The 72089-nt window shown below is 40.2% G+C and overlaps 2 protein-coding genes across 2 annotated transcripts; one reads left to right on the top strand and one right to left on the bottom strand.

Annotated features, from left to right (window-relative positions):
- Positions 1-24733: 24733 nt before the first annotated feature.
- Positions 24734-25888, bottom strand: LOC107784286 (uncharacterized). Its single transcript, XM_016605394.2, has 4 exons — positions 25718-25888; positions 25239-25589; positions 25133-25166; positions 24734-25029 (listed from the first exon to the last, which is right to left on the bottom strand). Exons 1-4 carry the CDS (start codon positions 25886-25888, stop codon positions 24734-24736), a joined length of 852 nt encoding a protein of 283 aa, XP_016460880.2.
- Positions 25889-29819: 3931 nt separating this feature from the next.
- LOC107813088 (RNA pseudouridine synthase 6, chloroplastic) lies at positions 29820-35313 on the top strand. Its single transcript, XM_075250359.1, has 10 exons — positions 29820-30139; positions 30849-30977; positions 31143-31397; positions 31478-31559; positions 31799-31914; positions 32046-32100; positions 32226-32337; positions 33069-33238; positions 33731-34080; positions 34802-35313. The coding sequence occupies exons 1-9, from the start codon at positions 29880-29882 to the stop codon at positions 34001-34003; spliced, it is 1452 nt and encodes a 483-aa protein (XP_075106460.1). The 5' UTR covers positions 29820-29879; the 3' UTR covers positions 34004-34080; positions 34802-35313.
- Positions 35314-72089: the final 36776 nt, after the last annotated feature.

Genomic DNA, 72089 nt, shown 5'->3' with positions numbered 1-72089 from the left:
GTCTTTACCCATTCTAAAAGATACTCTCTCTTAGCACCCGATCTTTCCTTAGCACATGGAAAAAGTATAAGTTTGGCGGAGAGACGAGGATTGCAACAAAGTGGTAAAAAGGCACAAAATGAAGAAAAGGAAAGGCAATGAAAAAGAAAGAAAAGCAAAAAGACAAAAAGAATGTTCAATATAGAAATAAATAAAGGGATTCAAGAAAAGCAAAAAATAAAAGGTGTGGAAAGTTGAGAAAGGAGAAAAGATTTGAAATGAACAAGAAAGAGTGACAGTGTATCTCTCTAACCCCTTAGAAAGAAGTGAAATGACTCAAAAAGTCAAGTAAATGCGTGCCAAAATGAAGCAAAAGAAGTGCTTAAGTAAGTTGGAACCTACTTAGACCAAACATTTCCTACACTAAACCAAAAGCCTTCAGTATGTCTCCACAAAAGCCTTATATGATCTCTAGTTGAATGAATCTTACATTAGTGGTGACTCACATAAGGGGCAAGCATATGGTACTTAGAGCCGGACTTGTGACATTTCCTTGAGAGAGATGAGTGTATTTCCATTAACCTCGTTCTGAGTGCTACTATCTTAAAGGTGAGGTTTGCTTAGGGAGAGTTGAGGATGTGTGAGTTTTGGTTCCACAATGACCAAAGTAATAGAAAGAGTTTTATTGATGTGTTGAGTCAACCCTTGATGCTCTTGTGTCACACTAACTCCATAGTGTTTAAAAGAGTGAATTTTGTTAATGATTCATTTGTATTGAGGGCAATTGTTAGTCCCAATTGATGCTAGATGAGGTCACTTTAAGACAACTAAATTTTCTTGGATTTTTCTCTGTAGGGGTGGGTCTTATTTTATTTGCTTGAGGACAAGTAAAAGCTTAAGTTTGGGGGAGTTAATAACTATTATGTTGCATTTTATACTCCTTCTTGCTAAAGTTTTGATTGGAAATGTATACAAAATAGTCTCAATAGCTCACAAGTTATGCTTGATTGCAGGTTTGATCAACAAGGTGACAAGGTGTCAAAAACCAGCTCAAAAAAGGAGTGAAACTTGCTGAAGTACCAAGACAAGTTCAAGCTCAGTCAAACAGGGTCAGTGCGGCCGCACACCATTCTGTGCGGTTCGTAAAGATGAAGTTTAGAGACTATGCTTCTCAGTCAGCCAAGCAATGCGGCCGCAAAGGACTTTGTGTGGTCCGCATTAATTCCACTACGGCCACACTCGATTTTGTACGGTCCGCAGAGCCAAGGTTCAGAAAGATGACATTTTGGAGGATGAAGCCCAATGCGGTCCGCGGTCCATTTTATGCGGACCGCTATAGAAGCCACCGCTGCCGCACTCGATTTCGTGCGATCCGCAAAGCCCAACTTCAGAGAGTAGAAAAGTCAAGCCAAGAGCCTTAGTGCAGCCGCAATGCATTTTGTGCAGTCCGCACTAGCCCCGCGGTGGTATTTTTGTCCACAATTTTCAGCCTAGTATAAATAGATTTTTTTCCCATTTTTAGGTTATTAGATAATTTTGTACGTAAAGCTGCGCTCGTGACTGCTTCTCTTTTACCATTTTGAGTAATTTTAGCTTAATTTCAACATTGAATCTTCAAGTTTTAATTAGTAATTAATTATTATGAGTTTTTCTTCATCTATTGCTTTGTTTTCTTCTCTAATTATGAGTAGCTAAACCCATTAGCTAGGGTTGTGGCTTAACCCTAGTGTGGGTAATTGATGGGTCTTGTGTTTTGATGCTTGATTGTCTGTGGGTGTTTGATATTTGGGCTAATTTAGGGTTTTAATATTGAATTACTGGTTGCAAACACTAGTTTATGCCTAGTAGACTTTGGCTCTTCTTAAGAAAGATAGCCTAAGTCCATGAAATTAGTCCAACAAGGAATTAGGGCATATTCAAGAGATTGATAGCCTCAATTAAAGGGTTAAACGTAGAGATAGTAATACCCAACTTGAACCTTGATTGCTTGCATAAATTTGCATATCCAATTGGTCTTGAGAAAATCAATTCGGGCAAAATCACTCAAACTACCGAGAGGTATAGAGTGAGTAGAATCGTGCAATAGTTATATCATATTCCCCAAATGTGACAATCTATCTTTAGACTCAAGAATCCGTCAATTGACCACCTAGGAGAAAGTTACTACCCTAGTGCCTTTTATCTATTTGAACCACTTGCAATAGTTTAATCTTAGCTTTACTTGGTCAAATTTAGCATTGTAGTATTATAAATTAGAATTAAATTCAAAACCAAAAATGTTTAGAAATGCAATTAGGAATAAATACACAACTTCATTTTACATAGAAATTTAACTACAATATCTAGCTCCATGTGGAAATCGATCCCGGTCTTAATCAGGTAAAAGCTGCTTTGACCTCTCTTGATACTCTATAGTAGTGCAGGGTTGGCCTCGATCATGCATCTGTGTTATTTGATCCTGGTCCCACTTTTTCATATGGGTCGTCATATTTTACTCATTATTTGGATACGCGCCATGAGTCTCTTGTTTTATCTATTCGTGTATCTACTCCGGTGGGCGATACTGTTGTTGTGGACTACGTATATCGGTCGTGTGTAGTGATTATTGGGGATTTGGAGACCCGAGTGGACCTTTTGTTGCTTTGTATGGTGGAATTTGATGTAACATTGGGCATGAATTGGTTATCTCCGTGTCATGCTATTTTGGACTGTCATGCTAAGACAGTGACGTTGGCTATGCCAGGTGTGCAATGGATTGAGTGGCGAGGTTCGATAAATTTTTTTCCCAGTAGGGTGATTTCATTTTTGAAAGCCTAGCGGATAGTTGGGAAGGGTTGTCTTTCTTACTTAGATTTTGTGAGGGACGTCAGTGCAGAGACTCCTAGTATCGATTTTGTTCCAATAGTGAGGGATTTTTCCGATGTGTTTCCTGCAGACCTACCGAGCATGCCACCGGACAGGGATATTGACTTTGGTATTGATTTGGTGCGGGGCACTCAGCCCATTTCTATTCCACCATATCGGATGGCACCAGCAGAGTTGAAGGAGCAGTTTTAGAAACTCCTTGATAAGGGATTTATTCGGCCTAGTGTGTCATCGTGGGGTGCGCCTATTCTATTCATGAAGAAGAAGGATGTCACTATGAGGATGTGCATTGATTACAGGCAGTTGAACAAGGTCACAACCAAGAACAAATATCTTTTGCCTCATGTTGATGATTATTTGGCCAGCTTCAGGGAGCGAGAGTGTTCTCCAAGATTGATCTCCGATCAGGGTATCACCAGTTAAATATCAGGGACTCAGATATTCTTAAGGCGGCTTTCAGGACCCGATATGGTCATTATGAGAGTTATGCAAAGTTCTCCAAGAGTGAGTTTTGGATCAGTTCAGTGGCTTTCTTAGGGCACATGGTGTCCAGTAAGGGTATTCAAGTCGATCCGTAGAAGATAGAGGCAGTTCAGAGTTGGCCCAGACCATCCTCAGCCATAGAGATTCACAGATTTCTTGGTTTGGCGGGTTATTACCGTCGATTCATTCAGGGATTTTCATCTATTGCATCACCCTTAACCAAATTGACTCAAACGGGTGCTCCATTCAGGTGGTCGGATGAGTGTGAGGAGAGCTTTCAGAAGCTCAACACTGCCTTGACCACAACTCTAGTGTTAGTTTTGCCATCAGCTTCAGGTTTATATACAGTGTATTGTGACACTTCGAGAGTTGGTATTGGGTGTGTATTGATGTAGGAGGATAGAGTGATTTCTTATGCTTCTCGTCAGTTGAAGCCCCATGAGAAGAACTACCCTATTCACAATTTGGAGTTGGCTGCCATTGTTCACGCGTTGAAGATTTGGAGGCATTATCTCTATGGTGTGTCTTGTAAGGCATTTACTGATCATCGTAGCCTCCAGCACTTGTTCAAGCAGAAGGATCTCAACTTGAGTCATCGGAGATGGTTAGAGCTGCTAAAGGACTATGATATCACTATCTTTTACCATCCGGGAAAGGCCAATGTAGTGGTCGATGCCTTGAGTAGGAATGCGGTGAGTATGGGAAGTTTGGCATATATTCCTGTTAGGGAGAGACCTCTTGCAGTTGATGTTTAGGCCTTGGCCAATCAGTTTGTGAGGTTGGATATTTTGGAGCCCAGTCGGGTTTTAGCTTGTGTAGTTTCTCAGTCTTCCTTGTTTGATCGCATCAGAGAGCGCCAGTATGATGATCCTTATTTGCTTGTCCTTAAGGACAGAGTTCAGTACGATGATGCCAGAGATGTGACTATTGGTGATGATGGAGTATTGAGGATGCAGGGCCGGATATGTGTGCCTAATATAGATGGGCTTCGGGAGTTAATTCTAAAGGAGGCTCATAGCTCGCGGTATTCCATCCATCCGGGTGCCGCGAAGATGTATTAGGATTTGAGACAGCACTATGGTGGAGGAGAATGAAGAAGGATATTATGGGATTTGTAGCTCGGTGTCTCAATTGTCAGCAGGTGAAATATGAGCATCAGAGACCGGGTGACTTGCTTCAGCAGTTAGATATTCCAGAGTGGAAGTGGGAACGGATCACCATGGATATTGTAGCTGGACTCCCACGGACTTTGAGGAAGTTCGATGCTATTTGGGTGATTGTGGATCGGTTGACCAAGTCCGCGCACTTCATTCCTGTGTGTACTACCTATTCTTCATAGCGGTTAGCAGAGATTTATATCTGGGAGATTGTTCGCTTACATGGTGTCCTAGTTTCTATCATTTCAGATAGAGGTACTCAGTTTACTCTATAGTTTTGGAGAGCCGTACATCAGGAGTTGGGTACTCAACTTGAGTTGAGCATGGCTTTTCACCCTCAGATGGACGGGCAGTCTGAGCGCACTATTCAGATATTGGAGGACATGTTGCGTGCTTGTGTCATTGATTTTGGGGGTTTATGGGATCAGTTTCTATCGCTCACGGAGTTTGCATAAAACAACAGTTATTAGTTGAGTATTCAGATGGCTCCATATAAGGCTTTGTATGGGAGATGGTGTAGATCTCCAATCGGTTGGTTTGAGCCAGGTGAGGCTAGGCTTTTGGGGAAGACCTAGTACAGGATGCTTTGGACAAGGTGAGAGTGATTTAGGAGCGGCTTCGTACAGCTCAATCGAGACAGAAGAGTTATGCTGACAGGAAGGTTCATGATGTGTCTTACATGGTTAGGGAGAAGGTTCTACTGAAGGTTTCACCCATGAAGGGTGTTATGAGATTTGGGAAGAAGGGTAAATTGAGTCCTCGGTTCATTAGGCCTTTTGAGGTGCTTCGAAGGATTTGGCAGGTGGCTTATGAGCTGGTCTTACCACCTACCCTATCGAGTGTGCATCCGGTAGTTTATGTTTCTATGCTCCGGAAGTATATTGGCAATCCATCCCATGTTTTGGATTTCAGCACGGTTCAATTAGACAGTGATTGGACTTATGATGTGGAGACAGTGGCTATTTTGGAGCGTCAAATTTGAAAGTTGAGATCAAAGGATATAGCTTTAGTAAAAGTACAGCGGAGAGGTCGGCCCGTGGAGGAGGCTACCTGGGAGACCGAGAGGAGATGCGGAGCAGATATCCACACATGTTTGAGGCTTCAGGTATGTTTGTTGACTCGTTCGAGGACGAACATTTGTTTAAGATGGGGAGGATGTAACGACCCAGCTGGTCATTTCATAAGTTACCACTCCGTTTCCCCCATTTCTGCTTCCTTATATGTTCCTCAGCTGAATTTCATCATATCGTATTGGTTCTTCTGTGTTCGTAGTGGTCATAGAGTGAAATGAGACACTTAGTCTCTTATTTGGAAGTTTAAGTTGGAAAAGTCAACCGGATATTGACTTATGTGTAGAAATTCTCGAACGTAAATTCTGGTGATTCGGATAGCTTTTTTAGATGATTTTACACTTAGGAGCATGTTCAGAATGTAATTTGGAGGTCCGTGGTAGATTTAGGCTTGAATTGGCGAAATTGAAAATTTGGCATTTTGCAGGCGGTAGTGGAAATCTTGATATCGGGGTCGGAAAGGAATTCCGGAAATTGGAGTAGGTCCGTTGTGTCATTTGTGACGTGTTTGCAAAATTTCAGGGTATTCGGATAAGGTTTGATAGGTTTTTGGATCGGTTGCGGAATTCAGAAGTTTTAAAATCCTTAGGCTTGAATCCGAGGGTGATTTGGTGTTTCGATGTTGTTTTGAGTGTTCCGAGGGTTGGTATGAGTTTGAATGATGATATGTGACTTGTTCGTATTTTTGGTTGAGGTCCCAAGGGCCTCAGGTTGATTTTGGGAGGTTGGTGGATCAAGGAATTGATTTGAGGAAGTGCTGAAGAACTCCTTTAGCTGTCATAACTGCACCTGCGGAGTGGGAACCGCAGATGCGACGTCCGCAAGAGCGAGGAAGAAGCCGCAAATGCAGCCATAAGTGAGAAGGCTAGGAGCTGCAGGTGCGGAAGAGGGAACGCACCTGCGTGACCGCAGATGCGGGTAGGGAGTCGCAAATGCGGTTAAGGGAAAATAAGTGAAAACCGCAGAAGTCGTCCCGCATGTGCGGGAAAGGGACCGCAGGTGTAAAAATCATTGGGCAGAAACTATATAAAACTCACTTCGCGAATTTCAGTCTTTTATTCACCATTTTTGGCCGAGTTGGAGCTTGGGGATTTCAATTTCAAGGAGGAATTGAAGTGTTTTCAGTGAGGTAATCTACTTCGACCTTGTATCTTATGTTTGTGGCAATTATTCTATGGTATAATCATGAAATTAATGGAAAAATTAGAGAGAAATTGGGAGATTGGGGCTTGAAATTGGAGAGTTTTCATTTGAGATTAGATGGACTATTTGAGGTCCGATTTTGATGTTCTTGGTATGTATAGACTCGTGGGAGGATAAGGATTCTAGTGATGTGATTTTTATAGAATTTCGATACGTGGGCCCGGGGTCGGGTTTGACCAATTTCGAGATTTTTGTGTTAATTTGATAATTTTCGTATGGGTTGCATTCCTTTAGCGTATATTAATGATAGTATACTGATTTTGGTAAGATTCGGGGCATTTGGAGGCCGAATTGAGAGGTAAGGGCATCGCGGGCTAGAGTTTTGGCTTGGCTTGGGGTAAGTAACTCTTCCAAACTTGGTTCTGAGGGTTCGAAACCCCGAACTATGTGTTCTATGATTACTATTGAGGTGATGCAAAATGCCAAGCGACGGACGTGTGGGCATGCGCCATGAGAATTGCAGCCTGAGTAATTCCATGGCACCGCTTAGTGACTCTTTCTTGTTGATATCTTTGTTGTCATGATGTGATTAAATTAATGAGTTGTAAATCATGTTAATTATTATGTTAAGGCTTCATGCTGATACTGTTGAGACCCGAGAGGTCGTTTCTTGCTGTTATATCATTAGCTTCATTGATATTCTGTACTTAGTCTTGTTCATGCGTATTATATCATGCCTCAGTCTCGATTATTGTTATTTGGCACATCATATCATTGTTCGGGCTAGTATCATGACATTTTGAGCTCGTGTGTGTGAGACTGGAGAGTGATGACTAAATGAGGCTGAGAGCTTGATATTGAATGATAGTATGGGATCGGGTTGCACGCCGCAGCGGGATATTGATTATGCCTTCATTGGCTTGTATAGCGCTTGGGCTGAAATGAGCCCCTCCGGAGTCTTTACACCCTCAGTGAGCGCAGTTGATAATATTAAGGGATGGATCTTCCCTGGACATGGATCTTGTTTGCAGTATTTATACCCAGAGATGGATCTTCTCCGTAGGGCTGGAATGCCCTTCCTTGGTACTGGATGACTGCGGTCAGTGATATGTATATATTTCGGGATGGATCTTCCCTGGGCCGGATTGCCATATACAGTACCGAGTGGTTGAGCACCTGTGAGTGGAGGTACCCAGAACATTGTTCATGCTATCTATGCATTGGTACATAGAAATTCCTGAGCTTTATACTCCGTACTTTTCAGAATGTATTTATTTACTGCTGAGTTTTTGCTTGAACTGCAAACATGTCTACTTTTCTGTGCAGCTTAATTGTATTACCTGTTGAAGTTTGGTTCGTCACTACCTGTCAGTCCATAGTTTGGACTTGTTACTGACTGAGTTGGTGTACTCACGTTACCCCCTGCACCTTGTGTGCAGATCCAGGTATTTCAGGGCAGGTAGCGGGTGTTGACTATTCCGGTCGCGGACTTCACAGAGAATGCGAGGTAGCTACCTCGCGATTTGTAGTTCTGCTTTTCTCCTTCTCTATCTTCCTATTAGTACTTTGTTGCTATTCTCGAACTATTTGGTCCTGTCTTGTTTCAAAACTATTGTAGCATGGCTCATGAATTAGTGACACCCGAGGCCGGGCTTGTATTTTCCGCTTTGTTAAATATTGATTTTATATCTTTATCGGATTTCGGTTAAAAAAAAGGTTTTACTTAAGTTTTAAATGAAATGTGGATTATTTTGGAAATGAGTTGGCTGGTCTAGTTTTACGATAAGCGTCATCACGACCGGATCGGTTTTGGGATAGTAATAGAAATTTTGTTGACCGAGGAGAAGGTTTAAGACATTCTCCGAGTCTCGTGGTTCTAGCACGGTCGTTTTATTAACTACATTTGGCTTATATTATTTTTGAATAAACTATATTTTATTGGTTCTCATGTTTTACCTATGTCCGCTTTTATTGCTTGATTAGATTTATGAAAATTATCTTGAAATAAGTCACGCGTACGCATTTTATTTTGCGAGTCAAGAATCATGCCACGCATACGTGTATTGTCCCGACCCAAAATTCACTAAGGGTCGTGATGGCGCGGAACACCGCGGTCAGTCAAGCCAACCATAAATACCTAATTAAATTCTCGTTTAAATAATTGTGAAAACTATGATTTTCCTTCAATTTGGCTAGTAAAAAATAATCTTTACAAAATAAATAAAAGAATGTCTAGAAGTTAATACAGAATACCCCATAATCATCCTAGAACCCGGTGTCATAGTGCATGAGCAGTTTCTAGGAAATAATGCAATACAACAACTGTCCGGAATACAAATTGGACAGAAAAGAAAATACAGTACAATACTCTGAAGGAGACTCTGCTGGCTGCGGGTCGTCTCGAGAGGTGCAGCTTATCTAAGTCTCTGTATCAACTATGCCGCTGCACCCAACTAGGCCACTAGACATACATGTGCATGTGCAACAAAAATACATAGCAAGTGTAGTATGAGTACAAAAATAACGTGTACCTAGTAAGTATCCCGTCTAACCTCGAAGAAGTAGAGACGAGAGGTCGACTTCGATATTTACTAGTGGTCCAATAATAATATATTAATAATGTGAATAATTATGGATTTATTAAAAATGGCAGTAAACTCAAGTAAGTCAAGAAACAAGTAAACATTCCTTTTTATATTTAGAAGTCTCCAAATTCATAATCCATTATTTATGAATTTATCTCAGACCAGGGAGGCAATATCAATTTGTAAATCTCAAGCAAGCATTACAAGCATGCGCAACTCATGTCGAGGTCGTACAACCCGATCCAAAAAATATTTAAACTGTGCACTGCCAGAGGGTCGAATGGCGCGAACCATAGATGCATCTATTACCCCGCTCGCAAATCATACGTGTGACACGGTCAAATATAAATAATAGAGTTACCCCACTCGCGAATCATACGTGCGACGCATGTACTCATAGATACACACATTCAAACAGTCAATTAAGAATTCATCAAGAAACATTTATCCAAGTAAAAGTCAATTCTCTTTTAACGATTTAAGAAAATGAGGTTTAACCCTTTTTAGAAATTCTTTTACTAATTCGATAAGATTTAGGCAATTTCAGTTGCCAATAAGATTACAAATATTTTAGGTATAGCATGCTTTTGGGTCCTAGACTATCCGGACTTAAAGTAGCTTCCAAGCCCCTTCCGACAACTCAAACCGATGACCCAACGCTCTAAAACTAGCCAAATAACGGGCAAATCAATGAAAGTACACCCTAATATTCATAACAATTCAATTTATATAAAATTCCAACGCCGCTCGAAAAGTTGACAAAATCGCCCTTGGACCCATGTACCCGAATTTCGAAATTTTTCGAAGATAAAGTTTACCCACAACCTCACGAACTCAAATATATAATTGTCTCTCAATTTCATGTCCAAAATCGTGGTCAAAATCCAAGAATACAAATTTCCTAGGTTTTCTTCAAAATCCCAAAATTTTTACTAATTTACATGATTTTCCATGTTAAGATCTAGATATAATCCAAGTAATTAACTTGCAATAGGTGGGAATCACTTACCTTGACATGGATGATGAAAATGGAGCTCCAAAATCGCTCCTAAGTCGGCTCTCATGGAGGAAATGAGATGAAATGAGCCAAACCCATTTCTTTACACTTATACACTGCCCAGACGACTCTTCTTCGCATTCGCGAGACCTCCCATCACGTTCGCGAAGAAGAAAAATTCCCAAAAACCATTTTCCAAACTCTTCTCAGACAACCTCTAGTATAATAACCATAGCTTTTTGTACAAAACTCCAAATAATAAATGGTTTAATGTTTAAAAAATTAGACATCAATAGCTACAACTTTCATATTTTGTTCATTTCCCAATTCTTTATAGATTTTGAGATATAAGCTGCCGAAGTCAGCCCTGTGCAACACAAATTTCTTCTTCATCTTCCCGGACAGCCTGTAGTATACCAACCATAACTTATGGTACACAAATTCAAATGCTAAATGGTTTACTTTTCTGCAAACTAGACACAAAAGGCTACAACTTTCAATTTTGGATCATCTCCAAATTCCTTATAGATTGCGAGATATGAGCCTTTGAAGTCAGACTTGTGCAATAGAGATTTCCTTCTTCGTGAACGTGAGGATCTCTTCGCGAACGCGGAGAACAGAGTCCCTGAAGCCAAATCCTTCTTCGCGAACGCGAGAGGATCCTAGCGAATGCGAGAGGATCCTCGCGAACGCGAAGAACAACACCAGACATCAGCAACAACTATTGAAAAATAGCCCGAAATGATCCGAAACCACCCCGAAACACACCCGAGACCCCTGAGGCCATGTCCAATCACACAAACCAGTCCCATAACATAACATGGACATGCTTGAGGCCTCAAATCACATCAAACAACATCGAAATCATGAATCACATCCCAATTCAAGTTTAATTAACTTTAGAACTTCAAAATTCAACATTCGATGTCGAAACCTATCAAATCACATCTCATTGATCTTAAATTTTGCACACAAGTCACATTCGACATTACGGACCTACTCCAACTTCTGAAATTGGATTCCGACCCCGATATCAAAAAGTCCACTTCCGGTCAAAATCCTCAAAAACTTTCAAATTCTATCTTTAGCCAAATGACTCCAAAATGACCCACGGACCTCCGAATTCACTTCCAATTGCGCTCCCAACACCAAAAACACAATACGGAGCTATTCTCATACTCGGAATCCCAAACAGACATTGATAACACTGAAATGCACTTCAACCCAAACTTATGAAATTCTTCCAAAAATGCTAACTTCCACAATAGGTATCGAAACATTCCCGAGTCTTTCAAAATCCGATCCGGACATACGCCCAAGTCAGAAATCATCATACGAACCTGCTGGAACCTTTGAATCCCGATTCCGAGGTCGTTTACTCAAAAATCCAAGCTTAGTCAATTCTTTCAACTTAAAGCTTCCGAAATGAGAATTCTATTTCCAAATCAACTCCGAACTTCCTGAAATTCAATTCTGGCCATGCGTACAAGTCATAATACCTGAAGTGAAGCTGCTCATGGCCTCAAACTGCTGAACGACGTGCTAGAGCTCAAAACGGTCGGTCGGGTCGTTACATTCTCTCCCACTTAAACATACGTTCGTCCTCGAACGTGCTGAGAACTGCGCTGGAGTTGTTCGAAATCACTGTTTAACACCTCGAGCACCTACCCGTGCTACCACAACTCAGCTGAACATATCAGCCCGAGCAAATCTGAAGATATTCTCTTCCATTCAAGCAAATAAGCTTAGAACCCAATTCCAACACCCAGAATTATCTACCAGGCCTGTTTCAAACATACGAACACCGTATTGATCACTACATGATGCACCGAGACATGACTGCACACCTCTTCTGAATTCACACTATGCACTGCATAACTCATATGACCATAATAACATCCTCTGATAACAATAGCCAAAATTTTCATGACTCTGATGCTCCCATTGCACCTCATAACATACATAGGTCTTGCTCTAACTCTTACAATACCACTATGACGGAAAATGTGTATAGAAATTCATAACCAACTGTCGAGTCAACAAATCATTGAGTCTACACTTCTGACAAGAACCATTACCTCATTCTGAACCAAATAATGATTTTGCTCTTTAATATACTTCATATAATCCGACTGTACTGATCTTAGATCCAATAATCTCGTCTCACCCGTTACGAACTGCTTAGGCAATAAGCCACCCCGGTCATGATCAAAAGTCCCATATGATGTCGTAACGTGCCAGTAGGCTGCAAGCTCGAATGTGATACATAAGGAAAATGAACTCAGGAAGGGACTACTCAACTCACACGACTAATATGAACTTTCCTCGGAAAATGGAAAACAAAACACATAAGAACATGTATAGGGAACTGTACTCAACATCACACTATTGCGGCGTGCAACCCGATCCAAATAACATACCCATGGAGGCGTGCCACCTGATCCACACATAAAATTTATATAAGGAGATACACACCGAGCTAAATTGTTCATTACAACAAAATACCGAATATCAGTAACAAGCACGCTAAGTGCATAATACCATCCCTGGGGAGACATATAGCGCCATAAGCTAACAAACTCAAGTACAACTGAGGTGCGATATATGTTCTAAAACTAAAGAGCCATCCTGCTCACATAACACCATCGCTACGCGGAACCTCAACACATAAGAAAATTATCGAGCCGTTCACAACTCACACAGCACAATATAGTATTACATGAAATAGCCGACGACGAAATAACAGTCCACGTCTAAATACTCCTCCATAAAAAGCGCTATGCTGGAATGAACACCTCCGGCCTGATATAGAGCCCATATTCATACTTAAATCCATTCACAGACCTCAAGCCGATTCTGATCGTACTGCACTAGGTCCATAATCTTTCCTGGGTCCATAATAACTCCCTTTTTCCCATAACACACAAGAACAACCATCATAACCGGAGTAATCCTCCATAGTCCACAACCCAATAAATCGAGTGCCCTCCAGGCATCAATTCTCAAATTAACGATATCACCACAATTTTCATACTTGGTTTAATTCTTCAATCAATCAAGTGACTACATGCCACACTTATACAACCTTCCCGTGGGGCAGGCTCCCACGACCTTTCGTAATAGATAATAGGTCTATACGTCCATACCACCGACCGCACTAACGTTGAAAAACAATTAAGAATTCTTAACCAGGATGCAAAGCCTTTTTCACAAAACACTGATCTTAGGTGATGTTGAAGACAATGCCAGCTTACTCTAAACATTCAAATCCCTTTCCTGCTCATCCGAGCTCGTGACATCCTTGTCAATACCGAACCGCAACTTTGATCCTCACTTTCAAATTTCATACCACTCACTGCACCCAACATGCTAATATGCGATAGCATAAGAATTTTCATCCCGACTCCTGAACCACTAATAGGGTGAACACTTTGTCACATAGGAACTTTTTACTTAACTCATTCCAATAGAACCATAGCATCACGCAAGTGAATTCTCATAACCTTAGAACATTCAAATCCTCAAGCAATGGTCTAAACCACCATAATCCTCTTGTGATCCGCCTACACATCACGGGCCATAATACTTGAATATTTCCAAATGGAATCAATTACGGCGGTTGTCAAGCCTTCCATGTACCGCCACAAATCACATGCATAACTTAATCACGCTAAAGGAACTGATCACCGCCACCATTATGCCAATTCAACCATGGCCAACCAATCCAACTTCTTCTAATTCATCCTTAACTTGCCTTAGAGATAATAATAGCTTCATTCCTTACATCACCAACCTAAATCTGCACTTATCTTGAGCGACTCCATTCTACGAGACCATATTGTCTCCAAACCCATGAGCCATTTCACACCCTCCTTGCACGCACATTCGTATCTTTAACTAATACACCCATTTTTATCATTCTTCTACGAATCCGAAGTCTTTTTCTCATTCTTTTCCTCCCAATGCTACACCGCAAGTCGAAAATATCATAGAACATTCCGAGCCTCTTATCATAATCTCCTACAAAAGCTAGATTCTTAACCATACTTATAGGCTCGAAACCATTAGGCACCACACTTTAACTTTTGAATCCATTAGGACCGTTGTTGAGAGCCACCCACTCTGACTTGCTCCCGAATATAATCAACTCCATAAATCTTCTAGCACGTGAATACCCTTTCGATGAAGCACCTGGCCGAATCACTTCCTTTAAAACCCGCATCTATACAAGGCATAAATCCTGAGTCCTTCCCCAAGTCTGAATGCGAGACAACAAGGCCAACCATAGCGCACCTTTAACAATTCCTTCGCTCAAATTACCTCATATATTCTTTTCCCTAAGCTGAAATAACTTACCAATATGCCGATAACCCGAAACTTCACGAGTAGATAACCATACGACTCAATCGTAGATGGTGAGACTCTCCCACTTAGCTTAGAACCACTTATTACATAACTCTGGAACCCACCAAGATTCTTTCTCCATCGTCGACATGATCTTGCACAACCAACCCGCCAAATTCCTCGAAATCTTTCTGTAAAACCCTTTATGAATACTCTGAATTATTAATCACATTCACATGTCCAACCTCTTTACCGGTAGCCAGTAGGATTCTTCGCAGAAGCTTCGCCAACCACGCGACCATTGATCTTCTCACAGGAGATAACCCACATGTGAAGATTACACGACAACATCTTTCAATGCCACTACATGAGGTACAATCACTACGTCATCCATAGCCCATCATTAGACCATGCTCCTCCACCAATTGTACTAATCCATTCACGTCTTAGGGACATCAACTAAATGTGTGACAATATCTTCCAATTTAAACTTATGTTGTATCCTTCTTCATATCAAGCAGCTTCTTTCCGTCATATCAAACCTTCCGCTGTTATGCTAGCCAATATTTCAAATTGAGCTCGTAGACCCAATCACTGTCCACCATGAATCCTAAATCACTCTAAACTTTTCTCAATGAGTGTAGTCATCCTACCACAGAACCCATATGCTACTCTGCCCCAAAGTTGAATTAAAGAAAACCATAACACCAGCGAACTTAACATATTCAACAAGGACAATGACACCACATCACAGATGAAAATTCCACCACGCTCGAAAATACCAAGTTTTTTAACTCCATCAAACCAAACTTGAACATTCATAGCCCAATTGCTTCTCCTTCACCGGAAATAAAATTCTGAATCTCTGAATCTTGCATTAAGTAAACATCCTTCCAAGCCATTCACTACTTCAACGCATAGACAAGCATCCTACCATTACACCAATACTGTGCGATAACAACGCACGAATTGTCATAACAATTAATGCCAAATCTCAAAACCTTAGGTAATACTGATACTGAGCAGAAACGACAAAACGGCCTTCCGTAACGATAATAGCCTAATCAAATACGCAGGGAGGAACATCCCGCACCATATCTGTAGTACCATTACAATTTCTCAATTCTCGATCGATATAGCAAGCGTTTTATGTCGCATAAGATTGAGTAGGAAATAAACAAAGGCATAAGCCTCAAAGTAATCAAACCGCACGATGAGGAATCAAGAAGGGAAGTGCTCCTAACAGCCTTGTAACCTCTCGAAGATAAGTACAGACGTCTTTGTACCGATCCGCATGACTCTACTAGACTTGCTCATGATTCGTGAGATCTAAGTGAACCTAGTGCTCTGATACCAAATATAACGACCCGAGACCACACGAGGACGTTGTGTTCTCTGTTGGTGGGGTGAGTGCAGTGGGACCGTAGCTCATAGGAATCCCACATTGGAAAATAGAGGGGGAGTCCTGGGCTATATTAGTAAGACTTGGACTTACATGTGCATAGGCCTTTTCCCCAGTGGGACTGGGGGAGAACAAAATCGTGCGGGTGGGACCCAAAGCGAACAATATATGCACAGTGTGGGCTCGGTTCATTATATCTCCTTATGTAGTTTATAAAAAAAAAGCAAAGGGGCAAGATTGGAAAGTAGGTCAAGTCGCGTGAGCGCGTACTTGTATTTAAGGTTGCGTATCACAACTATGTCATGGGAACCGTACCCATAGCCATGATATTTAATTATTTAAAGTGTGATTGTTTACGAAAATGTGATTGTTTGCGGAAGAAGTGCGACTTAACTTTTATTGGCAAGTCACAAATTACAAAATTAGCTATTTCATCAATTTTAATGCCCCCAAGGAAAGCAGCTTAATTCCAAACAGAAACTACATAAATAAAAGAATCTTCACGATCTATCATGAAATGAACCCCCAAAAAGACAACTGTTGAATTCCACTTTTAGAGCAATTAACTCATTTTTCATGAATATTACTTTAACACTAAAGCAAATGACTAAGAATTAATCAAATCAAACTTCACTGATGAATTCATATATGCTTCCAAAGATTATTATTTAAATGGCAGATCCCAACAATCATTTTTGGATCAAAACTGTAGTATATCATCTAACCAAACAAATACGTAAGAATAACATAACAAAAAGATAATATCACTCTTAAAATCATAACTAATTACATAAAACTAATAGAAAAAATGAGTGAGAAAATGGACCTTTTATATTGACAAATTTTACTTTGGATACTACATCTGCACTTCCAAGTCGAACAAACATAGGAACTTGACCGCTGAATGGAGCTCGAAACTTCGCCGTGAAGCTCAAACGGACCCCTCAAACTTTGAAGTTCAAATTGGGTTTGACAGATATAGAAGCCATCTATTTTGGAGTTGAAATGAAGCTCTGTTTTTGGCTCCATTTTGCTGTATTTTCTGGGCTGATTTTAGAGCCTTTCAAGTGTATTTTGGAGGTATTTCAGCTGCCTTTCAAGGATGATTTTTGCTAGAGTTTTTTAGGTAAATCATGGCTTGAGATGGATGTTTAAAGGGCTGATTTTAAGGTGGAAGGTGATAGATGAGTTGACGCGGAAGAAGAGAGCGGTGCAGCTATTTTAGCTCTTAGACTGATGGAGTTTTTTCTATCCCCCTTAATTGGGTGATGAGTGTGTAGATAAATGGCTGAGTGAGGGTGCTTAAACGTGCGAGTTGAAGAATATTAAATATAAAGAGAGTGAGAAAAAATTGGAAAAGAGAAAAATGGGAGGAATCTTCGGTGCCAGGTGCTAAAGGGATAAAACATGAGTGTGTGTGATTGTTAAAATTTGTGAGGAAAAGGACAAAAAGAAAAGGAATTGAATTGTTGGTGCTATTGTGATAATGACATGCGGGAAGAGTGTATTGGTGAGGAATTTTCATGAAATTGAAATTTATTTGTTTTTAAGATAAAGAGGAATCTTTTGCTAGTAGCACTTTTCTATTCGCTCTTTTTTTGTCTTTCTCTTTAAAGGTAATCTAAAATTAAAAATATCACACTAATATTTTAAGTTAAAATAGCACGGTTTAGCCAATTTTCGAATTGGTCATTCAAAAATAGTCAGCGTTTACCAAGTCAATGAAAAATAGCCACTATTTTGTTGCAATAGAGACCGATCCAGCATAATATAATGGAGTTCGATGTACCTGTGTATGAACTTCGAGCATATTATGATGGACCGGTATACTTTGCTGGCTCCAGTATAATATACTGGAGACTGGAGCACTGGTGCTCCAAACTCCAGTATATTATGTTGGACCGGTATATTATACTGGAACTCCAGTATATTATGCTGGAGTATTTTTCCGGATTTTGAACAGTGTTTTCGTTCAGATTTATCTTTACATGAAAAATGGCTAAATTTCGATTACGTTTGAAATTGTGGCTATTTTTGAATGACCACTTGTAAATCTGGCTATTTTTGAATTTCTCCCATTCTTCTGCGCTTAACTGACATAACAATAATTTAAATATGTAAAACACCCTTTTAAACCGCGTATTATACAAACTCCAGTATATTATACTAGATCGGTACATTATACTGGAACTCCAGTATATTATGCTGGAGTACTTTTGTGTGCTTTTTAGTTTTCTCAAATAAAAACTATAAAAAGGTGAAACAAAAAGCTGAAATATAAAAATAAAACTTATAACTATTTTTTTTTTGGTAATTAGACAATCTTTATTACCAAGTAAATATGTACAAGTATAACAGTATAACTAAGTTTGGACATGCAGCCCCAAACTCAGTATAATCCTTCTTCTCTAACAACTTATAAGGATAGAAATTTAACTTTTGAAGTTCTTTCCTTAAGCTAATCTATCCATGTCCTATAGAATGTATCTCCTGTATTATCTGTCTTGTAATAGCTTCGCTGCTTCTCTTTTCCTGCTGAAAAATTCTTCTATTTCTTTCCATCCATATCTGTAAACAACATTTGTAATACACATCCTGTAAAGTATAGTTTTTGACCCTTTGCCTTTCATATGTTCGGTTGTCCATTTGAGCTCCTCATTCCATCCAGTTACCCTTCGTACCAGTCCTATCCATGCTAACAGCTTTCCCCCATACTTCTATTGAGAATATACACATAAAGAACAGGTGCTGATGACTCTCCAGCTCTTGATCACATAGTGGACAATTTGAATTAACTTGTTGTCCCTAGCTACTCAATCTGTCTTTGGTATATAGCTTCCCCTCCATAGCAAGGTATAGTATGAACTTCCACCTTGGACAACCTTTGTTATTGCATAATAGTCTGCTCCAATTTTCACTTGGGAAATCTCCTCTCAATTGATTGTACATTCTTCTGATAGAGAATGTTTTTGTCCCTAACACCTTCCCAATATCCAACCTTGCTTCATTTATATAATTTCCAGCATGTAGTATCTTCCTGATTACCCATGAAGCTTGCTTCACATCTACATGCCATAGAATCTTTCCTTTTATATAGTGAACATGCACCCACCTTATCCACAGTTTGTCCTTCTTCATACAAATATTACATAAGTACTTTAATAGTGCTACTCTATTCCATGTACTGAGATCAGTGATATTTAGTCCTCCTTTGGATTTAGGCCTGCACATCTTCTCCCAAGCCACCAAAGCTTCTTTACTTGAATTGGTGTCACCAGTCCAGAGAAATCTCTTGCAAATGCCTTCAACCATCTGTATAATTTTCTTTGGTAGTGGAAAGACCTGTGACCAGAAAGCTTGAATGGCAATTAACACACTCTTTATCAATTGTAGTCTTCTCGCATAGCTTAAGAACTTTACTTTTCATTATTTGACTTTCCCCAGCATTTTGTCCAGTAGAGGTTGGAACTGGTTCACTGACGGTCTTTTTGAGCTCAAAGGAACTCCTAAGTATCTAAAAGGAAGTTCACTGATGGTAAAACCAGTAGCTTGAATAATTTCCTGGTCCACTGTTGTTGAAACTCTACCAAAATACATGCAGCTTTTATTTTGGTTTGCAACAAGTCCAAAAGCTTTTGAAAAACTGTTAAAACATTCACATAATAGCTGTATAGACATCACATCACCTCTACAGAATAACAACAAATCATCAGCAAAAATGAGCCGGACAATGCTCAGTTTCTCACACCTTAGATGATAATTGAAATTAGGTTCCTCCTTCAATTGTTTCAGGATTCTAGTCAGGTACTCCATTGCTAACACAAACAATAATGGTGACATTGGATCACCCTGCCTCACCCCCCTTTTTGCTTCAAATGGCATAGTAGGGCTACCATTAATAGATATGGAGTAAGATACAGTTCTAAGACACTCCATAATCCATCCTATGAATACTTTGGGAAAACACAATTCAGTTAATACCTACTCCAAAAACACCCATTCAAGTGAGGCATATGCCTTTTGCATGTCAATCTTAATCATGTATCTATGCGAGACCCCTTTCCTACCATAACCTTTTATTAATTCATGACTGAGCAGTACATTATCTATTAAGCCTCTTCCTGGAACAAAGGTCGCTTGACTCTCATCTACCAGTGTATTCATCACTTGCCTCAACCTACTTGTCAACATTTTGGATATGATCTTATATAGTATAGTGCAATATGAGATAGGTCTATACTCTTTGATTGAACTTGGGTTTTTTTACTTTAGGGATAAGAGTGACTACTGTGTTATTGATTGGCTTGAACATTCTCCTAGTAGTAAAAAACTCCAGTACTGCAGCAACAATATCATCTTCAGTAATATGCCATGCTTTCTTAAAGAAACATGCATTAAACCCATCACCCCCTGGTGCTTTTATGTCATCTATACCTTTTAGTGTATCTGTCACACCTCCTTTTCCCGCCCCCGCGAGGGGCGTAGGGAGTTTTTTCCAATTAAAGGACAATCGAAACGGGATTTATTTATTTATTTCAGAGTCGCCACTTGGGAGATTTAGGGTGTCCCAAGTCACCAATTTTAATCCCGAATCGAGGAAAAGAATGACTCCATATTACAGTCTGCGTACCAGAAATCTGGATAAAGAATTCTGTTAACCCGGGAGAAGGTGTTAGGCATTCCCGAGTTTCGTGGTTCTAGCACGGTCGCTCAAACTGTCATATTCGGCTTGATTATCTGATTTAATACATGTTGAACCTATGTGCAAAATTTAACTTTTAACCGCTTTTATCATTTTATTTTTATCAAGAATTGCAACATCGTGGAAACACATCTCGAACCACGTCACATCAATGCACCCGTGGTTGTTGGCATATTTCAACTCTGTTGAGATTTGGATTTGGGTCACATAAATGTGCACCCGAGTTTTTAGAAAATTAAATTATTAAAGGCGCGCCTAAAGTGACTAGCGTATCATTTACTTTGGGTAGGGCCGTGGAATTTTGCTAAACGATCCATCCCGAAGTCTAAACAATTTTAAAATAAATATTTACTGAGGGCCCCGCAATTTTGTATTTTTATTCGACGAGGCTCATCTCATTCTTATTTTTAAAAGGAATTTGCAACGTCATGGCCACGCATCTCGAACCACATCACAATCAATGTACCCGTGATTAGAAACACATTTCGACTCCGTTGAGATTTGGATTTGGGTCACATAAATGTGCACCCTAGTTTAAGAATGTAAGATTTATTAAGGCGCGTCCTAAAGAAACTAACGTATTGTTATTTTAGGAAGAGGCCGTGAATGTTGATTAAACGGCCAAATCCAAAGTCTAGTCAATGGTTATGTATTTAGTGAGGGCCCCAGCGATGTGTGATTTATTTGGCGAGGCTCGTCTCATTTTTATTTTTAAGGATAAACCTACAGTGACTACATTTCTTCTATTAAGTTTGTCTCTAAAAATAAAAAAAAATTCTCAATTAATTACATGCTGAAAAAACATAACTTATTAGTTATTAGTTTACGGCTAAGGTGAATGGAAAATTGCGATCGAGTTTGTACAAAGAAAAACTGCTTTCATTCTATATTCTATTATTCGATAATACTAGAACATGAGATTGACACACCATAATATCAGCACAAATTAACTAGTATTTGATTAATTTAAACTAACATTGTTAGATGAAGAAGTTATACATATGCAACCCCATTACTCATTAATAAATCGACTACATTTTTATACCAAGAAAGGAAAATTATATTCAAACACAAATCTAAACAGGAGGGATTCAACAGGAACGAAGCCTGATTAATATTTCATTTCGCTTCAAGCCGAGAGTGTACAAATGTGTACCTGGAAATGGCAGTACAAGAACAAAAAGAAGGAGAGTTAGCAGCAATAATACTACAGCAACAGCAGATTCAGCAACACCGCAAACCAGTAACAACCAGTAGAATAACCCAGTAACGGATTGAAAAATCAGCAATACCAAAGTGCAATCGCAGTCAAAGCAGAAGAGAGACAGCTACAAGATGCAGTAGTTTACTGATTTTCAATAACACTCGAGAAAAGACAAACGGAATTTATTCAGGTAGAAGTTCAAGTTGTCTTTCTCTTTTTTAGTCTAAAAGCTCTCTCAAGTGTAAAAGTCTGTCAGCTCTCAAGTGTAAGAAGTCTGTCTTTTTATGTTCCAGTCCTAAAACTCTCTCTCAAATCTTTTTCTAATTCCAGTCTAAATTCCCCCTTTATGTGTCAAATGACCCTATATATATATATATATATATATATATAGCAAGACAAGTCTTGAATCCCCAACCCGAAATTATTCCCCAAGGCATGCTTTGTACCCACTACTTAATGTTTTCTTTATTTTAAACCTTGTCCCACATGCCTACATTAAATAAATACATCAACCCCAACCCATTACAATTTGTCCCCCATGCCTAACATAAACAAATACAATATTCCCCCACTACATTATGTCTTGTCCCCCATTATGTTAAACAATTATATCAAAATCCCACCCCATTATATTTTGTCCCCCATGCCTATATAAACAATTATAATAATGTTCAATTACCAAACTACCCCTCCGACCTTATTGCAATTACCATTCTACCCCTGAATGTAATGCAATTTACCAAACTACCCCCATCAGTTCTAAACAATCAATTAATCATAACTTAACCAAAATATAGCCAAGATGACCAATTTCTCAACAATCTTCAACAACAAATCATATGAACACGATGAACAACACAACTCAAAATTAATGGAAGTAAATTAACCATATCGGGAACCAATCCTGGTTAACTTAGACCAAAAATGGACGAGCAAAGAGACAACAATCCAAACAACAAAATGCAGATTCAAATTAAATCAACAAATCAAAAACCAAAACAAACTCAAATTAAATTACTGGACGAACTTCAAACAATGAATAAACATGCATTAAAATCCATTTTAAACAACAAACATGACGGATTAAATGATTCAAACAACATTAATAATTTCTGGAAAAATACATAACACATGAAACAAATCGAAGAAATAATTAATTAAATTTCAATTTGAATCTGATAAACATTAAACTAACAAATTTTTTACCTAAACAACAAAACAAACATGAAATAAACATGAAAAACAACTAATTAAATTTCCATTTGAAATTTGAAAATTAATTCAATAAAACATATGAACAAACTAAAAAATTAATTCAAACGATAGTCATGAACAACACAAACATTTGCCGATTTTAGATTCGAGAATATCAAAACAAAATACAAACAAAAATAAAATTCAAAAACTACTAACCGGATCTACACGACATATGTACGGACTGTTTTGACAACCAAAGCTTCGAACAAATGACGATGAACTTGGATGAAAACAATCTGTCCGGAAACGAGTATCGCACCAAGATAACTTGACGCCGAAGACGACCACGAACGGACGACCAAAGAAGATGGTCGTTTGGCATCGTTTAAAAACGAAACAGTGGCAGCCCGTCACAAGCAGGAGGCAGTAGCAGGCAACGAAGTTTGGTTTAGTACGTGAAGAAGATGAAGGTGAGGCAGCAGCGCGACAACAGCAGCTCGGAGGAAGGAGGAGAAGCAGCGGCGATGACGTACTGGGAACGGGCTGGACGACGAGCCTCGATGAAGGCAGAAACGAACAGCAGTTGTCCATGGCTGGATGTAGCAAAGAAGAAACAGTAGCAGTTGGCCGTTTGGACGTGAGGTTGAGGGCAGCCATGGACGTCGAGCTCAAACTCGAGCTTGACGTTGAACGACGAAGACGAAGTCGCGATGGTGGTCGCTTGGTCGGAGACGGAGGCAGCGGGTAGCCCATGGCTGTGTGATGAAGAGGAGGGTAGCCATTGATGGGGAGGTTGGTGTTTTGGATAAGAAGAAGAAAAATGAGAGGGGAGGGGGGCGGATGAGTTAGTGTTTTAGGGTTTTCTTTTTGTTTCTTTTTTTGTTTGTGTTTTGTGTTTTGAAAAATGAAGAAGGGTGTTGGGTATTTGGGTTAATGGGGAGGACCGGGTCGACCCGGTTTGAAGTGGACCGGGTCATGGGGAAGGTTGGGCAATTATTTGGGCTTGTGGTTTGAAATTGAAGAAGTGGCCCAATCCGATTTTTCTTTGTATTTTTGTTCTCTTTTCTTCTTTTATTTTTCTAAAACTAAATTCTAAAAATACTTAAATTATTATTAAGAACTAAATTAAGTTATAGAAATGCAAATTAACTCCCAATAACAATTAACGCACAATTAAGTAATAATTAGGCAAAAATTGTTCATTTGGACATTAAATGCTAAAAATGCAAAAGATGCCTATTTTTGTAATTTTTATTTTTTGTAAAACAATTTTAATTACTAACAATTGTAGAATTAAATCCTACATGCAAAATGCGGCATATTTTTGTATTTTTTATTAATTTAACAAATAAACATGCACAGACAAATACAAAAAATTATCCAAAAATATCACAAAATCTCACAAAATTGCACATCACGGAAAATCATTTTATTTTGAATTTTTGGGAGTAATTCTCATATAGGGCAAAAATCACGTGCTTACAGTATCCATTACTTCTTCCTTTGTGAAAAGAGTTATGAGCTGCAACTGATGTCTTCTAGTTAGCACTGGTCCATTCCTTATCCAGCCAGGATGAATAGCTAGTATGCTGCCACTTGTAGTTCCTAACAAACTCTTTCCACTTCAGCTTCAATACTCTTTCCATCTGTCAACACATCCCCATTACTATTAGTAAGCTTTGTAATTTGATTTTGTGTTCTCCTTCCTTTCATGCTAGCAAAGAAGTAGGCACTGTTAGTATCTCCCAGCTTCAACCATTTCACTCTTGATTTTTGCTTGTAGATGGACTCCTCAATTTTATCCCACTTTTCTAGCTGTAGTAGTAGTTTCTTCTCCTCTTCAAACAGATCAGTTGTTGGATTAGCAATTTCATTCTTCCTTGTAGACATCCAGTTCCTTTCTGATGGTAGTTAACTTCATTTTGACATTCTTAAACTCCATATTGTTTAATTGTTTCAAAGCAGCTCTTATAGGTTTCAGGTTCTTCCATACAACTTCCATACCCCCATTCTTCATTGTCCAGTTGCTTTCCACAATCTACCCAAAGTCAGGGTGATCAGCCATACAATTATAGAATTTAAAGGGCCTTTTATTGTTATCACATCTTACCTCTACCTCAATCCCCAGTGGAGAATGATCTGAGAAAAGAGGATTCAATATTTGAACTTGTCTAGGAGGCATATTAATCATCCAGATGTCATTAACTATTGCTCTATCAATTCTGCTATAAACATGACCATTTGTCCATGTATATGTCTTGCCCACTGTAGGTAATTCTGCCAAACTACAATCTTCTATAACTTCTTTAAAATCTTTTGTTTCATTATCCTGAACTTCACTTCCATGCATTCTATCATCAACCCCTAATATAGAGTTAAAATCTCCCATCAGCAACCAAGGTCCCATGCATTGCCTTGTTAAGTTCCTAATTACCACCCATAATGATTTCTGTCTTGCACACTATGTAATCCATAGATTGCTGAAAAATAGAAATCCTTATTAGTCTTTAGAATCTTCAAATTGCCATGTATAACATGGGAATATCTCTCTAACACTGTATACTACAACACATTTGGATTCCATATTACCCAGATTCTGCCTTTACATGTATTTGACACATTATGACTCCATTCCCATCCTGGTAGTACTTTCCCAATAATTTTATCTGCTTCTGTATCTTTTACTCTATGCTCACATATTGCTATCATATCTACTTTATTATCTCTCATAAACACCTTTAACTCCTTGTGTTTAAACATTTTATTGAACCCCCTTACATTCCATGTGACTATCATGCTGATGCTGCTAAAGTGTTTTGTTTCAACCTCTCCCCCTCCACCCCTTTACTTGTACTACATTCAGATATTCCTCTTGTTATTTGTTCTTGTCCTGTCTCTACTAGGTTGTTGAAACCATTCAGAACTTGAATGCATTGCCTAGCTTCTTGTGTTCTTTGCCCTTTTGCTGCAGATTTACTTTTAACTTGTTGCCATACATCTCCACTTCCTTCTCTTTTATCATTATTCACTTGTTTCTTATTAGTTTTCCTTTGTACCTCCTGCTGATGCTGGCTTTGTAATCCAGCTTCATTATTAATAGGCTTCCATTCTGTTCTCTGGTTTGCCAATATCTTTTATTGTTACTGTCATGTTTTCTTCTCACCCCCTCCTGTGTTGATCTGCTTTTGTTGACAGTTGTGGCCTATTTGCATACATTTTGAACAATATGTAGGTTTCTAATCATACCATATCTCTTGTGACATGATTCTACCCTTTGGATATTTTATTTTAATAACATTTGGTAACTCCTTAGTAACATCAACTTCTATCAATATCCTTACATATGAGATTCTCTCAGTATTCGAAGTACAAGCATCTGCATATATTGGCTGGGCTAAACCACTACCTATTTTGCTCAATGCACTTGCACTCCAACAATATAGATGTAAGTTAGGCAGTTTGATCCAAATGGGAATGGTCTTCAAATCCTCAGCATCAAAGTCAAATTCAGCAGTCCATGCCTTCATAATAACTGGTCTATTGTTAAGCATATGTGGCCCTGAATACATCACCATATCTCTCTCCTCCAAACATGAAAAATTAATCATAAAATAACCAGCATTATGATAATATACTTTTGGTTTCATTGACAAATCCCCTTATCCTGCTACAAATCTCTCCATAGCCTCAATAGAAGGTGATCCACCTATGACATATACTATTGCCGCATATTTCCTCTTGTGTACTTCACTATCAATATCCTTTTGTACCAGTTCTACAATCGCCTTATCCTCAATAATAGTAGGCGGTATAAACTTCAGATCCATACCTCTTTTTGCCAATTTATTCTCCTCAAGCAGCATCGACCATGTCTTAGCTGGCTTTGGTTCAGATTCCAACTGTAATTTCCTCTATGTACCTCCAGTTTGAGCTACTGTTCCATTGGTGTTTTCACTTGGAACAGACTTCAATTTCAGATCTACAGCTTGCATCTGTTGTTGTGCTAGTCCTTCCGAGCTTAATACCTTATGTATGTTAGTCGGTGTTGTCCATGTACCTGCTAATACTTTACTTTCTCCACTTCGAGCTGGTAGGGTTGTCCATATCTCCAAATTCAGTGTTGCATGCTCCTTTCCTTTGTGTATTGACGTTTCCTCACTTAATTTCCTTTCAATTGTTATGTTCACCTCTTTGACCCCTGCTTTGTTCAATGTAACAGTACCATCACCTCCAATTGCTAGAGGTTTTGGTGTAACCAATCTCACCGTTTCTAGAGTCCTTCCTTCTTTTGAGATGTTGTCTTCTTCAATCAGTAGTTTAGTAGCCTTCGATGGCCGTCGTTGTGCTCTCCCCATTCCGATGAGCGTAGGTTAGCAATTCACACTTGACTTGATGGGGGAAAAGGGAGAAATTCGCCGGCCGGTGATCGGAGAATAGGTGGCGAAGTGGCTTAACTTATAACTATTTTAATACTAAAAGGTGGTAAAAATAATTAGGTGTTCACACAACCAAGTAGCTAGTTTATTATAGACACATTGTCTTTACGCAACCAAGTAGCTACCTGTTGTAATATAATAAGGAAGTGCTAAGGAAGCAAAAAGTACAGCATCGACAGTTAATAAGAAGCAAGGTAGTTTCATTACATATAGGTAGAAAGGCAAAAATAGTTCACCCTCTCGACTGTCTCAAAACTCTTGGACTTCAACTGTTTCAAAAGCAGCTCTGCATCTACTCCCTTCCTGCTAGACTGACAAACTTTATCGTAGAATGTTTCGCCATCATCCATCACTTTTTTCATAGTTTCTTCATTGGCTTTGGCACCACCGTTCAATCTAGTCATCAAAGCAAACTCCTTCAATCCAAAGTGAACATGCTTGTCTCCAACTAAAAACCACAACTCACGCTTCTTCTCGCAATAAATTTAGTGAATCAGTATGGAATGGACAAGTTGTCCATTGAACTATGTCTAGTGCTCTAAAAGTTTCCCACACAGTCCAAAATAACTACTATAAATCTTTTCCATCAATTTGACTATTCTAAGTTTTTCCTTGAACTCATGGAATAAATTGATCCTAGACCTCACACTAATATTGGCTAGGAAACGTCTATACTTTTCTTAGAAAAGTCCTGAATTTGTATTTGGATGCGTCGATCACCCTTACAAACACAAAAATTGACAGAGCATCCTGGTCACCTTCAACTGCTGCGTGTGTTTCACTTTCTAGTCCATCTTCACCATCTTCAAGTTGTTCATCATCATCTTCATCATCATCATCATCATCATCATCATTATCATCATCATCATCATCTTCATCATCTTCTTCTTCTGCTACATCTTCTTTTTTCTTCTTCTTCAGCATCTTTATCAACCTTCTGAGCGGAATCATCACCATTTTCATCAACCTCCCCACTTAAAGCTTCATCATCACTATCCTTTTCTTCTTCGACAATTATTTTTTTAGAAACATGTTCTTCCATTTGAGATATTGCTGCATTTATGTCCAAGTATTCTTCCTCGTCCTCATCAACACCCTCTAATGCTAACCTCCTTAAAATAATTTTTTTTGCTAACAGGTATGTCCTCGCCAACTAATCTAGACCTTGATCTTGTTCTTTTTTACCGATAGAATTTAATGGCTCTTTTGTTCTTTTTTTTCCTATCATGCTTAGAAATCTCAACATTTCCTTCACTAGGAGAAGCTTTAGAAGTATTTACATTTTGTTTTCTAGTAGCTATTTTTGAAGGCTCAACAATTGCTTACTTGGCGATGATTTTTTTCTACATTTCCTTTGTTGTTTGAAGGCTTTGAAGGCTGTGCAATTGCTTTCTTTGTCAAAGGAATATGCTTCTTAGCAACCGGTTCCTCTTCATATTACCTTCGTGCAAATATGCAATGTCCCATTTAATAATTTTAAACTTATGATCAGAATAAGAAAAATAAGCCCAAATTACAGCAAACATCTATGATCAGAAAAGAATCGATTACAAGTTTATCAATAAACATTAGGTCGTCAGTTACGATGAAATTCTAAAATACAGAGCACAAAGGTAGTCCAAGAAGCAAATATAACTACCCACGCCATATAAGATATGATTATACACAACTCAATCGGTCTTGAACATGCACATGAACGAATCACACTACAAAACCTGAAATCAAATGTGTAAGAAACGAAAAAAGAAGAAATTAAAAGTTACCAAAATTAATGCGTTCTGAGCTTTAATACAATGCTTGTTTAGTCTATAGCGATAATTTCACCCAAAATCAAAACTTGATTCTTGTCTTTTCCTGCCGGAAACTGGGGTTGAGTGACAGAGAGAAGAGAGAGCAGAGAGATGAGAGAGAAATTGGGAGGAAAATGGAGAGAGAGGTAATGTTTTTCAAAACTTATAGGTGACTTACAATTTTTTTAAATATTAAAAAGGCCTCATCCACCCGAACTTATTCATTTAACCATTTTCTAATCCAAAAGAAATTAAAAAAGAAAATGGGAGGTCACTTGACCAATTCAAGTGTTAAGAGTTCTTCTTGCTAAATGTTCTCATCTTAGCTTGTACTCCTAGTATTTGTACTTCCTTGTGCATCACGAAAAGTTAAGGGACTTGAATATAATTTCCCAAAAATACAAAGATCAAATGGCAATTTCCAAATCTATTTGTCTCAAAATCTTGTACTTCAGTTAAAAACTTAAAACTCTCGCTCGCTCTCTCTCACCTATCAACCTTAAACCTCCAAGAACCACAAAGACCATGACATTTGCCACTGCCAGTTTAACTCCAATATTCACCAACTGTTTGATTGCTTCTCGAATATGGACACCCAATTGGCGAAATGGGTTTGTTTCCCCTGTTACTCTGTTGCATACATTAGCCTCAAGTCGTAGCCGCCTCCTCAAGAACAAGAATCAATACCAAGACTTGGTCTTTTCTTCTTGCAGCAGAGGCTTCAGCTGTCAGTCCACTGCTTTGTCTGATGTCAATTCACCTTCTCACACTGTTTCCTCAAATGGGTAATTCGTGTTTTTTCATTCTTGTATTTGTTAAACTACTGGACAAGTTCGAATGTCCTGCTCTGTATTTAATTTATCATAGTTAGACTATTTTGTTCACTGTATTTAATTGCATAAAAGATGTTCTTGATTAGATTAGTCTCACATCCTCTCTAATAGCTTAAGCTTCTGGATGTAGTGGAGTAATTTTAAAACAGTTCAAAACTTTTTTTCTTCAAATCATTGTGTAACCAGCTAACTAGGTATATAAAGTTAAAGAAAAAAGGTCTAATTGTACTATATGCACAAAACATATTCTTATCCGGATTTATTTGTAGAACTTGAACAAGAAACGCATTTGTATGTGGAAACTTTTGCATCCCCTTTTCATATGTGTTGGTTTCCCTTGATAGGGGCAGTGGAGTGGACAGCAATAGTGCTGCTCATGTATGTGTGCCCCGAATTTGTCATATCTGGTCATTAGGTGCAAAATGGTTTCTTCAATTGTTGGCTACATAGATTAAAAAGGTTAAACAAGAGCAGGAAGCTTCAATTGTTGGTGTATTGCAACTGTAATTTTAAGTTTGTAAATGCGACTAACAATTTTGTTTGATGGGGCAGAGATATGTGTCTGATTTCATCAACTCTCGCAAGGCTAGTGTCCATTTTGATTCCTATGATTTGTTTCACTGATCTTTTTGAACTATTTGTTCTGATTTCACCTTTTCAGCCATCTTATGTATGGACGCTTGCTGCCATGCCCCTTGCAGAATAGCCCACCAAGAGTCGAGCATCTTGTCGTCACAAAAGAAGGGCCTGTTCTAGACTATATTAGTAAAGCTTTGGATCTTCCTCCATTGTAAATTTCTATCTTTTCTTTAGTGTCCTGTTCTTCTTTAACTTGTTATGTTCCTACATATTCTAATATCTAATATACACCCCGAGGAGTGATCACTGATGTGTTGAGTGATAGTTATCTTGGATCAGTTAAGTGATATCTTGTCCAATGTTTTTTATCATTAAGATATGTGGAAGATCTTATACAGTTTGGGGCTGTGTATTATGCGCTTGTATGTCCTAAGCCACCTCCGACTGCCACTGCTGAGCAAATTAAAGTGTATGAAGAAGTTACAGATCCATCAGTTCTGAGAAAGCGAACTTCAATCAAAGGAAAAACTGTACGTGAAGCTCAGAAGACTTTCCGTATAACTCGTGCTGATGAGATTGTTGAAACTGGAACTTATTTGCGGGTGCATGTACACCCTAAACGCTTTCCAAGGTAACTACTGAACTGTCTTCTTACTTTAGCTCATGACTTTTTGTTAGCGAGAGGGTAATGTTGTAATTTGATATGATTAGGTGCTATGAAATTGACTGGAAATCTCGTATTATTGCTGTAACCGACGACTATGTTATTCTGGACAAACCTGCTGGTACATCTGTGAGTAAAAATGCTTAATTAAATATATTCTTCTCCGTTGATCAAAATTCTTATATACCTGATATTTTCTAATGGACATTTCTGTCAAGAAAATTATTTCTAACTTACATTGGTCTGCGTCTCATTATATCTTCAGCTTTTAGTTTTTACTACTAATTTTGTGTTGTACTAGGTTATTATTTTTCTTTTTCCTTTACCAATAAGCTAACTCTTTTGGATACTGACTACTTAAAACTCAGGTAGGAGGAACTACAGATAACATTGAAGAAAGTTGTGCTACATTTGCTACTAGAGCATTAGGATTTTCAGCTCCACTGCAGACTACCCATCAGATTGACAATTGCACTGAAGGATGGTATCATTTTGGCTGTATTTATCATACATAAATTTCTTTTTCAAAGTTCAAACATAGAGGTGAAATAGCATGTCATGATTTCTTACTTATTGAAAAAAAAGGGATTCTGTCATGATTTCTAATTTGTGCAGCGTTGTGCTAGCTCGAAGCAAGGAGTACTGTTCCGTATTTCATGGAAAAATCAGGGTGAGACTCGCCTGTACAAAAGATTTGATATTTAGGGAATAACAACCTCCAGTGTCCTTCCCATGGAGGTCCTTTGTGGAGTTTACCATTAGGCATTTTCAATAACTTCATCTATTATCTGGCAGGAGAAGAAGGTCAAAAAGCTTTATCTTGCGCTGGCTGCTGCTCCTGTGCCGTTCGGAATACTTACACACTACATGCGTCCTATTAATATGGCCCCAAGACTTGTTTCTGAAGGTAAGCAAGTAAGCTACTAAAGATTGAAAGTGCCATGAGTGTTATCAAAGGAGAAAAGCGCAAAAAGCTCTAAGGTCCGTAGGGGCTTTAAGCGCAAAATAAAGCGTGGGTTTTAATGAAGAAAGGCGCAAAGGAGAAAACATACAAATATGTATGTGTAGTCCAAGACTAATAATGATAAAGCATGAATAACAAATATGGACAAAAAAATTGAAGAAAAATAATGATAAAGTGAAATATCAATTGTTTAGTATCGCCTCTTCAGTATTACGCTCATTGGAAAGGAGAATTATGCCTTAGAGCCTTGATGATAATACTGAAGCGCCCGCTAAGCGACGCGAAGCGGTCAACACGTTTTGAGCCTCGCGTCGGGGCTTAAGCACGCCTTTGATAACACTGCTGGAGAAAGCGTATGACAAGGTCCCTAGAGAATCACAATTAGATAAAACTTGATAATACTAATACTTGAGATTTCTAAGGTGGATGAAAGGTGAGGAAAAATAAGTATCAAATCCAAATAACTAATCAGATGTTGCTATGCTAGTGGCTATCCACAATCTTCTCTTTTCTATAGCCCAAAACAGCTGCCATCGAAAGGATCATATGTTATATGTACATCTCCATGTCACACCATCTAGGAACAACCCATGATACTAATGTTTGCCATAAGGAGTTGGGTGTTCTTTCCAAAATAGTGCTCATGTTTTTCCCCTGGCATCTATGCTTTGCAGATTTTGTGAAAGGATGGTATTTGTGCCAACTTGAGGTTTTAGAATGCAAGAAGGTAGCCTGGCCTAGGAGTGAAATTGAGAGCACATACAACATTGAGGACTGTGGATGGCCTTTGAAAGACTTTGCATATGAGTGCCAAATCAACCTTCTAACTGGTCGGACGCATCAGGTATTTAAATTCCATTTTCCTGCTCCCCTCATGTATTAGTTCCTTCTGTTCAAAGGATTTTTCAAGTTTGATGTTTCAAAGTTGAGTGATTGCAAGTGCAAGTTTTTTCACCTGCTTATGATCAGGTTTTATTCCTGCAAGTATTAGACAGTGAAAAGGCCTAATATCTCAAATCAGGTTACCTGGTAAGAAAAGTATATTATACTCGTTGTTTTACAGGTCTAAAGAGGAGTCTGCATTAATTTTTTTTTTTGAGTGTGTGTGTGTGTGTGAGAGAGAGAGAGAGAGAGAACATGGTTAAACTATTTAATCATGCATAAACTGGTTTATGAATGATAGTTATTGTTAAAAGTTCATCTCTGGTTTTTGTGATCTCGAAACAATGAAGATTTGAAAGGGAACCAAAGCAGTGATTTTCTCAAAATGGTGTTTCTTTGATAATCTATGCCTTGGGAATCACTGATTCTGATGATATATGGTCATAATTTGCAGATTCGAGCACAGTTAGCTGCCTGTAGTGCACCAGTGGTGGGTGACGCGATGTATATGCCAGCTGCAATTGCTGAAATGGTCAGTCCTGGGAGTAACCCACTTGGGAAGAACAAAAAAAAATATACAAACGAAAATGATAAATCACTTGCAATAGATGAGTGGATCGCACAACATGGTAAAGAACCTAGTGTTGCTATAGGTCTTCAGGCATGCCAGATTTCATGGGACGACGGCGAGCACTGTTATGAGGCCAGATCACCCTGGTGGAGGTAGATAAAAGCTTGTGCTAATGTTTAATCCTTGCTTCATCAGAATAACGTGGCAGGATGGACAAACTTCTTCCGCATAAGGTAAGAGCTTCTTTATTTATCAATCACTATAAAGCATAAGTTTCATTTGAGAACCATGGTAAACTAGAGAGTAGCTTCTACGCTTAAGGGGTTTTGGGAACTTTTCCGGTCCATGAATTTGCTTTAGATTTTGGTAAGATTCAACCTCTGCCATCTAACCTGTTGAAATTCCCCTTCCTCTCAACAACAAACCTAGTGTAATCCCACAAGTGGGGTCTAGGGAGGGTAGTGTGTACACATACCTTACCCCTACCTTGTGCAGGTAGACAAGTTGTTTTCGATGGACCCTCAGCTCAGGCGAAGTTCCCCTTCCTCTCTGATGGTTAAATCTCTTGTGCTTCACTCTCTCTTGTGAGAAAGCTAGAAGAGAAGGAAGAGGGGTGTTTGAGGGGAGAGGCAAGATCTTAGATTATAGACTCATGCAATAGGAACATATTAGTAGGATTTTCCTCTTTAGCTTGCTGACTTCTCAGGTGTGAAAATTCAATGCATTTGCATGACACATGCATGGCTAGGCTGTAATCTTGCGATGTTAAAGTTATTGGATTTGTTTTCATATGTAAATAAAAGAATTGAGTTACCACTTTTCTGTAGAAGTATTGTTCATCTTTCATTTGGTGTTTTTCCTTAAATGACTACAGTGTGCTATCTTAATTCTTAACATCCACACAGACTTTCTGTTTGTGTTTATAGCTGATATTCACTTCTTTATATATCACAGCAATTGCCAGTGCTAGGATCATACTATGAGCTGCAAGGAAAAGGCTCACTTACTGAATTACAGTGTGTAGTTGTGCAATAGTCTTGAGCTATGATTTGGTGGGTGAAATATCAGGACGTTGAAGAGGAATTCACCAGCATATATTTGGGTCATTAATTGAAGGTGTGTTGCATGTTGCCCTACTCTCAGAGTTTCTGAAGCAATGATTTGCACATATGCTAGTCTTCCCTTGACAAATCCCTCAGTGCAACGGCGAATCTTACTATAGTAGTAAAGCATGTCATAAATATAGCAGGCCCATACCCTTTTTATCCTTCACTGGTAATACTACTCACTGAATCTTGGGGCTTAGCCAGTTTTTATTTTGAGGAATGCAAATACGATCTGCTGTCATGCTTGATCCAATCAATGTTCAGACTTCAGTACGAAGTAGTAATTGAAGTTTATGAAACAGTGTCAGTGAGTTTGTTATAACAGGATATGCTTGTTGAATATATAACTTTAACATCCTATCTGCTGAAGTTTTTAATCATGAGCTCATTTATAAGAGTTTTAACTTTGAAAACAAGTAGGAGTTTACACCCATTTGGTAGAATATTGGAACATTAAGTTGAATCCTAACAGAAGAAAGGGAAAAAAATGGAGAGAACTCAGCTTTCAACAGAATATTTCTGCAAAATCAATAAATCTCCTTTACGTGATTACAGTTCCATTAGAGTGAATACAAGGGTTAAGCTTGAGCTTGACTTTTGCAATATGAAGGCAGGGATCAGGCTGAACAGTTATAGTTTGATTTCCAGCTGCCCTCCAACGACAGAGACCTAAAATGAAAATCTTCTTTACAAGCCTCCATATGTGCATTGTCTTCTTCCGCTATTTCTGGGCAGTATGTGTTTCAAGCTGTGTGTGAAAGTTATACATGAGCTCTTTATACCTGGTGGCTGATAATTTTGGAGTTCTCTCGAGATTTGTAAAGTTGACATAGTGAAGTCCAAATCTTACGCTATATCCTTCTAGCCACTCAAAGTTGTCGAGAAGGGACCAAACAAAGTACCCCCTTACGTCTGCACCTTCCCTGATTGCATTTGCCAATGAATTTAAGTAGCTATTTATGTAGTTCACTCTATGAACATCGTTCAAGGTATCCGTTATTGAAGGATTCCGAATTTCGTTCTCAATAAATCTGCAACATTGCCAATTATGTCATTAGTTGCATCTCAACAGATCAAATTGCATCTCCTTCAAGTTATTGGTTGATAAACTGCATCTCGCTTCTAAGTGACAAGAATGTGAGTTTTTTTTTAATTTTTTATCTTACCATTTTCGGTGATAACCGTTGGAGTATTATTGAATCTGTCCTTCATGTACATCACAATCTTTTTCATCCCCTGTGGGTACAGAAAGAGCCAGTCGACTTCAGTCTCATTCATTTAAAAGTTTGGAAAAAAAGAAAGAATTTTAGCAATGTTGTAACACCCCAAACTTTAGACAATCCCACATCAGCAAAACACAAGAGGATGCTGGGTATATAAGTTAACAAGCCTTAGATCCTAGTGACGCATTTTAAAGCCGTGCGGACCTAGGCCCAAACGGACAATATCACTAGCGGGCTGGGCTGTTACAGATGGTATCATAGCCACTCTTGTGTCAGCCATACCGATGGTGGGTCAGAGTTCAACTGAATTTAGGCAAATCCTGGTTAGGCGGGGCAAACCTCAGTGTTGAGTCTAGGCGAATCCCATGCGGTGAAGCAAACCTCAGCGAGTATGCTGAGTCCATAAGAGGGGGTGTATGTAACACTCCAGACTTTAGACAGAGTCCCACATCGGCAAAACACAAGAGGATGTTGGGTATATAAGTTAACAAGTCTTAGACCTTAGTGACGCGTTTTAAAGCCGTGCGGGCCTAGGCCCAAAGCGGACACGGGCTGGGCTATCACAAATGTACAAAGTGTTAGTAATAGTATGCAGAGTGAATTAAAAGATGAGGAATACTAAAGTATTAAAGACGAAAACATACAGGTTACCCAATGTAGACACCGTTTTTTTCTGTAGGAACAAAATAGGAACCCTCTGACCAAGTTTTTCCATGTTCACAAGCAGAATATAAGCAATCTTTGATATATCTAGCCATATAATAATTGATGCCAATGAAATCTAGACCGTAACTCAACTTGCTCAAATCATTCGCTGAAAAGTCTGGCAGATTAGATCCCAGAATTTCTACCATTTCTTTAGGATATCTTCCTAAAATAATAGGGTCTAAAAACTTGCAAAGGGGTATTCAGTCAAAGAGCATTATTTTCTGCTCTGATGCCCACGAAACCAGACTGTAGAACTGTCCTACTGATAAAGAAGGCTTACCAATTGACGTAGAATGATCGAGCTCTCTGAGTTGCGGCTATATCTTCTGAGGAATTGCTGTAAGGTTCATACCATTGGATATCCAAAGAAATTCCAATCATGCCGCCTTGTCTTTCTGAAAACCAGCATAAACCAGATTATGCTACTGGTATTTCTTTTGTCTTCTAATAAACTTACATTTTCAGGGTCTTAGAAGTAAGAGATCTACACGGGTCTTAAGACCCCCAATAATAACCACATACGAGCGATAGACTCGATCTACAATAATAGAATCACCCACCCGTATAGACACATATATAGGAGTACTCAAAGAATCATGAGGCACAACCAGATAAGGGGCAAAATAAGATGACACATAGGAATATGTAGACCCCGGATCAAATAGAACTGAAGCATCCATGCTGCAAACTGAAACCGTACATGTGATAACTACATCGGAGGCCTCAGCCTCAGGTCTAGCTGGAAAGCATAACATCGGGGCTGGGCCCCACCACTCTGATCAAATAGAACTGAAGCATCCCTGCTGCAAACTGAAACCGTACATGTGATAACTACATCGGAGGCCTCAGCCTCAGGTCTAGCTGAAAAGCATAACATCGGGGCTGGGCCCCACCACTCTGAACTACATCCCGAGGACGACCTCTACCTTTAGCTTCCTGACCTCCACCTCTAACGCCCTGACCTCAACCTCTAACGGTCTGACCTCACTAACACCTCACCCCTACCTCTAGCTGGCTGAGCGGGCGGTGGAACACCCAGTGCTGGAACCATAGTACGAGAACCCTGGTGCTGAGAACTACTCGAAGCTCGAGGGTAAAATCTAGCAATATGCCTCGTATCGCCACAAGTATAACAAGACATCGGCTGCTGGGACTGCTGACCCTGAAACTGACCTTGATGGCCTGAGTAACCACCCTGAAAACTCTGGAGCGGCGGTGCACTGATAGGAGTTGGTGGTGCACTGTAGGGCAACTGATCAGAATACTGCATATGAGAACCACGACCACCTGGAGCACCGTGAGAAGCCTGAAGTGCTGAATGAAATGGCCTGGGAGGATGGCCCCTACCAAAAAAATACCTGCCTCCAGATGAGGCACCACTAAACCTGCCAGAATGACGGGGCCTCTTGTTAGACCCCTGACCACTCCCCTGCAATAGAACCATCTCAACTCGTCTGGCCACATTGGCTGCATCCTGGAAAAAAATCTCACTCCCTGTCTCCTTAGCCATATGCAATCGAATCGGCTGAGTGAGTCCCTCAATGAACCTCCTCACCCTCTCTCTCTCTCTCTCTCTCTCTCTCTCTCTCTCTCTCTCTCTCTCGATGAGAAGTATGATAAGAGAATGACGGGCCAAGGCAATGAATCTGGTCTCGTAGTGAGTGATGGTCATAGAACCCTGCTGGAGGCACTCAAAATACCTCCGATAGTCCTCCCTCTGAGTGATAGGAAGAAACTTCTCCAGAAATAGCTGAGAAAACTAGTCCCAAGTCAAAGCAGGCGACCCAACTAGTTTAGCCAAACAATAATCCCTCCACCAAGTCTTGGCGGAACCTGACAGACGAAACGCAGCAAAGTCGGCCCCATTGGTCTCCACTATACCCATGTTCCGTAGAACCTCATGACAACTGTCCAAATAGTCCTGGGGATCCTCTGAAGATGTACCGCTATAGGTAATAGTGAAGAGCTTAGTGAACCTGTCCAACCTCCACAAAGCATCAGCAGACATAACTGCTCCATCAGCGGTCTGAGCCACAACACCCGGCTAAACTACCCCAACTGGCTGAGCTGCTGGAGTCTGAAACTGAGGAGCCATCTGCTCCGGAGTGCGAGTAGCGCGGGTCTGTGCTCCTCCCCCATCCTAAGAGACGGCTGGTGCTACAGGAAGTAAGCATGCCTGGTCGATACTCTACATAACACCCACTAGATGGACCAGAGCATCCTGGAGTACCAGAGTAGCGATGAACCCCTCTGGGACCTGAGCTGGCCCTACTGGAACGGTCTGGCCTGGAGCCTCCTTCTCAAACTCTACCTGAGGCTCCGCCACTGGTGCTTCTGCTCTAGGTTGAGCCCTGCCTCGGCCTCTACCCTTTGTAGGAGCTACCATTGAGGGCTTGGGCTGTTGATCAGCGGATGAAGAGGCAGGTGTTCTATCCATCTGCGAAAGAACATAGTAGAAGTTCAATTAGCATTGAGAAATCAAATCGCACGGCAGAGAAGAATAGATGTGAAGCCACACCTAAACTCTGTAGCCTCTGTGGGATAAGCACAAACGTCTCTATACCGACCCCTCAGACTCTACTAAGCTTGTCCATGAATTATGAGACCTAAGCAACCTAGAGCTCTGATACCAACTTGTCACGACCCGGATTTCCCACCGACGGGATCATGATGGCGCCTAACATTAAACCCGCTAGGCAAGCCAACGTTACTGATTATTTTACCTTTTTACTTTATCTTTTTACAATTTACAAATTAACATAACATAAACAGCGGAATAAAGTGCGGAGGAAAAAAATCTAATAATTTAACTTAATATAAATATGAATCCATAGTGAAACTCTACCCAAAACTGGTGTCACAATATCACGGATTGTCTACAAATACTACAAACAGTGGTCTGAACAAGGAAAATGTACATCTGTCTCTGAAATAAGTAAAAACATAATGGAAATATGATAGAAGGGGACGCCAAGGCCTGCAGATGCCTGCAGGACTACCTCGAGTCTCCACTGGACTGAAGGCAACAACCTCGAACTCCGGTTCGTAGGGTCCAATACCGGGATTTGCACAAAAGAGTGCAGAGTATAGTATCAGTACAACCGACCTCATGTACTGAGTAAGTGTTGAGTCTAACCTCGGCGAAGTAGTGATGAGGCTAGGATGCGACAACCACATAAACCTGTGCAATTAAATCATATACGAGAAGCAATAATAACAAGAAGGAAAGATAATAAGACGGGAAAAGGGGGAGCATGCTGAGGGTGATATCAGGTTATGACAATGATAGAGTAAATCGACAAATTAAATATCAAACTTGAAGCAATGGAAATAATAAAACAGAAACAAGTGCACGACATCACCCTTCGTACTTTTACTCTCGTCCTCACCATAGAAATCAACAGAAACGACACGGCATCACCCTTCGTGCTTTTACTCTCTGATAATCATGGCACGACATCACCCTTCATGCTTTTAATTTCATTTATATGACATGGCATCACCCTCCATGCATTAACACTCACAATATCGGCACGACATCATATTTCGTGCATTAACACTCACTCACAATCTCATGGACGGCATCACCCTTCGTGCTTTACACTCTTCCTCACCCAAACAAATATAATGATATCATCCCAGCAAGGGAATCAACAATAGAAACAATACCGTCCCGGCAAGGGAGTCAACAATAGAAAACAATATCATCCCGGCAAGGGAATCAGCTATAACCAACCTAGTTCAGCAGTTACTTCACAAAATAATCCCCAACTTGAACCAATGCTCGACAATGGTCGATTACCAAGAATTTATCACAAGTTTTGTTCCATAGTACTAATCATCAATCTAAGCATGATCAAGACATAATAAAATTACAACAATCTTAATATAAGACTCACGGGCATGCTTGATACCAACGTATAGATACTCGTCACTTCACCTATACATCATACTCGACACTAACACATAGCAATTAAAACACAACACCTATTCCCTCAAGCTAAATTTAGACCAAACACTTACCTCGGATTCCACGGCCAAACTCAAGCATCAAATACCGCTTTTCCTTTTGATTCCACTTCCAGTCCAATTAATCTAGCCAAAACGCCAAAGAAACCAACTCAAATGAAAAATTATAGATTTCCCAACATTCTTCCAAAAAAGTCAAAACCCGACCCCAGGCCCGCTTGGTCAAAACTCGAGGTGCAAACCAAAACCTGTTCACACATTTACCCATGATCTCAAATATGCAATTAGTTTTGGAATCCGACACCAAATCGAGGTCTAAATCCCCAAATTTGTAAAATCCTCAATTCTTTTAAAATCCCTAATTTCTACCCTTAAAGAACAAGATTTAGGCCTAGAAATCTAATGGGTGTTGATGGAAAATGAAAGAAATGGGTTTAAGAACACATACCTATGATTTGGTGTTGAAACTTCTCTTCAAAAATCGCCTAAGGTCTGATTTTAGGGAAGGGGATATGAAATTTTGGTAAATATCCCGTTCTGCCTCTGTTTTTAATTCGCTAGACAGACCTTCTTCGCGTTCGCGAAGTATTGGCTAGAAGAGTCTTCGCATGCGCGAGGTACTGTATGCGTTCGTGAAGGTTCACCCCCTGACCTTCGCGTTCTTGAGCCAATCGCCGCGTTCGTGTAGAGTATTTTCCCCCTCCCTCAGGTCCCTACCATAATGGCCTTCGCGTTCGCGATAACCAGGTCGCGTTCGCGAAGGGTAACGCCCCTAGCGCTTCGCGTTCACTGATTGAGTCCAACCCTACACTACTACAAAGTAGCGAGAGTGGTCGAAACAGCTTTTACCCGAGAAGGTCGGGATCGATTTTCACATGGAGCTAGAAATGGGAATTGAGTTTCTATCTAAATTGGAGATGCGTAATTGCTCTTAATTGCACTTCTAATCATAGTTGGTTTTGATATTACTTCTAAATGTATACTAATAAGATGCTAAATTAAGCTAAGTTAAGCTAAGAGTAAGATACTTGAAAGGCTATCTAAATAGTTAAAAGGCACTAGGGAAGTGACTTTCTCCTAGGTGAACACTTGACGGGTTCTCGAGTCCAAGGCTAGGTTGTTATGTTGGGAATTACGATATAACTATTGCACGATACTACTCACTCTATACCTCTCGTTAGTTTGAGTGATTTTTCCCTAATTGACTTCCCCAAGACCAATTGGGTATGATAATTTGTGCAAGCAATTGAGGTTCAAGTCAGGTATTACTATCTCTAAGTTTAACCCGTTAATTGGGGTTATCAATCTCTTGAATACGCCCCAATTCCTTGTTGGACTAATTTTTCTAGACTTAGGCTCTCTTTCTCAAGAAGGGCCCAAGTCAACATTCAAGCTTAAAACACAAGCTTTAAAACCATAAATTAGTCCAAATATCAAACACCCATGGACATTCAAGCTTTAAAACACAAGACCTATCAAATACCCACACTAGAGTTGTGCCACAACCCTAGCTCATGGGTCTAGCTACTCATGATAATGGGAGAAAATAAAGAAATAGATGTAGAAAAATCCATAATATTTAATTACAAGCTAAAACTATTGTAAAATTACTCAAAATGGTAAAGGAACATTGTTCATGAGCGCAACAGCTAAGTAAAATACAACTGATGACCTAAAAATGGGAAAATAAATTATTTATACTAGTGTAGACGCGTGATTTTTGACCATCCCCGAGAATTTCCACTTTTTAGCGTAAATATGTAATTTAGGTCTAATATAGCTATTTTGACTATTTTACTTTATTTCGACGCTAAAGAAAAAATTACAAAAAATATATATATAAATTTTAGTTTATGTATTTCTCATAAACTCGAAAAATACAAAAAAAATTGTGCCTTACTTTTGTACTTTATATAATTTCAAAAATTACCAAAAACAATTAGTTCTATTAATGATTTGCAGTCACTTTAATTTTGAAAAAATAAAAAAATATTACTTTATATTTTATCTTTATATAAAAACGAAAATTACAAAAAATAGTTTTATTTAATATTTTGTAGCTATTTTAATCTTGAAAAAATATCAAAAAAAAAAGATATAGTTTTATTTCAAATATTAGTCTTATTTTGGTAGTTATTTTGCTTACATAGGATTAGTTGAGCAACGTCGTGTTCTTATTCTCGGGTCCGGGCAAAAGAATAATATTCGGGTTCAAACTACCCGTTTTTAGGCCTAATTTTCGGACCTAGCCCATAATAATCCGAGTCCACCACACATAGAGGACACGCGTGGGGAACACAGACGGAACACCGTACACGGGGAACCCCACCGCGCATGGGGGACACAAATCTTGGACCCCTACACACGTGGGGTCCATTTTTCTTGGCAAGAGCTACAAATGCACGGGGAAAACACAGGAGGAGGGGGATTTGGATTTTGGAAATTAGAGGCTAGCACTGTTCATTCATCTTCTTCCTCCTTTTGAAAAACAAAGAGAAAACCCTAGCAAAACCCTCACCCAAACCAGTCCCCCCCCCCGACGCCGGAACCACCACCAAACGACCCTTCCACCTCCGTCAACCAACCGCAACCCTACTGTCAAAACCCTCCATAGCTGCTCCTTCCTCACCAGCTGAACCAGCGAGACTCCCACTCCCTCACGTCGAAAACACCACCACCGAACAGGCTCGCTACCAGTTCCCTCCATCGATCACTGCCCTCGACTCTACTGTCCCTTACCAGCGAGCAGCGCTACTGCTGCTGCTGCATTGCGTCGTCCAGCCTCAATCCAAACAGCTGCTCCTTCCTGCATTGCGCTACTGCTGCTGCTGCGAGCATCCTCAATCGACCACTGCCCAAACGACCCTCCATAGTTGCTCCTTCCTCAATCCAAACAGTCCCTGCGACCACCATCATTTCCGTCCGGTTCGTCGTCAAAACCAACAGTTGATGAGTCATGAAAGCCATCCAAAATCAGTTGCGTTCCACCATTAACACCAAGAAGCAAACTCATTTTTTACTACCCTTATAGGTTAAGAATTCAGAGAGCTCAAAGTTCCAGCTCTTCAAAACAGTTTTCGAATTCAATTTCTGGCCAGGGAGAGGTCCGTTTGAGATCGTCGCTGTTTGTTTCCGATTTGAGATCTGTCTGGCATCTTTGGTTCAAGCGTCAGTTGTTTTGAGTCTTGGGTTGTAGTGTTTGCTCGATTTCTGTCCATGTACTATTGCTTTAACACATTAACAGGTACCGTTCTTTCCTTCTTCTTTTTTCATGCTGTTAATTTTGAAGCTCCATTTCGTCACGAATCGGGTATCTATTGTTCTCTTTTGGCAGAGTAATGCATGTGCTTAAAATTGTGTAATAGTAGATGTTCTTCAAGTTCTGCAGTAATGTTAGTGCATGAAATTTGTGTTAATTCTCAGCCTTGGTTGTTTCATTTAATTGGATTGATGAGGGCGTCATTTATCTTTTGAATAGGAGTTAATTGAAATCGTGGTTTGGGTCAAGTTTATGTATTGAATAAAGAATTTATTAAGCTTACTCATGTTTAATTTTCGGATATTGTAAAATTTATTGTCTTTATCAATGTAATTTAATCAAGTCGGTTAGTTCACATCGCTGGCATGCTCTTAGGTGCATTTTCAATCTATTATTGTAATTGTGTACACGATCGCATGATACGAGACGGTTTAAAATGAATATCCGTAATTCACTTAGTTGAATGCCTTTCCTTTAATAAAATTGAGGTGTGTCGTGCCAAATAAAATCTCAAAATGCATGGCCCTCACTTAATTAGTATTTTAATCCTTAGAATTCGAGGCGTGTCATTTAGCAAATTCTATGGCCCTCGCAAAGTTGTAAACGCGCAATTGCTCTAGGCGCGTTAGTTGAATAATTTACTTTCCTTAATTCGGGTGCACATTTATGTGACTTAAATCCAAATCTCAACGGAATCGAGATGCGTTTCTAATCACGGGTACATTGATTGTGACGTGGTTCGAGATGCGTGTCCATGACGTTGCAAATTCCTTTTAAAAAATAAGAATGAGATGAGCCTCGCCAAATAAAAATACAAATTTGCGGGGCCCTCAGTAAATATTTACTTTAAAATTTCTTAGACTTCGGGATGGACCGTTTAGCAAAATTCCACGGTCCTATCCAAAGTAGATGATACGCTAGTTGCTTTAGGCGCGTATTTAATAATGTTATCTTCCTAAACTCGGGTGCACATTTATGTGACCCAAATCCCAATCTTAACAGAGTTGAAACGTAGCTCTAACCACGGGTACATTGATTGTAACATGGTTCGAGGTGTGTTTTCCACGATGTTGCAATTCTTGATAAAAATAACAGTAAATGATAAAAGCGGTCAAAAGATAAAATTTGCACATAAGTTCATATTTGTATAAAATCAGATAATCAAGCCGAATATAACAGTTGAGCGACCATGCTAGAACCACGGAACTCGGGAATGCCTAACACCTTCTTCCGGGTTAACAGAATTCCTTATCCGGATTTCTGGTACGCAGACTTTAATATAGAGTCATTCTTTTCCTCGATTCGGGATTAAAATTGGTGACTTGGGACACCCTAAAACCTCCCAAGTGGTGACTCTGAAACAAACAAATAAATCTCGTTTCGATTGTCCTTTAATTGGAAAAATTCCTTGTACCCTCGCGGGTACGGAAAAAAGAGGTGTGACAGCTCTGGCGACTCCGCTGGGGAATATACCCAGAACTACTGATTCAGGGTTAGAAATTCGAGCTTAGATAAATTATTATATTTGGCTTTATTTGATTTTTACATATTTTGAGCCTAATGTGCTAAATGCTGCTTTTACCGCTTTGATATTATCTGAACTGTATATAAATTGTGCCGAAACCTTTCTCTTCTTACCTCCGGGGATGTGCTTACTGGTTGAGACTCCCTATTCTGTTAGTGTCATACCCTAAATAAAATAGGCTCGGAAAGTTTCCAAGCTGACTGGCCTTTTGGTTCCCGGAAAGGAGCTCCTTCCTCAACTCGAGTTGTCCGCTCGGGTACACTGTCTAGATCACCGACCCAGGTTTTTGAACATAGAATAACATGACTTCATGCCGGATCCCTAGTAGGAACGCTTATTTGCATCACATTGCATTTGACTTAGGGGACTCAACACAGGGGTTGGGTCCGTCTAGGACAAGCAACCTGAAAATAATAGACCATTTTTTGGCATCCTATGTGCTACCTGTTGTATTTATTCAAAGGTGAATGGGTCATTTGGCGGACCAATAATAGTTGAGGACAAAGGGCACTCCTTATCATGCTGATCACGTTAAATAAGAAAGTTGCACGATTTTTTAGACAAGCATGCTATTATGTTAATTAAGCACATGGGGAACATTGTGGGATTCAAGAAGCCTTGGTATTCCACATGTCCCCCACGCTTCATTTTTGGGAAAAGCACATGGGGAACATTGGTGGAATCCAAGAAGTCTTGGAATCCCCTATGTCCCCCATGCTTCATTTTTGGGAAAAGCACATGGGGACCATTTGTGGAATACAAGAAGTCTTGGAATTCCCCATGTCCCCCACGCTTCATTTTTGGGAAAAAGCACATGGGGAACATTTGTGGAATCCAAGAAGTCTTGGAATTCTCTATGTCCCCCATGCCACATTTTTGAAAATAATAACAAAATAATAATAAATAAAAAAGAGCATTGAAAAATTCAAAAAGATTTTGTATGTTGTCATCATTTTCCACAAATTAGAAAATCGTGAAAAAGAGGAGAAAATAACAGTGTAGAGATATAACTACTTATTTTTAGAAAAAAAAAACCAATGTCCAAGTAGTGTCGAAACTCTACCGAAATTTTGAAAAAAGAAAAAAGAAGGAATGTTTTATGTTTTTTATTAGTTTGTTTGTTTGTTATGAATGGAAAATAATAGTTTGTTTGATTGTTGTGAAAAAATAGAAAAAGGAAAAAGGTCTTCTCAAAAATAGTTTATTTGCCCGAACTACGCGGGTTTGATTCTTACCGGATGTGAGATACGTAGGCAACCCTCATCGGGTCCAACCCCACCTTTTGCTAAAAAGCCAGAAAACAAATAAATAATAATAATAAACAAAAAAATATGTCAAATTTTAATTTTGTCATAAAGAAGTCGGGTGACGCTGTTTTATCAAGACATAGTCGAATGTTCCCGAAAGGGACGTCGGAAGGCTGACTTTGTATAAACAGCCACCTTGGGTCATTTTTTTAGGATTTTGGTCCAGTTGACCCACTCAGCCTTAAAAATCTTCGTCCCCGAGGCGCTGAAGGGCCGTGTTTGCAACACCAGGTTTTTTTTAATTTTGAAAAACAAAAAAAACAAAGAGTCAGCGGTTAGGTGAATACCGTTTGAATTTTTAGTCAAAAATAAGTAGAGTCAGCTTCGACCGCGTCTTAAACTGTTCTTGCCGAAATAGCCTTAGAGTATCTTTCAGTTGCCGAAAGACTATTTTCGTAAAAGAACGGACAAGTTGGTAAAGTGTCATAAAATAATCCTCCCCGGCCTCAAAATTCATGTGAAAGTTGGAAGGGGCCACGTTTGCAAAAACAACCATTTGGTTAAAATTAGCAAACGGAGGAAGGAGGCTGGCCTTTTTGTTTTGAGGTTATAAATCTTTTGATTAGAATATGTGGGTTGTTTGATTTTCGAGTTGTAGGTCATTTTCAAACCTTTGAAACCCAGTTTATTTTAATATGAAAATTGAAAAACAAATGTTTAGTATTGTTTATCTTTATTGGTCCGAAATACGCAAGGTCTGAATCATGCGGGGTCACGATACGTAGGCAATCTCCATAAGATTCGACTATGACAAAAGAAAAAAAAATGGAAAAAGAAAAGAAAAATGGAAAAAAAGAGAGAAGAAAATGAAAAAAAAGTCGAAAAAAAATGATGGAAAAAAATATATTGATAATAATAAGGACCGACTGAGTCCATTCTAACATGTTCTGTTTTGAATTGTGAAGAAAGTAGAGGGGGTCGGTTTGTGGTGAGCGGCCAACACAAGATCCAAGGAAAAATGATAACTGACGTCGAAGCTGTTACAAGTGCTCCAGAGACTCAGGGTCGGAGGGTTCAACAAAAGTCTACTATGGTTGAGGAAAATAGAATATTGAAACAGCAAATGACCGAAATGTGTCAAGCATGGGCCAGTGGTCAAGGACAGCCTCATCATGAGTCACAATTCGCGACACAACAAGAGCAGTACCACTCTCCCGAGTACCACTCGTACTCGTTTGATCTTCCTGCAAAGATTGAGAAGCCTGCCCGAAAGATGGTACAGGAAGAAATGACCCAAAGAGTGAAAAGCTTAGAACAATGGTTGAAAAACATGCAAGGGTTGGCAAGTCAAAAGAGTGTTGCCTTCAAAGATCTATGTATGTTCCCCAATGTCCACTTGCCGCCTGGTTTCAAGACTCCCAAATTTGAAAAGTACGATGGACATGGAGATCCCATAGCCCACCTGAAAAGGTATTGCAATCAATTGAGAGGTGCGGGAAGAAATGAAGAATTGTTGATGGCTTATTTTGTGGAAAGCCTTACGGGAGTAGCCTCCGAATGGTTTATGGATCAAGACATGTCTCGCTAGTATGTCTGGGATGACATGGCACAGGCCTTTGTCAGACAGTTCCAATACAGCATCGACATTGCCCCAGACCGCATTTCCCTTTCAAACCTGAAGAAGAAACCAAGTGAAAGTTTTAGGGAATATGCCATCAAATGGAGAGAGCAAGCAGCTCGAGTTAAGCCACCCATGGATGACCACGAGCTAATTACTGTCTTCCTTCAAGCGCAAGAGCCAGATTACTTTCAAAACATGGTGTCCGCAGTTGGCAAAACCTTCTCGGAAGCAATCAAAATTGGAGAAATGGTAGAGGATGGTCTTAGGACAGGCAAAATTATAAGTCAAGCAGTTTTTAAAGCCGCAACTCAGGCTGTCCGGGCTGAGTCTGATAATTTTAGCGACACAAATGAGAAAATTGAAGAAATCATGATGACATCAGGGTCGAGAAGAGGTCCCAGGAGAACACCTCGAAGGTATGAGCAGCCTCCTCAGGTTTTCTATGGCTCCCCTGAGCAGTATTATCCACCTCAGAACCCTCAATACTCTGTCGCTCCACCTCAGTATGTTGCCCGGCCACCAAAACACCCCAGGAGGCGAGCACGAGCATCACAAAATCTCCAAAAGTCTCCACAAAATTTTCAGGTGCCCTATAACCCACATCCAAGCCAGAGGTATAAAGGGGAACAAAGGTTGAAAGATAATTTTACACCAATAGGAGAGTCCTATGAAAGCTTATTTGAGAAGTTAAAGAATCATGACATGATTGCACCTATTCCTCCAAATCGTGTGGACCCACGTGCAAGAAGCTTTGACCCTTCTAAAAGGTGTGAATACCATTCCAATGCCCATGGGCACAATGTTGAAAGTTGTCGGGATTTGAAAAGGGAAGTAGAGAAAATGATCCAAGAAGGGCGGATTGTGATCAATAACAGTGACATGGAGCACTCGAACCCTATCGAGAACTTGTTGACAGAGGTTGATGATGTTGAAGCTGGTAATGGTCTTGGCAGTATTGATGCAAAGCTCAGTGGCTAAGATGCCAGTTTTTGATAAAGTGGGAGGCCGCTCCATTCCTTGGTTAGCAAGAGAGAAGCTGTTGGTGGCTTATTTTGTTGTCATTTCTGTTGTCCGGATTATTCTTAGGGTTGTAATCCGAATACTGTCTTGTGTCAAACCTTCTTATCTTTCCATCTTGTCATAGCAGTTTGTTTAAATTTTGTCCAGTTTGTTTTAGGATTTTATTCTGGTTTGTTTTGTTTGTTTTGTTATTCAAACCATTTCACCGGCAGTCTAAAGCAAATCCGGTCCTTTATTATTTCCAGCCATCTTTATCCTTTTATCATTTTTTGTTCAGCGTCGATTCCAGTGACATGACATGCGCACATAGTTTGGGCCTAGTCTTTAAATATAATCATAGAACCCTGGAGAGGTGATCAGAACATTTAAAGAAAATAAGGACGGTTTGAGATTATTCAGAGCTCGAGTGATGTGGAACTGGGGCAAGTAAAATATAAAGAAAACTGTTAAAGCCAGATTCACCTTTCATGATAATAAGAGTGAGAGTGTCGCCCAACGGTGCTTTAGAAGTGACAAATGAACAAGCAGATATTGAATATAATTGTCAAGTCCAGCACCCTCAGAAAAGGCTACAAATCTTTGTTGTGTTGTTTGCATTTGGCAAGTTTTGAAGACTGGAATGACGAAGGCATTTTGTTCTGCTACCTAAACACTTTATCCTTCGTTAACCCCTTTTGAGCCTTATTTATTTTTCTTTCATACCCCTCATTCGGAATCGGTAACAACAGATTAGAAACACAAAATATGGAAGATAAAAAGAAAAAAAAAGAAGAAAAAAAAGAAAACAACAAAACGCAAAAAAGAAAAGAAGAATAAAAGAAAAAAAAAGAGAAAGAAAAGAAAAAAAAACGACGAAAAGAAAGGAGAGATGAAAAAAAATGATAACGAAAACAAAAGAAAGTCAAATGAAACAGAGGAATTGGGAACTACGTTTGACCTGATTCCTCAAAGAGGATACGTAGGCGCTTCACGGCTCGGTCATAGTTTTGAAAAATTAAAAAAAATCAATCAATTAAAATATCCCCAAACAAGAAACTGGAGCAAATGTTGCGTTTGTTGTAAATAAATCTAGTTCCGAAGGTTGTAATTAATAACCCAAAATTGATGCATTTTTTAGCCTTTAATACCCTTCTTTCTAGCCCTATCCAAAACCCACATTACGGTCCAAAGAAAGACCTTCTGATCAGTCTTCAAAAGATGTCAAGTCAGACAAATGGAGAGTCTTACCGATGAACATAACATTCTGTTCCACAGCAGAAAGCACTCTACTCCCCAGCAGAAAGAGTCGCGACACTCCAAATCCCCAGCTGGAAAGTGATACAAATGAGAGAGTCTTATCGGTGAAAACCTTCACAGGCACCATAAGGCGATGAAAGCTGAGAGAAAAACCAAAAATGAGAGAGACTTGATAGTGAAAACCCTTCGGGCACTACAAGTCGAATAGGACTGAGAATCAGATGGGGAATTGCCAATTGAAGATCTTGAAAGATGATTGGCGGTAGAGGATAGGCCACGTGTGCATATCATGACCATTAGAGTCGGTATCTGCGTTTGATAGGTTTTTGTTTATAGTTTCTTTTGTTAAAGAGTCATCTTTTTCCTTTGTCTTTTTATTCCGTTCCCTTTTATCTTTTTCCTTTCATAGAAAAATTTCCCAATAGAGTCTGTTTGGTCAGAACAAGTGAGAATTGACTTCAAAATATGCCATCAGATTTCCAATTATACAAAATGAGATCTGACTAGTACATCCAAATGGTATAGTCAGCAAGGAACAAGCGCGAGGCCAGTGTCAAGAAAAATATCCCCAGCAAAAGGGAATTGACAAAAGGAGCGACGAGTGTCAAGAGGGATATCCTTGCCAAAACCAAGGTTATAAAACTCAAGGCCAAGGCCCGTGAACAAAGCAAGGAAAGCAGTGAGCATGATTTGTGGGAAATTCATACAAGACTAAAAGTCGGGAAAATGCCAGTTTCCGAGCTATGCCACAAAAGAAGAGGGATATCCCCAGCAGAAAGGGATTATCCCCAGCAAATAATATCATCCCCAACAAGTTGTTGAATGCAGAGCAAGGAAGGAAAAAGGGTAAAGCCATCCCAGTAGGAGTATCACAACCAACCACCGCGTTTTAAACTAACAAATTTTGTTTGATTTGAAACAGGTAAAGGAAATGGAATTGATGCCAGAAATGCATGCACAAGGGATATTATCAAACTGGGGCAGAAAATTTTCCTTCCATTTAGAAAAATTTTCTGGAAGTCAGGTACCCATTCGGGGAAGAATAAAGATAACGCCAGTCTCAAGGGAAGTGGTCTTAGAACCAGCGTTGCCCCCAACATAATAAGTTTCAATGTAGGAAGTTGTTCCCCAGCAAAGGGATGAAACTTGAGCTCAGAAAAAGCAAGAGGCCAGCATCATTCCCAACAACCTTCCGAAGAGTGAAGTACTAGTTCTGAAGGAATCAGAATCCTCCATCAGTGTTATCCTCGACAGCGTTATCCCCAGCTGATAACATTTTATCCCCCAACAGGTAAGTAAATAATTCCCTAACAGTGTTATCCCTAGCAGTTTCGAGGAGTCCAACACAAGTTTGGTGAAAATTGGTATCCTCAGCGGTTCCTTCGGGGAAAGGCAAAACGAGTCTCAAGGGAGGTAGTCTTCGAAGGAAGAAGCTATGCAAAAAAAAAAAAGAATAAAAAAAAAGGGAAGCAGTTTGCAGAGGAATGAAACATCCTACTTAAAAGGTAGTAATTTTGGAAGGAGTAAGATAACATATTTACTCAGCAGAGTTATCCTCAGCAGTGTTATCCCCAGCGGATCATCGAGATGTAGAAGCATCCTCGACAGAGTTTCGGGCAACCCAGAGTGGGTAAGGGAAAAAAAAGGAAAAATCGTCCCCATCAAAATAATCCCCAACAGTTTCGAGGAAAGACAACACAGGTAAGTAAATAATTGAGGAAGAAGGAAATGGTTCACACATAGGAGACGCACTTCCTAAGTGAATATTTCATTAATAGGAGACGCACTTCCTAGTTTGAAATCATTAAAGTTTCACCCATAGGAGATGCATTTCCTCCTAAGTTTGTTTAGTTTCACCCATAGGAGAGGCATTTCCTCCTAAGTTTGTTTTAGTTTCACCCATAGGAGAGGCATTTTCTCCTAAGTTTAGTTTCACCCATAGGAGATACATTTCCTCCTAAGTTTGTTTCACCCATAGGTGATGCATTTCCTCCTAAGTTTGTTTTTACCAAGAGGAGAGGCATTTCCTCCTAAGTTTAGTTTCACCCATAGGAGATGCATTTCCTCCTAAGTTTGTTTTTCCCATAGGAGAGACATTTCCTCCTAAGTTGTTGTTGAAATCTTAGTCTGACGAATTTTTCTCTTAAGATAGAGACCTAGTCTGATGAACCTTCTCCTAGGATCAAAATCTTAGTCTGGTGAATTTTTCTCCTAAGATACCAAAAAAAAGAGACCTAGTCTGATGAACCTTCTCCTAGGATCAAAATCTTAGTCTGATGAATTTTTCTCCTAAGATAGAGACCTAGTCTGATGAACCTTCTCCTAGGATCAAAATCTTAGTCTGATGAATCTTTCTCCTAAGATACCAAAAAAAAAGACCTAGTCTGATGAACCTTCTCCTAGGATCAAAATCTTAGTCTGACGAATTTTTCTCCTAAGATAGAGACCTAGTCTGATGAACCTTCTCCTAGGATCAAAATCTTAGTCTTATGAATTTTTCTCCTAAGATAGAGACCTAGTCTGATGAACCTTCTCCTAGGATCAAAATCTTAGTCTGATGAATTTTTCTCCTAAGATAGAGACCTAGTCTGATGAACCTTCTCCTAGGATCAAAATTTTAGTCTGATGAATCTTTCTCCTAAGATACCAAAAAAAGAGACCTAGTCTGATGAACCTTCTCCTAGGATCAAAATATTAGTCTGATAAATTTTTTCTCCTAAGATCAAAACCTAGTCTGATGAATCTTCTCCTAGGATCAAAATCTTAGTCTGATGAATCTTTCTCCTAAGATACCAAAAAAAAAATAGTCTGACGAATTTTCTCCTAGGATAATTTGGAAAACAAATGTTTGAATTTGAAAAAAAAAAGAGTCATTTTTAGTTTTCTTAAGATTATCAATGTTTAGTTTTCCTAAAGCCAGGCGCCAACCTGTATAACGAGAGGCATACATTTCAGTCTTTTCATTACAAGTGTTGAAGTTGGGAGCCCGCCCATAGAACAGAGGCATACATTTCAGTCTTTTCATTACAAGTGTTGAAGCCAGGCGCCCACCTGTATAACGAGAGGAATACTTTTCAGTCTTTAAATTTCTTGCCAGGCGCCCACCTGTATAACGAGAGGAATACTTTTCAGTCTTTACATTTCATGTCAGGCGCCCACCTGTATAACGAGAGGAATACATTTCAATCTTTACATTTCATATTTCAGGCGCCCACCTGTATAACAAGAGGAATACTTTTTAGTCTTATACTGCAGATTTTGAAAATCAGTAACCCCACCGGAAGGTAGAAGGTTACAACAGGAATCCCCAGCAGGAAACAAAAAAAATCCCCAGCACCGGGAAGCAGAAGGCTACAACAAAAATCCCCAGCATTCAACCAAGTTATAAATAGCAGAAGCTCGCCTCAAGAATGCGAGTCAACAGTCTGAGATGGTCAACAAAAGCTGGTCACAAAAAAAACAAGAAAAAAAAAGAGAAAAAATGAATAAAAAGTACGGAAGTGGAGAACATATGTGGTCTGCTCAAGAACTAGCGCCTACAACTAGCAAGTATCAAGGTTCAAATCCAAAGTCTGTATGAAGCACCATTCAAGACTCAAGACCAAGTTTCAGAAGACTTAAAGATAGGAATCCTTGTAACTAGTAGCTGATAGGCTTAGTTAGTCTTTTTCAGTTTTCATTTTTGATGTAATGACAGGACCGCGGACCGGAACCTCAACGGAACGGCACCTCGATCGGCTCTTCACCTCGGTACAATCTACCATCTCTCATTTCCGAACTACACGTGGCCTGATTCCTTTATAGCCAAGGATATGTAGGCAGCTCAGATACCAGGGCTCGGTCACATCCCCTTCCTTTCCTTAGTGTAGTCCCTCCAAATAATGGTCGGCTCAAATACATGTCTAGTCGTTCTTTTTCGGAAAACTCTTCGTGTTTCCAGTCAAAGAGGGGCAGCTGTAGACGCATGATTTTTGACCCTCCCCGAGAATTTCCATTTTTTTAGCGTAAATATGTAATTTAGGTCTAATATAGCTATTTTGACTATTTTACTTTATTTCGACGCTAAAGAAAAAATTACAAAAAATATATATATAAATTTTAGTTTATGTATTTCTCATAAACTCGAAAAATACAAAAAAAATTGTGCCTTACTTTTGTACTTTATATAATTTCGAAAATTACCAAAAACAATTAGTTCTATTAATGATTTGCAGTCACTTTAATTTTGAAAAAATAAAAAAATATTACTTTATATTTTATCTTTATATAAAAACGAAAATTACAAAAAATAGTTTTATTTAATATTTTGTAGCTATTTTAATCTTGAAAAAATATCAAAAAAAAGATATAGTTTTATTTCAAATATTAGTCTTATTTTGGTAGTTATTTTGCTTACATAGGATTAGTTGAGCAACGTCGTGTTCTTATTCTTGGGTCCGGGCAAAAGAATAATATTCGGGTTCAAACTACCCGTTTTAGGCCTAATTTTTGGACCTAGCCCATAATAATCCGAGTCCACCACACATGGGGGACACGCGTGGGGAACACGGACGGAACACCGTACACGGGGAACCCCACCACGCATGGGGGACACAAATCTTGGACCCCTACACACGTGGGGTCTATTTTTCTTGGCAAGAGCTACAAATGCACGGGGAAAACACAGGAGGAGGGGGATTTGGATTTTGGAAATTAGAGGATAGCACTGTTCATTCATCTTCTTCCTCCTTTTGAAAAACAAAGAGAAAACCCTAGCAAAACCCTCACCCAAACCAGTCGCACCCCCCCTCCCCCGACGCCGGAACCACCACCAAACGACCCTTCCACCTCCGTCAACCACCCGCAACCCTACTGTCAAAACCCTCCATAGCTGCTCCTTCCTCACCAGCTGAACCAACGAGACTCCCACTCCCTCACATCGAAAACACCACCACCGAACAGGCTCGCTACCAGTTCCCTCCATCGATCACTGCCCTCGACTCTACTGTCCCTTACCAGCGAGCAGCGCTATTGCTGCTGCTGCATTGCATCATCCAACCTCAATCCAAACAGCTGCTCCTTCCTGCATTGCGCTACTGCTGTTGCTGCGAGCATCCTCAATCGACCACTGCCTAAACGACCCTCCATAGCTGCTCCTTCCTCAATCCAAACAGTCCCTGCGACCACCATCATTTCCGTCCGGTTCGTCGTTAAAACCAACAGTTGATGAGTCATGAAAGCCATCCAAAATCAGCTGCGTTCCACCATTAACACCAAGAAGCAAACTCATTTTTTACTACCCTTATAGGTTAAGAATTCAGAGAGCTCAAAGTTCCAGCTCTTCAAAACAGTTTTCGAATTCAATTTCTGGCCAGGGAGAGGTCTGTTTGAGATCGTCGCTGTTTGTTTCCGATTTGAGATCTGTCCGGCATCTTTGGTTCAAGCGTCAGTTGTTTTGAGTCTTGGGTTGTAGTGTTTGCTCGATTTCTGTCCATTTACTATTGCTTTAACACATTAACAGGTACCGTTCTTTCCTTCTTCTTTTTTCATGCTGTTAATTTTGAAGCTCCATTTAGTCACGAATCGGGTATCTATTGTTCTCTTTTGGCAGAGTAATGCATGTGCTTAAAATTGTGTAATAGTAGATGTTCTTGAAGTTATGCAGTAATGTTAGTGCATGAAATTTGTGTTAATTCTCAGCTTTGGTTGTTTCATTTAATTGGATTGATGAGGGCGTCATTTATCTTTTGAATAGGAGTTAATTGAAATCGTGGTTTGGGTCAAGTTTATGTATTGAATAAAGAATTTATTAAGCTTACTCATGTTTAATTTTCGGATATTGTAAAATTTATTGTCTTTATCAATGTAATTTAATCAAGTCGGTTAGTTCACATCGCTGGCATGCTCTTAGGTGCATTTTCAATCTATTATTGTAATTGTGTACACGATCGCATGATACGAGTACGGTTTAAAATGAATATCCGTAATTCACTTAGTTGAATGCCTTTCCTTTAAAAAAATTTAGGTGTGTCGTGCCAAATAAAATCTCAAAATGCATGGCCCTCACTTAATTAGTATTTTAATCCTTAGAATTCGAGGCGTGTCATTTAGCAAATTCTATGGCCCTCGCAAAGTTGTAAACGCGCAATTGCTCTAGGCGCGTTAGTTGAATAATTTACTTTCCTTAATTCGGGTGCACATTTATGTGACTTAAATCCAAATCTCAACGGAATCGAGATGTGTTTCTAATCACGGGTACATTGATTGTGACGTGGTTCGAGATGCGTGTCCATGACGTTGCAAATTCCTTTTAAAAAATAAGAATGAGATGAGCCTCGCCAAATAAAAATACAAATTTGCGGGGCCCTCAGTAAATATTTACTTTAAAATTTCTTAGACTTCGGGATGGACCGTTTAGCAAAATTCCACGGTCCTACCCAAAGTAGATGATACGCTAGTTGCTTTAGACGCGTATTTAATAATGTTATCTTCCTAAACTCGGGTGCACATTTATGTGACCCAAATCCCAATCTTAACAGAGTTGAAATGTAGCTCTAACCACGAGTACATTGATTGTAACATGGTTCGAGGTGTGTTTTCCACGATGTTGCAATTCTTGATAAAAATAACAGTAAATGATAAAAGCGGTCAAAAGATAAATTGGCACATAAGTTCATATTTTTATAAAATCAGATAATCAAGCCGAATATAACAGTTGAGCGACCGTGCTAGAACCACGGAACTCGGGAATGCCTAACACCTTCTTCCGGGTTAACAGAATTCCTTATCCGGATTTCTGGTATGCAGACTTTAATATGGAGTCATTCTTTTCCTCGATTCGGGATTAAAATTGGTGACTTGGGACACCCTAAAACCTCCCAAGTGGCGACTCTGAAACAAACAAATAAATCCCATTTCGATTGTCCTTTAATTGAAAAAACTCCTTGTACTCTCACGGGTACGGAAAAAGGAGGTGTGACAACTAGGCCAAATTTTCTGGACAAAAATACCCCTGCGGGGGTAGTCCGGACCACACAAAATCGAGTGCGAACGCATTGAGGCTCTTGGCTTTAAACTTTTGCTCTCTGAACTTGGCCACCGCGGGCCGCACAAAATGCACCGCGGCCGCGGTGGCTTCTATTGCGGTCCGCGCAAAAAGGACCGCGGACCGCATTGGCAGTGATTCCCGAAATTGACAACTCTCTGAACTCTGTCTTTGCGGACCACATAATATCGATTGCAGCCGCATTAAGTCCATTGATTTTCGGCCGCAATGCTTGAGTCTCCGAAATAGCACCTCTCTGAACTTCTTCTTTGCAGACCGCATAGAATGGAGTGCGACCGCATTGGTCCTGTTACATTGTGTTTAGACTTGCTCTTGGTACTTGTGCATGTTTCACTCTTTTTTGAGCTGGTTTTGACGAATTATCACCTTAACCCTGCAATCAAGTACAACATGTAAGCCTTTGGGACTATTTTATACACATTTCTAATCAAAACTCAAGTAAGGAGTGTAAAATGCATTATAATCCCTGTTATCAACTCCCCCAAATTTAAGCTTTTGTTTGTCCTCAAGCAAAGAAAATAAGAACCACCCCTTTAGAGTAAATCCAAGAAAATTCAGCTGACCTAAAGTGACCTCATCTAGTAACAATTGGGACTATCAATTGCCCTCAATTCAAATGAATCATTAACAACATTCAACCTTTTAAGTACCATGGATTTAATGCAACACACGAGTATCAAGAGTTGACTCAACACATCAAAGAAACTCTTTCTACTACCTTGGTCATTGTGGAACCCAAACTCATACATCCTCAACTCTCCCTAAGCAAACCTCACCTTAAAGATTGTAGCACTCAGAACGAGGATAGTGGAAACACGCTCATCTCTCTCAAAGAAAGGTGACAAGTCCGGCCCTAAGTACCATAAGCTTGCCCCTTATGTGAGTCACCACTAATGTAAGCTTCATTCAACTCAAGATCATATAGGGCTTTTATGGAGAAATAGTGAAGGCTTTTGGTTAGGGTAGGAAAATGTTTGGTCTAAGTAGGTTCTATCTTCCCTTTAGCACTTCTTTTGCTTCATTTTGACACATATTCTCTTGATTTTTTAAGTCCTTTAACTTCTTTCTAAGGGGTTAGAGAGACACACTGTCACTCTTTCTTTTTTATTTCAAATCTTTTTCTCCTTTCTCAACTTTTCACACCTTTCATCTCTTTACTTTTATTGAATCCCTTCATTCTTTTCTACATTGCACATTCCTTTTGTCTTTTTTATTTTATTTCTTTTTCATTGCCTTTCCTTTTCTTCATTTTGTATCTTTTACCACTTTGTTGCATTCCTCGTCTCTCCCCCCGAACTTATGCTTTTGCCTTGTGCTAAGGAAAGATCGAGTGCCAAGAGAGGGTATTTTTAGAACAGGTAAAGGCTTGTATCGTGGTTCTTGAAAGAAAAAGGTCTATGGCTCAAAAAGGGTTGACTAGGGATATTATCATTGGTAGGCTATGGGATTGTTCAAGATAACATTCGGATCAAAGAGAACCTATAATCACATCTCAAGTCAAATTACACTTATGATTTCACCTAGACAAACATTCAGGGCAAGTTCTAGACCAATGGCTCGAGACTTGAACTTGTAATTCAAATTCTCACCACACAAGCTTTGGGATTGCTAAAGAAACAGAGTCGGGGGCCCACAACAACTTTAGTTGAGATTTGAGCAACACAATGGTCCCGAAAAACCACTTGATGATTGTCGATCAACACAAGAGTGTCAAGGTCACCACTCTCACCATCCTAAACACAACAATTTGTTTTTGACCATAGGATCGAAGGCAAATGTGTTAGGCCCAAGTGAAGCTTTGCTTGAGGCACCCTTAATAACTAACTACTAAACACAAAAAGAAAACAGACTCAAACCCTTAAGAAGGTTGTCATGTCATCCATCATTGGGAAGAGCCACCCGGTTCACACAAAACTCCACCTTTGGAAAGAACCGCGACATTAAGAAAACCAAAGGCTTATTGCAAAAACTCAAAACAAGAAGCTACGAACATAAAATAAGAAGCTAAGAATGGAAAAATGCGGAAAGTAAAATGAATATGTACAAGAGGGGATTTAGTCGAATATACAATAGGGGGAATGAATATATACATAAGAACATAACTTTATATACAGACCCAAAAGTAAAAAGTACGAAAAGTGCAATAAAATGATAAAGTTATATACATACCAAAGGTAAAAAGAAAGCATAAAGAAAAAAAATACTGTCATATATACAGTCATCCACAAATAGGGCTACCCCTCAAATGAAAGCTGGCATTGTCCTCAATGCCAACTAACCAAAATAAGCACAAAATAAGGAAGAGGGGAAAAAGAAACTCCCTGCATAGGATCCTGAGTCTGGGTCCCTAGGTCCTCTATCTGCTCGGGAACCTGTGACTGGCTCCCTGTGATCTGTGTCTCCAATGGGACCTGGGCCTAGACTGAGTCCTGGGCATGTACTGGAATCTGGGGCTGGCTGGAGGAACCTCCCTGCGGGTCCTCCAACTCTATCACTGCATCGTTAGTACGGGGAATCACCCTCTTCCTCTTGGGTGGCCCCTTTCTGACTTTTGCTTTGGATGGGGCTAGGCTGCTGGTGCCGGGTCATGTAATAACAGATCTAGAGGCAGGTGATCCGCCTTCAACCTCTCTACCTCCACCCTCAGCTCCTTCACCGACTCTTTTGAAGCCTGAGTCTTTCTCATTTTCTTCGCCTCCCTAGCAAGCTCCTTCAATGCCTTTCCATGAGAATCAACTGCATATATGAGCTTCTTTTGGTTATCCATAATCTCCTTCAGAGTGTCCTCCACTGACTGTGGGACCTGTGGCAGAGGAGGTGCTGACTAGGCTGCCATCGTAGTAGATAGTACATATAGCTTAGAATTAGCTGTCTGCATCCAGTTGTTGATGCTGGCGAGGGTCTGGCTCAGGCGGTAGGCAGTCAAGGGGTATGCAGTGGATGATGGAATCTCTGGAGTTGAAGAAGTAGAGGGTCCTGGGGCCATGTCTGGAGTGGCAGAGGCAGGCTGAGTAGGAGCCACTACTACTACTGGCTCTTCAAACTGGCCAGTAGAAGTAGTGGATTTGCCCTTGTAGTTCTTGCCTTTAGGGATGTCATCACCCTGTAGGCTGTATCAGGAGAACGATGCCTTCGCTTTCACTTTGACATCAAATCTCCGCTTCTCCACATCTAAGTCGTCCAAGTACATAGTCAGGAAGTTGGGGAAGGGATAGGATCTGTCACCTTCGTTCACCACCCGGGTAATTACTGGGGACATCACATTCCTGATGTTAATCGGGTACCCCGCCATGATCGATGCCACCAATATAGCTCGGTGGATAGGAAGTGAATTGTTGTGGGTGGTGGGTTCTAGTCTGCTACACACAAATGTTTCCCACCTTTAGCTTCAAAGTTTAATGTTCTCCTCAGAACATTCTCTCCCGCTGTCAACCAATCTGGGGTGGTACCTGGGATAGCCAAGTACTCTACCAACCAAGGACGAGCAGCCTCACCCAATGCCACCTTCTCCAAATACAATGACTCATCCACTTCCGGGAAGCCCAAATAATCATTAATTGTCTTGCCATCAAATTTCACTTTTAAGTTCCGTACCTTAGTCACCGTAGTGCCCTTTTTTATGTGGGCAACATTGGTGTAGAACTCCTTGACTAGGTGCTCATTGGCATCCTCCACATGGCCTATGAAATACTCCTATCCAGCTCTCTCTCTGAACTGCCTCAACACATTGGGGTTGTGAGGCAAAAGGTCCAGGGTGATGAATTTACACTCAGGTATTAGCTTCCTCTCGGGCCACCACTCTCTGAACATGTGATAGACAACCTCATTCACAAATCTATCCTGCCATGCCTCCGAATTTCTGGTTCTCTCTATCCCTCCTATTTGGGGCTCACCCCCTTCTGCTTTTTCCCCTTCTTCTTCTACGGGCCCCTCTCCGGATAGTGAAGCTTTAAGAGAGGTGGAATATTCATTTCCACTGCCTGCAGCTGAGCCCTCAGACGACTCAGAAGATATGCGCACTGATGCTTGGGCAGTGGGAGAGACCGGAGGTGTATCCCTCAACCTGTTCCTCTCCGGCCAGTCAGGAACATACTCTGGAACGGAGCCTGACGATGCCTCCCGGGAAGGCTCATACTCACTCCCCGATTTGTCAATGGCTCTATCAGCAGCCTTTATGAGCCTCCGGATGTTTTTGATGTTTTGCCGGGCTTGCGGGGTCAGTTTGATCATACCCTTTCCTCTACCCCAGGAGGACTCTCCTCTTCCTGATTGTTAATCACCTTTGCCTTGTGATTTCACCATTGTCTACAAAGAACATTTAATTGAGCCTTGTTAGTATCAACATAATCAGTGAAATGCAGAATTGCAGGAAAATTATTGCAAATAGTAAAAAATTGCAGAATGTGGACCGCACAAAATAAAATACGGCCGCAAAGAGTCTACCACGGACCGCACAAAATGCACTGTGGTCCGCACTGAGGTGAGGTTCAGACTACCCACTCTCTGAATCTATGCACCGCAGACCGCACAAAATGTATTGTGGTTCGCATTGAGGTACCGCGGACCATATAAAATCCATTGTGACCGCGATCCTCACTTGTCAGAATTTAGAATATTTACCACCGTGGTCCGCACAAAATAGCACTGTGGACCGCACAAAATGCACTGCGGTCCGCATTGAGTGCCCAGCAGCAACACCAACCTAGGGTTCAAGTTTTTCACATTTTTAGTCCAAATTTTTACTTATTAATGATTCCCTAGGCATTGCATCAGTGTTTTAACTACTTAGTCCTAATTAAAACAGGATTAAACTAACCTCTGCTACAGAATTGAAAGAAATACGGGAAGAGAAGGGAGAAAAACTAAGAAAAATAAAAGTTTAAGGAAAATAACAAAATTAAACAACTTAGAAAGAATTAAAGTTACCAGAAGTGAGATGCAATCTTGAATGAGCCTTAGCAGTTAAATTCGTGCAATTTAGAGGGATGAACAGTAATTTTGAAGCTCTGAGAGCAAAAAGGTCGAAAAGTTTGAAATGAGGGCCTCAGGTCCTATTTATAGAAAAAGGTTCTAGGGCCTATCTCACCTACCCACAGCGGACCACACAAAATTCAATGCGACCGCGGTGAAAAACTTTAGAGACTTCTCAATTTTGACAAATCACTCTGCGGTCCGCATTGATTTCTTGCCCCTGCACAAAGGCCTTTGTGGCCATACAAAATGAAGTGTGGTCCGCATTGTAAACTTCAGAGAGTGATCATTTTCCCAAACTTGGTCCTATACTGCATCAACACAATCCTACAACATCTCACAATCAGTCAGTCCAAAAATAAATCCTACACTATAAAGAAAATCACAGAAGAACAAAAAGAAAGACACATGGGTTGCCTCCCAAGAAGCGCCTGATTTAACGTCGCGGCATGACACAGGTTACCATCAAATCACTTTAGATGAAGAAGTGCTACCACATGGTTGTCATCAATCTTGCCCAGGTAGTGCTTGACCCTATGCCCATTAACTCTGAATACCTCCCCATTTTTGTTCTTCAAGTCAAGTGCACCAAATAGAGTCACAAACACCACTTTAAAAGGTCCGCTCCATTTCGACTTAAGCTTTCTCGGAAACAGACGTAACCGAGAATTGAATAAGAGAACCAAATCACCCACTTTGAACTACTTGGCACGAGCATATTTATCATGAAGGTACTTTATCTTGTCCTTGTACAAAAACGAACTGGAGTAGGCATGGAATCGGAATTCATCAAGTTCATTATGCTGCTCCACATGAAGATTTGTTGCCATATCCCATTCAAGATTCAGCTTCCTCAAAGCCCACATGGCCTTGTGCTCTAACTCAATCGGTAGATGGCAAGCTTTTCCAAACACCAACCGGTACAGAGACATACCAATCGGAGTCTTGTAAGAAATCATATAAGCCCAAAGAGCATCATCCAACTTCTTTGACCAATCGGTCCTATTTACATTGACTTTGACAATATACTCTTGATTTCCCTGTTTGAGACTTCAGGTTGACCACTCGCTTGAGGATGATAAGGAGTAGAAACTTTGTGATTGACACCATACTTTGCAAGCAAAGTGTCAAAATCTCTATTACAAAAATGAGACCCCTCCATCACTCGTGATTGCACGAGGAGTGCCAAACCTAGTAAAAATGCTCTTCTTGAGAAATGTAACAGCACTCAGGGCCTCATTGTTGGGTAAAGCCACGGCTTCAACCCACTTTGAAACATAGTCAATCGCCACAAGAATGTAGGTATTCCCACACGAGCTAACAAACGGGCCCATAAAATCAATGCCCCATACATCAAAAATATCAACTTCAAGGATGGTATTGAGAGGCATCTCTTCTTTCTTCGAAATTCCACCCGCTCTTTTACATTCGTCACACCTCTTCACAAGTTCACTTGCATCTTTGTACAAAGTTGGCCAATAAAACCCGCAACTAAGAACTTTGAAAGTCGTCCTTGCCCCGCTATGATGGACACCATAGAGAGAGGAATGACAAGTCTCTAAGATACTCAATTGCTCTTCCTCCGGGACATACCTTCAGATCACACCATCCGTGCAAATCTTGAACAAGTACGACTTATCCCAATAGAAATCCAAACTATCCCGTTTGAGCTTCTTCATTTGGTTAGAAGAGAGCTCACACGAGATTATACCTGTCACAAGGAAATTAGCAACGTCCGCAAACAATGGCATACCATTCATCGACACCGAAAGGAGTTGTTCATAGGGAAATGAATCGTTAATATCTAGGCCATCACGAGGCCTCCTCTCCTCCTCCAAGCGGGACAAGTGGTCTGCCACTTGGTCTTCACTACCCTTCTGGTCCACAATCTCCAAATCAAACTCTTGAATTAACAGGACTCATCGCATCAGTCTAGCTTTGGAATCCTTCTTCGTCATCAAGTACCAGAGTGCGGCATGATCGGTATGGACTATGACCTTGTCACCTACAAGATATGGCCGAAATTTCTCCATCGCAAACACAATAGCCAAAAGCTCTTTCTCAGTCACCGTGTAGTTCACTTGAGCATCATTCATTGTCTTGCTCGCATAGTACACCGGATGAAATATTTTGTTCACTCTTAGACCCAAAACCGCCCCAACCGCAACATCGTTCGCATCACACATGAGCTCAAAAGGCAAGCTTCAATTAGGTGCGGTAATAATAAGAGTGGTGGTCAACTTGTGCTTGAGAAGTTCAAAAGCTTGCATAAATCTCTCATCGAACATGAACTTGGCATATTTTTCCAATAACTTGCATAAGGGATTCACTACCTTCGAAAAGTCTTTGATAAATCTCCGGCAGAACCCCGCATGCCCAAGAAAACTTCAAACTCCCTTGACAGAGGTAGGGGAGGGAGCCTTGAAATCACATCAATTTTTGCTTTGTCCACCTCTATACCATGCTTTGAAATTTTATGCCCAAGAACTATGTCCTCTTCTACCATAAAGTGGCATTTCTCCCAATTAAGAATAAGATTGGTTTCTTCACAATGGGCCAACACTCTATCAAGATTTTTCAAATATTCCTCAAATGAATCACCTACAACACTAAAGTTGTCCATGAACACCTCCAAAATATCTTTCATCATATCGGTGAAAATGGCCATCATACATCGCTGAAATGTAGCCGGTGCATTACACAACCCAAAAGGCATCCGAGAAAAGGCAAAGGTGCTATATGGATAAGTGAATGTGGTCTTCTCCTGATCTTCCAGAGCAATTAAGATTTGGTTGTACCCAGAATACCCATCCAATAAACAGTAGAAGGCACGCCCAGCAAGTCGATCTAACATCTGATCAAGAAAAGGCAGTGGAAAGTGATCCTTGCGGGTCACTTTATTCAACTTGTGGTAGTCCATGCATACCCTCCAACTGGTGACAGTCCTGGTAGGAATAAACTCATTTTGCGAATTTGCAACCACGGTCATGCCACCCTTCTTCGGTACACATTGCACCGGCGAAGTCCAAGAGCTATTAGAGATGGGGTAAACAACCCCGACATCCAACCACTTGATCACCTCTTTTTTCATAACTTCTTGCATTGCCTTGTTCAACCTCCTTTGATGTTCCAAGGAGGGTTTTGTATCATCTTCCAGAATAATTTTGTGCATACAGAATGCGGGGCTTATCCCCCGAATATCAGCTAAGGTCCATCCAATTGCCTTTTCCCACTTTTGAAGCACCGCCAATGTGGCATCAACATGCATGTTAGTAAGACAAGAGGAAAGAATAACTGGCAAAGTAGAACTAGGGCCTAAGAAGTCATACCTGAGGTGTGGAGGCAACGACTTCAACTCCAACACCGGAGGTTCCTCAATTGAAGGTTTTGTTGGTGGAGTCTTTCTATTCTCAAGATCCAAGATAGTTTCTTAGGCTCATAAGAGTAAGAGCCCATTCCATGTAAAGCATTCACACACTCCACTCGGCCTTCATCATCATTTACTTCAAGACTCAACAATACGGCCTCTAGAGGGTCCTCCACATTGATCATTGCACTTGTATCATCGACTATCAGTGCCGTGACAAGGTCCACAAAAGAGCACACCTCAGAACTGTTGGGCTGCTTCATTGACTTGCACACATGAAAGATTATTTTCTCATCACCCACCCAGAAGGTGAGTTCCCCTGCTTCCACATCAACTAAGGCCTTCCCAATAGCAAGGAAAGGTCTTCCCAATATGATTGGAACTTCATAATCTACCTCACAGTCCAAGATCACAAAATTAGCTGGCAAGATAAATTTGTCCACCCGGACAAGAACATCATCAATAATACCCAATGGTCTTTTCATAGTTCTATCTGTCATTTGCAATCTCATGGAAGTCGGCCCCGGTTGCCCAATACCCAAAGTCTTAAAAACTGAGTGGGGCAACAAGTTGATACTTGCCCCCAAATCACATAGAGCCTTAGCAAAGTCCGCACTCCCAATGGTGTAAGGAATGGTGAAAGCACCAGGATCTTCAAGCTTCGGAGCCATTGATTGCACTATTGCACTAACCTGGTAGGTCATCTTGATAGTTTCACAATCCATGGATCTTTTCCTTGTCACCAAGTCCTTCATAAATTTAGCATAGCCTGACATTTGTTCAAGAGCCTCCACCAAAGGCACATTAATGGATAAGCTCTTCATCATGTCAATGAACTTTTTAAACTGATTCTCATTTTTCGGCTTCGCGAGCCTTTGAGGATAAGGTGGAGGTGGCCTTGACAAAGGAGCCTTGGCTTTAGGCACAACCGGTTCCGGCATGTCTATTACGTGTTCCCTAGACGGATTCACACCATTCTGAGTCTCCACATCGACATCTTGAATATCAATCCTCACTTCTTCATTCACATTCTCATCAATCACATTTTCAACCACCAAAGGAATCTCATCTTCTTGCTACTCAACTTCATCACTCAAATTTGCTTTTTGCTTGGAGGCATTCACATCACCGCCTTTTCCACTTCTTGTAGGTACCGCCATAACATGATTGTTCCCACCCTTCGGGTTAACTACCGTATCACTTGTAGAGCCCCCTTAGGGCGAGTATTCAAGGATTGTGAGATTTGGCCTAATTGAACCTCCAAGTTTCTAATTGAAGTATTGTGGGAAGACAATTGAGCATCAGAGTCTGCATTCTTTTTCATCATCTGTTCAAACATCATTTCAATTCTCCTCATTTCGTTGTTGGAAGAACTAGGACCTTGGGATGGAAATAGGGGTGGATTGTTCGGTTGTTGGTACATTGGGGGCCTTTAAAAGTCTTGCCCCCGGTTTCCTTGATTGTCATTGTTCCAACCTCCCTGATTGTTGTTACCACCCCAGTTGTTGTTGTTGCCATTCCAATTACCTTGATTGTTCTGATTGCCCCAATTGAAATTTTGGTTGTTGTTCCCCCAATTACCATTGCCTTGTTGTTGTTGATTGCCCCAATTGCCTTGGGGTCTCCATTGTTGTTGGTTGAAAGAATTGCCCCTTTGACCTTGATAGTTGTTCACGTATTGCACCTCTTCATTCTGCCCATCATAACCATCATCCTGGAATCCACCGCAATCATTGTCAAATTGATCTGAACCCACTTGGTTTTGTTGAGCTCTTTGTCTTCTTTTTTTCACTAGCATGTTGACACCCTCCATAGCATTTACTTGGCGCTGATTTTGAACTTGTTGCAAGTGTGCCTTTGCTAACTGGTTCATTGTAGTTGTCAACTCTGCTATAGCCTGCCCATGGTCATGTAGCTCTTTGTGCAAGTGAGTAACCGTGGAGTCACCCTGGGGCACATTGGCTCTACTTTACCAAGTGAAGGACGTGTCAGCCATCTCGTCAAGAATGTCACAAGCCTCACCATAAGACAACTTCATGAAGTTGCCCCCAGCAAGTTGGTTTACTATGTACTGGTTTATTGTAGAAAGTCTGTTTGGTCATTGCCTCAGTCATATCATTGTTGGGGCATTCCTTTACCATTGTTCTACAGCGCTCCCAAATCTCATGAAATGGTTAGGTGGGCTCCTGCTTAAAGTGTAAGATCTCATCTCTCAATGCTGCCATGTGCCCCGGTGAGAAAAACTTTGCAATGAACTTATCCACCAACTCATCCCAAGTAGTGATGGAATGGTTGAGAAGTCGCTCAAGCCAATCCAATGCCTTTCCTCTAAGTAAGAAAGGGAAGAGTCTCAACCGAAGTGCATCCTCATACACATTAGTTCGCTTGCTCCCCCAACATGTATCCACAAACCCCTTGAGATATTTGTAAGCATTCTGATTGGCAGCGCCTGTGAAATACCCACGCTGCTCCAGCAATGTCAGCATCACATCGGTAATTTAAAAATTGCTTGCACGGATCCGGGGTGGGACAATTGCACTTGCATAGCCTTGGTTGGGAAGCACTCGAGGAGCCACTCTTGGAGGTGGCCGGGGAGGGTCTGAAATATTATCATTGGCATGACGGCCTCTCCTTTGTCCTTGAGGCATAATAAGGACCTCATCATCAACATTGTCATCTACCTCCTCCCCCAACGGAAGAACTCCAAGAGGTGTGTTGTTTAAGTTTGCTGCCAGTTTGCACCTGAAGTTGTGACACACACAAATTAGTAACACAGAAGGAAAGAAGAACAATACACAAAACTATTTAGATAGATAGCCAAAATTGTTAGCTCCCTGGCAACGGCGCCAAAAAGTGATCGAAGCCAACCCTACACTACTACAAAGTAGCGAGAGTGGTCGAAGCAGCTTTTACCCGAGAAGGTCGGGATCGATTTCCACATGGAGCTAGAAATGGGAATTGAGTTTTTATCTAAATTGGAGATGCGTAATTGCTCTTAATTGCACTTCTAATCATAGTTGGTTTTGATATTACTTCTAAATGTATACTAGTAAAATGCTAAATTAAGCTAAGAGTAAGATACTTGAAGGGTTGTCTAAATAGTTAAAAGGCACTAGGAAAGTGACTTTCTCCTAGGAAGACACTTGACGGGTTCTCGAGTCTAAGGCTAGGTTGTCATGTTGGGGATTACGATATAACCATTGCACGATACTACTCACTCTATATCTCTCGGTAGTTTGAGTGATTTTGCCCTAATTGACTTCCCCAAGACCAATTGGGTATGATAATTTGTGCAAGCAATTGAGGTTCAAGTCGAGTATTACTATCTTTAGGTTTAACCTTTAATTGGGGATATCAATCTCTTGAATATGCCCCAATTCCTTGTTGGACTAATTTTCCTAGACTTAGGCTCTCTTTCTCAAGAAGAGCCCAAGTCAAATAGGCACAATTAGTGTTTGCAACCACTAATTCAATATTAAAACCATAAATTAGTCCAAATATCAAACACCCATAAACATTCAAGCCTTAAAACACAAGACTCATCAAATACCCACACTAGGGTTGAGCCACAATCCAAGCTAATGGGTCTAGCTGCTCATGATAATAGAAGAAAATAAAGAAATAGATGAAGAAAACCCCATAATATTTAATTACAAGCTAAAACTTGAAGATTCAATGGAAAAACTATTGTAAAATTACTCAAAATGGTAAAGGAACACTGTTCACGAGCGCATCAGCTAAGTAAAATACAACTGATGACCTAAAAATGGGGAAAAAAACTATTTATACTAGGTCGAATTTTCTGGATAAAAATACCCCTGCGAGGGTAGTGCGGACCGCACAAAATCAAGTGCGGCCGCACTGAGGCTCTTGGCTTTAAACTTTTGCTCTCTGAACTTGGCCACCGCGGCCGCGGTGGCTTCTATTGCGGTCCTCACAAAAAGGATCGCGGACCGCATTGGTAGTGATTCCCCAAATTGGCAACTCTCTGAACTCTGTCTTTGCGGACCGCACAATATCGAGTGCGGCCGCATTGAGTCCATATCTTTCCGACCGCAATACTTGAGTCTCCGAAATAGCACCTCTCTGAACTTCCTCTTTGTGGACTGCACAGAATGGAGTGCGGTCGATTGGTCCTGTTACACTGTGCTTGAACTTGTTCTTGGTACTTGTGCATGTTTCACTCCTTTTTGAGCTGGTTTTGACGAATTGTCACCTTGTTAACCAAACCGTGCAATCAAGTACAACATGTAAGCCTTTGGGACAATTTTATACACATTTTTAATCAAAATTCAAGAAAGAAGGAGTGTAAAATGCATCATAATCCCTAATTATTATTCGCATAGAAGGAAATTCCTTCAGACAAATTTTACTCTTCGCGTTCGCGAGAGTTCCTTCGTGAATGCGAAGAAGGAACCATCTGTGCACCTGCAACAACATCAGAAATTTCTAAGTCCAAAACATCCTGAACCCCATCCGAAACTCACCCGAGCCCTCGGGGCTCCAAACCAAACATGTATACTAACCTAAAAACATTATACGGACTTACTCGTGCGATCAAATCGCCAAAATAATATCTAGAACTACAAGTTTAGAATCAAAATCAAAGAAAAATATCAAGAACTTTTAAAGTTCCATTTTCAGAACTGAGGGTCCGATTCACGTCATATGAATTTCGTTTCTTACCAAATTTTACAAGTACAACTTAAATACCATATTAAACCTGTACCGGGCTCTGAAACCAAAATACGGGCCCTATACCATCAAATTCAAACATTTTTAAATTTCCAAAAACTCTTATAATTTCATTGAAATAATTTCTTTCAAAAATTTATTTCTCGGGCTTGGGACCTCGGAATTCAATTCCGGGTATATGCCTAAGTCCAATATTTTTCTACGGACCCTTCGGGACTGTCAAATCATGGGTCCGGGTCCGTTTACCTAAAATGTTGATTAAAGTCAACTTAAATTTAATTTTAAAGGCAAAATTAGAATTTTTCTCAAACTTTTCACGTAAGGGCTTTTCGGATATACGTTCGGACTGTGTACGCAAATCGAGGTGATACAAAAGGAGGTTTTAAGGCCACAAAACACAGAATTGACTTTTAAAATGAGAGATGACCTTTTGGGTCATCACAATATTCTCTGTGTGTTATAGATTTCGGGGGCTCGTGGGATCAGTTCTTACCACTTGCGGAGTTTGCCTACAATAACAATTACTAGTCGAGCATTCAGATGGCTCCCTATGAGGCATTATACGGGAGGCGGTGTCGATTGCCAGTTGGATGGTTCGAGCCGGGGGAGGCTCGTTTGTTGGGTACAGATTTGGTACAGGATGCCTTGGATAAAGTCAAGATTATTCAGGATCGACATCGCACAGCTCAGTCCAGGCAGAAGAGTTATGCCAACCGTAGAGTTTGTGATGTTGTATTCATGGTCGGAGAGAGGCTGTTGCTCCGGGTTTCACCCATAAAGGGTGTGATGAGGTTCGAAAAGAAGGGCAAGTTGAGCCCTAGGTATATCAGACCTTTTGAGATTCTTCAGAGAGTGGATGAGGTGGCTTACAAGCTCGCATTGCCACCTAGTTTATCAACAGTCCATCCGGTGTTCCATATTTCCATGCTCCAGAAGTATCACGGTGATCCGTCCCATATGTTAGATTTCGGTTCAGTTCAGTTGGACAAGGATTTGACTATGAGGAGGAGCCGGTGGCTATTCTAGCCCGGCAGGTTTGTTAGTTAAGGTCAAAGAGTTATCCTTCAATTCGAGTGCAGTGAAGAGGTCAGCCCGTCGAGGCAGCTACTTGGGAGTCCGAGTCGGACATGCAAAGTAGATATCCACACTTTTTCACCAGTCTAGGTACTTTTCTATGTTCGTTCGAGGATGAACAGTTATTTTAGAGGTGGAGAATGTGATGACCCGATAGGTCATCTAGAGTTTTAGAA

This window comes from Nicotiana tabacum, chromosome 3, assembly GCF_000715075.1.
Source record: "Nicotiana tabacum cultivar K326 chromosome 3, ASM71507v2, whole genome shotgun sequence".
Taxonomy (NCBI): domain Eukaryota; kingdom Viridiplantae; phylum Streptophyta; class Magnoliopsida; order Solanales; family Solanaceae; genus Nicotiana; species Nicotiana tabacum.
Note: the sequence above shows the minus strand (reverse complement) of the source record. Positions and strands in the feature narration are given on the sequence as shown.

Excerpts from the sequence above, each read along its gene's own strand:
- LOC107813088 (XM_075250359.1), top strand. The coding sequence starts at position 29,880 with ATGACATTTGCCACTGCCAGTTTAACTCCAATATTCACCAACTGTTTG. Across the intron at positions 32,101-32,225 it reads TATTTCATGGAAAAATCAGG|GAGAAGAAGGTCAAAAAGCT; the intron begins GTGAGACTCGCC and ends ATTATCTGGCAG. Across the intron at positions 32,338-33,068 it reads CCCAAGACTTGTTTCTGAAG|ATTTTGTGAAAGGATGGTAT; the intron begins GTAAGCAAGTAA and ends TATGCTTTGCAG.
- LOC107784286 (XM_016605394.2), bottom strand. The coding sequence starts at position 25,888 with ATGTTTAAACACAAGGAGTTAAAGGTGTTTATGAGAGATAATAAAGTA. Across the intron at positions 25,590-25,717 it reads CATGTAAAGGCAGAATCTGG|TGTGCAAGACAGAAATCATT; the intron begins GTAATATGGAAT and ends TGGATTACATAG. Across the intron at positions 25,167-25,238 it reads CACTGGGGATTGAGGTAGAG|ATTGTGGAAAGCAACTGGAC; the intron begins GTAAGATGTGAT and ends GACTTTGGGTAG.